This window comes from Melopsittacus undulatus, chromosome 5 (assembly GCF_012275295.1).
Source record: "Melopsittacus undulatus isolate bMelUnd1 chromosome 5, bMelUnd1.mat.Z, whole genome shotgun sequence".
Lineage (NCBI taxonomy): Eukaryota > Metazoa > Chordata > Aves > Psittaciformes > Psittaculidae > Melopsittacus > Melopsittacus undulatus.
This window is the reverse complement of record NC_047531.1, coordinates 51,991,111-52,052,058: the sequence shown is the minus strand read 5'-3', so window position 1 is coordinate 52,052,058 and position 60,948 is coordinate 51,991,111. Positions and strand designations below refer to the sequence as shown.

General features: G+C 44.4%; 2 protein-coding genes across 5 annotated transcripts; both read left to right on the top strand.

Moving 5' to 3' along the window:
* Window positions 1-6,209: 6,209 nt before the first annotated feature.
* On the top strand, window positions 6,210-20,918 carry LOC101873635 (cystine/glutamate transporter-like). The gene is made up of 12 exons (XM_005151747.3): window positions 6,210-6,405; window positions 9,224-9,350; window positions 10,040-10,155; window positions 10,834-10,959; window positions 12,730-12,829; window positions 12,919-12,963; window positions 13,151-13,274; window positions 14,299-14,402; window positions 16,188-16,284; window positions 17,057-17,206; window positions 19,625-19,799; window positions 20,782-20,918. The coding sequence occupies exons 1-12, from the start codon at window positions 6,210-6,212 to the stop codon at window positions 20,844-20,846; spliced, it is 1,425 nt and encodes a 474-aa protein (XP_005151804.2). The 3' UTR covers window positions 20,847-20,918.
* Window positions 20,919-24,197: 3,279 nt separating this feature from the next.
* Window positions 24,198-53,438, top strand: PARP12 (poly(ADP-ribose) polymerase family member 12). 4 transcript variants are annotated; one of them, XR_004080949.2, is made up of 12 exons: window positions 24,198-24,300; window positions 24,508-24,565; window positions 24,641-24,761; window positions 27,028-27,163; window positions 27,632-27,752; window positions 28,787-28,877; window positions 30,088-30,163; window positions 30,882-31,012; window positions 32,769-32,920; window positions 33,348-33,614; window positions 51,743-51,844; window positions 52,503-53,438. XR_004080949.2 is itself a non-coding variant. In XM_031051455.2 (11 exons), the coding sequence occupies exons 4-11, from the start codon at window positions 27,104-27,106 to the stop codon at window positions 51,754-51,756; spliced, it is 912 nt and encodes a 303-aa protein (XP_030907315.1). In that variant the 5' UTR covers window positions 24,198-24,300; window positions 24,508-24,565; window positions 24,641-24,761; window positions 27,028-27,103; the 3' UTR covers window positions 51,757-53,438. The 4 variants fall into 4 exon arrangements, 2 of the variants coding, with proteins under 2 accessions (XP_030907315.1, XP_030907316.1); XR_004080948.2 differs by having other exon boundaries at window positions 51,743-52,008; XM_031051455.2 differs by having other exon boundaries at window positions 51,743-53,438.
* Window positions 53,439-60,948: the final 7,510 nt, after the last annotated feature.

The window sequence follows — 60,948 nt, the reverse complement described above, 5'->3', positions numbered from 1 at the left end:
ATTGTCTTATGGGGGATGAGGTAGTGGTTTTGGTCACAGAAAACCCTCCTTGTCCCCCTTCCTTCCGCCAGAGCTGTGGGGGGAACAGTGAGCAATCAATCTGAAACACTGTGTACTAAAATATGAATCCCCATGGCCTAAGAAAGTCTGGGTAGGAGCCAGGAAGAGTTAACAAGGAAATGCGTTCCCTCCAGCATAATTGTATGTTTGGCTTGTGTTTTAATAAATGAGTAACAGCTGAGCCGAGAGGCCCAAAGGAGAGTCCCCCACCCTGAGGTATGTTAGAGGCAAAGTTCAGGCCCTGTGCAAGTCAGGTACTGGGGTGTGTGATTTAGCACAGAACACTGAGGATTAACTATGGGGTAGACAGGGAGCAGCAATTGGAGTGAGTGACTAATGCAGAAATGAATGCTTGTTGGGTTTGAATGTTTCAAGACAGGAAGGAGCAAAGCCAGGCACTGTGGTCGAGTGAGCTGAGGGGAGCTGTAGGCCTGGGGTGATAAATCAGCAGCACAGCAGTGACACTAAGGGGGAAATCAGTGTAATATATGAGGCAATATGGAAATAGGGGTTTTATGACTGCAGTCAGCTCCGAAAGGTTTCAGTTCCAGGTGGGTAAAGCAGGGGTATATCAGGAACCCCCACCGAAGGGGGCCCAACATCTGACAATAGCAGAAGCAGAGGAGGGCTTCCTCTGCACCAAGAACTGTCTCCAAACAGCTTGCATCTGTGGGGAATTTCCTCTTTGTGAGGAAAGCTGGTGATGAGCATGGCCATTTTGGCATTTCCCCCATTCAGGAAGTGTAAGTTGTTCTTGCAGACCATTTTAGGGAAAGCTTTGGCATTAGTCTGCCTCTCAAAGCTTTGGCATTAGTCTGCCACTCAAAAAGTGGCTCAAAAGGGCTGGGTGGTTCTGGATGATGGTGCAGTTGGCCTACTGCTGATGGGAATACTGGTGTTGGTAAAGCCCCCCACCATAGCAGCTCCTCACACCAGCAGCCCCAGGGATGGGTTCCCCAGGGAGCAGCCTGAAGCTGTTAAGCTTGTTCTTGGTAAATCACCAAGCAGTGCCTAGGAAGCAATATTGTTTGTAGCTCTCAGGCAGGGCAAGAGGTAAACCAAGGACATGGTTCATGGAGGACTTTCTGCTGCAAGGGTGAGGGCTGTCGGGTGTTGGCACAGCTCCACATCAAAAGCACACTAACACTCAGACCACAGGGCTGATTCAGTGTGACAAATTGCTGGAAGGAGGGGGGATGTTGCTGTATTACAGGATTATTGTTATTATTTTTTTTATTTGAAATGGTTAAGAAGAATTCTCATTTGGGGAAATTTTGGCTGTACTCTGTTACAGCATTAGGCTTCTCTGTTGGGTTTCTTCTGCTAGAGATGTTTAGATTTATTTTTGTTTGTGTTCTGTCTTATGCAGCTAAGAAAACAGTTTCAAATAGGACAAATTGTCTTGTTCCAGGGAGGAGGTCTGGTCTGGAGAGTGAAAACAGCTTTGCTACTTGGAGAGCCATCCACGAAAGAGCAAAGCTCTAAGGACAGTTCCCTACACTGTGCCCCACAAAAGGTATTATAGAGCCAAGATGTTGGCCTAAGAAACCCTTCTATGTGAGAGAGTCTCCTTGTTGAGTGGCTTTCTTTTTTCCCCCCCTAAGATTTATGTGCACCGGTGTCTGTCCTATGGGTGCTTCTTTGTGTCCAATGAGCAGAGAGGCAAGTGCCTGGGGTATTCCCTTCTCCTGCTTGTAAGAAAGGGAAATCGTGTTAGTTCCTTTCACAGGATGCTGGTGCACTTTTCTAATAGTCTTTGATAGCTGGTGCTATCGAAGAAGAGTTGAATTTGTCTTAATCAGGTGTGTGTGTCTCCCATATTTGGGTTTTGCAACATTAAAGTTAAAAGCTCATGAAAAAGCCAATATTCCTACACAAAGTTTGTGGAAAGTGAGTTCTGGATGCAAATAAGTGTGAGTTTCTTGTGAGTTTCTTGTGACAATCGGAGAGTGAGATGACATAATATGATCTATATATCTTGTGAATCAGTGCTATGATTGTTAAAAGAGCTCCACTTGTAGTGGCTGCTTTGGCAGAGTGGTGATAGAAAAGAATTTGTAAACTTGGTGTAGGATATAAAGCCTGGTAGGAAGGAACTGTAAAAGCAACAGGAATTTTGCTGCTTGTAAACCAGGCTCAGTTTAGTCTAATTCCTAGCCAAAGAACCAAAGCGTGGATTCGAAACCTGTTAGGTTTTCAATTAAAAGGTCACCATCACATCGTCAAGAGGTCCAGGCTCGTCACATCATCAGTCTGTTTTCCAGAAAAAGTGACTCTTGTCCAAAGGACAGCTGGAAATGCTGAAATTAAATGATAAGTAGTGTGACCTGAGCCAAGGACCATTTTATTGTCAGGGCTTAAAAATATTTTCATTAAGGAAGAAACATTAGGAAATGACAGTCTTTAGACAGACAACTCATGAGACTAAATTTGTGAAACTGTACAAAGAGGAGCTGATGGAAATGATTCTTACATTCACACCTAAGGCAATCACCCTGGATTTATTACTGCAGCTCCGGCTGCAAGCATGAGTCTGATTTATTAACCACTGTCCCTTTCAGTTCCTTAGCAGGAGTGGTAAACCAGCTGTGAAAAACTGGAAAAAAGCTGAGCTGCATGTCTTGTCTTTTCAGCCTGTTTCTTGTGTTCATTTCGGTGTATAAACAAACATCTCTCCACTCTCCTAACTAGATTTTCTAGTTGAGTTCCCAGAACAGACCACCACCAGTCTCATTAAAACTTATTTATGCTGCTTTCATGCATGAATAAAAAAAGCTTCTGTTCACTGCTGATTTTATTTAGTTAGATCCTGAGCCTTGTGGTGGACATTGAATCAGAGTGACATTTTTGGCACCAAAACAATAAATAAATAGTGGGACTGAGAAGAACAGTTTGACGCCTGCATCTTTTGCTGTAGGAAAAGGAAGGGGTTAACCTGTTCTTGGCTGTATGGCATTGATTGAGGCCCATACAAAGAAAATACAGCTGTAAACAGTTAGGAGTATTCCCTAGTAGCTGGGTGGGTTTTTTTGGGGTATAAGTCATTGAACTGAGATTCTGAAGGTATGATTTATTTCTCAGGGATGCCACACGCTTCCCATGAGATAGGAGGAGGAAGGTCACTAGTTGCTCTAGGTCTCAGTTGCCCAGCTGAGAATGATGCTTTCTTCCTCCTCTGCTTTTTCTAACTTGCTTGTTTATGTCTCTAGCTTTTCAGCAGTGTAACATCGACTCTGCCTGTGTACTGATCACAGTGGGTCCTGCTCTGTGTTGGAGCCTCTAGACACCATCACGAATAACAAATACGATTTTCCCTTTATGCTTGTCTCCTTCATCTGCATGCTGCAGTGCCTGTGAGGTAAGACTAACAGCTAAAACTAAAAATAAATAAATTGGTAAAGATAAAGACTAACAGAGTAAAGATCCAGCAGGTGTGAGAAGTTGTGAAATGGGTTTGTTTTTCTCCAGTCCTGCTGGATTGGATGATGAGCTCATGCAAAGGTGCTGCATTTTGGAATGGAGAAGGATTTGAGTCTATCCTTTAAGTCAAGAGGGTGAACAAAAAGCAGCTTTGTGTATTTCCTTTGTGCTAAGCATATTGTGAATATTCTTAAGCATTGCCACAGGATTAGCATCTCTGCATTTTAATGTGCCTGGTGCTGGAATGTAGCTGGAAAGTGGAGCAAGCAGGAATGGTCTCTCCAGGCAGTGGGCTCTGATAGGTGTTCCTTTGAAGTGCTATTCAATAGCTTTCTGTTACTCTTTTCCTCCTTCCTTCAAGAGCTTCTGGAACAAGTCCTGATAGATTACTGGACTGGACTGTTTAATCTCCAAATGCTTTCGCATGGCAGGAGTATTAAGAAAAAAAAAAGAGGCATGTGGACAGAAGTATGGAGTTTGGTATTTACTTTGGATCGTTAACCTGGTCTGTAAATTTGATCTGATCTCTCCAATTTTTTTCCTTCACCCTTCCCCCCCCCCCCCCCCCCTTTAATTTCAGAGCCCGCAAAGAAGAGCTGTCTTTTGCTGCTTTGGGATCCCAGCAAGAATTGGGGGCCTGATGGATTTTAAATGCACCTGCTTTATTTAAAGCCCAGCCAAACAGATAAGTGCCCTTTTAATTATCTCACAACAGCATTTTAGACATAGCTGTGCACAACACCTCTTTTCAGTTGGGTTCAATTCGATAAACCCTCTGTTTCACCATTGCAAATGAATACTCTACAGTTCTCCTTTCAGCTGAGAAATACCAGATGATATCGGCATTTCATGTGAGTTAATTAATTAGTGTCTTAGGGAACTGCAGCTGACGGCTCGGGGAGTTATCTCCCAGGGGTCTTTCCCTGCCTCTCTGGAGCTGCTGTCTTCAGCAGCCCTGTGAAGTTCTGGGACTCTGAGGAACAGCTCTGTGGGACCAGAGGAGGCTGATGTGACCCATCTGAGCCTTGAGGAGTCTTCTGGGACTCATTAGAGGTTTAATAACTAAACTTGGCTGCTTTGATTGAGAAGATGCTTGTGCAGGCTTGGCGCAATCTCAGAGAAACCAGTTAACACTGCTGGCAGGAGAGAGGGCTTTCTGCATGTGCTGGTCATATGTGTGTGGAGAAAGTGATAGCCCTGCTTCTTCCTGACAGTTTCCAGGTGGGGAATAGCTGGGGGTGGGGGAGAGAAGCCCTTAGTTTTATTGAGTTTATACAGGACATACAAAGGGGTATTGCGGATGAGTGATAACAAGAACTGTCCTCTCAGTGTTATGGGGCCATTTATATCTAAGGGTGGAAAACACTGACTATTGAGAAAGTAATTTCTGGCTGCTTAGATCTGCTTCTATAGGTGACTGCTGCTTGCTTTTGGGCACACCACTGCAATTATTAAATAACTGAAGAAATCATCAAAATATGATCTCTTGTACAGTGTAACTGCAGTAGCATACAGCTACAGGGCAGGGGCAAATATTCATGATACTGAAATTTAATGGCTTAGAGTAATGAAAAAAACCTACTAAAGCCAAGTGTATGAGCCTTGGAGTGGCTGTGTGGCAGGGATGGGAGCCAAATTATCTGCTCGAGACCTGTCCTCTCTGCTCTACCATGAGCTCTGCTGTTACTTGGCAGTGTAAAATGTCTACCTTGGTGTTAGGAATACAAACAGGTTTGCTACTGCAAATTAGACTACAGTAACTGATGTGAATTTATCCTACCTGCCTAAGCAGAAGATGAGTTTCTTGGTGAAGGTGCAAGGTTAGGACTGAGAAAAAGACTTGGAGAGATAAGACAGCAAAGTAGGAGGTTACTGTAGCATGAGAGAACTAGATCTGGATCAACTCATGTGATCTCTGGAATGTCTGAAATTCCCTCTTTCCTAGGGAAAGCTTCACTCCTGCTGTTATTATGAAGAAAGTTTATATTAATAGAAGAAATGACACATCTGATATTGATGATTGTCCTCTGTCTTACAATTGTAAACAGTACTTATTCCTGACTCTTCAATAATCTGATAGTGAAAAGGTTTGACAATATGTTGAGGAACACTAATAAAATGAAGCTCTAGTGAGAAAATCAGGGTTTGTTCATTTAAGCAAGGATGGATAGGAAGTTAAAAAAAACCCATCTGTATGTCCCAACTAACAGAGCAATTTGCAGCTAAAAAAAAAAAAAACCCTAAACAAGCAAATTTAAACTCAGAAATCCTCAAGGTTTTGACTGTTAGGTTTGCAACTTGAAATCTGCTTTCTGACAGTGTGCTGGTATCAATGTTTCCCCAGATCAGTTTCCATTAAATTAACCCTAACCTGGCCGGTTCCAGTCTGGGTATCAGAGCTGGATTTGGCAATCATACCCTGAAGTGTGGCAGGCAACCTGCAATGTTCTGTGCTCCTTGGCATAAGAGGCAGAAAACAGTCCTTCTCAGGAGCTGTACTGATGTGAGGTGATGCTGAGTATAAGTACCTGTGACTTGGTTGATGTATCCAGCAGCTGAGGAGAATAGATTCCACAGATCTTGACAGGTTTCTGTGAAAAATCTTGTGTGGAAAAGACGACCCCTGAATCCCTAACTCTCTTCTCATCTTACAGGTGATCTTTAAGCACACTTGGGAGTCTGTAGCTTCTGAATGCATGACCTTCTAATCCTGGGATTAGAAGAAAGCCATGGGGAAAGACAAGAAGGAACAAGAGCCTGTCTTTCTGAGGAAAAAGATAACTTTGCTGCGGGCTTTCTCACTCCTCATCGGCAGTATGATTGGCAGTGGCATCTTTATCTCCCCAAAAGGAGTGCTGAAAAACTCTGGCAGCGTGGGTTTGTCCCTGGTTGTCTGGTTTGCCTGTGGGGTTCTCTCAATGTTTGGTGAGTGGTAAACCTTGTCAGCCTTTGCTTAAGCAACTGGAAGGTGAGGGGATGTAGCACATTTTTATGTACAAAAACTTGGGAGAAAAATTATTCAGAAGTTCCCTGTTCCTGCTGCAGCAGAAAGAAAAATAACAAGCTGGTATGTCACCATGGGTCTTCATTCAAATCATCTCACTGGGGTGACAGAGAAAATCACAGCACTTATGGTTGTGAATATGAAATAATGTCCATGTCCAGGGCAGAGGGGTGGCAAAGACTGCAGATGGAGATAATATGGTCTCTGCCAGGAAAGCTGGGAGAAAATAAGGGGGCTCCTATCATGTGGAAGGGAGATGCAGGCACCCAAAAGACACTTGTAAGTCTGAAGGCTGTGCAGCGTTTTTCATAGATACTGTGAAAAGGGCAAGAAGTGACAGTCTTAATATGCCAGAAAGGATAGAGAAATATATTGCCTGGGGAGATGCAGAGTATCTACCACCCAGGGATGGGTGTCTGGGTGTCTGTTGAAACAAGGGGAACACAAAATAGAATATCTGCAAAACCAGAAATGGTTTGGAAGTGTCCGATGCTGCCTTGGAGCAGGAGATAGAGCAGATCAGTTCAGCCCTGCTTTCTGTGTGTTACCCGTGGCTTGGTTTCTGGCATCATTTAGTACCAGTCTTTTATCACAAAGGGTTAACTTTTGATGACAGTTTCATTTTAGTTCTTCTGAAATACTGTAGCTCTTAAAGTTGTGATGGATAAAATGAGTGGCTTTTAGTTTCCTTTATTAACTGTATAAAATCACCATCTCAGAAATTGTCTGAAGGTGCTGTTAGGAGAACTGCAAGATCTGTCAGCTCTGGGGAGAAATCTGATGTTTATTTCAGTCTGTGACTTTACAGTTCTTCTGTCATAACTTGGGAGGAGTAGGTGGAGAACCCCAAACAACCCAAAACAAAAAAACAAGGGAAAAATACTCCATGTGGAAGAAGGTACTGTGGCATGTATGCACAAGTTTAGAAACTGAGACATTCAATTGTCAGTACGGCAACAAGCGTGGTCCTTACTCTTAGCATATGTGTACCAATATTTCATGTTGCAGCCTATATGTACTTTTTGGCAAATTATACACTTTTGCTTAAAGAAAATCTTAAAATATAATGTGAGCATGGTGTTTCTTTTACCTTAGCAGAGCAATAAATGATAATGTGTGATGATCACATAACTTGAGCTCTGCTTTACAAGTGGAAAGGTTTCCTCTCTTCATTGCATTCTTTGATAGACTCTGCTAGAAGGGCTTTGGGAGGCTTTTTATCAAGTGATTGTATTTTGTAGCCAAATCTGTTGGAGTGTTATTCCCTTTTATCAACTTGATTACTTCTCCTGATTATTTCTCTGGCACGTCTTTTGCAGTAAATTGAAAAGGCCTGCTTTCTTTTAGGCTTCTTTTCTTTCAAACACAGCATTTATACAAGTCTGATAGCGTAAGTTCAGCAAAGTACTTAACTGCACACTTGAACCATGTAAAGAGACCCACTGGAATAAATAAGATGACATGCCTTTCTCTATTTGACACTTTGAACAGTGGTTCTGCACAGATTTACCAATAGAGAGGTGGGAAAAAATTGAGGTCCTCACCACTGGCATGACCTGCATATATAGCACAATCACCATTGGACTTGGAAGTATGGCCATATCACCACAGAGTTCCTCTGCACTCTCCCTCCACTCCTAGTATCTGAGCTGGGCAAAGAAGTATATAGCACAGCTACAGATGGACTCACCCCACAGGGTCAAATCCCATTTAGAGGGGGAGTTCTGCTCATAGAAGTGAGGTGTTTTGAGATTTGTGGTGGACAGAGGATGTTTAACCTCGCAAGTGAATCCAGTGTAGGCGGGGCTTAGAATTTGTACTTGGATATGTTCAAATGGTATGGTGAATTCCTCTATGGAGAAAACACAGATGGGTTTGTTTTGGTTTGTTTTTTGTTTTTTAGTTTGTGTTTTTTTTTTTTTTTTTTTTTTTTTTGGCACAGGCAGAGGCATGCAGGTTTCTATCTATTTTCCCAAAAGCTTTAAGCTGTCTTCTATGGCTCACCTCTCTCATGGTTTCTTGTTGGGCTCTGAAGCAGGGGCAAGGAGGCACAGAGCACTTGCTAAGACAGGAGCAAGCAGTCCCCGGGTCTGTCAGTACACTCATACATGGACATGTGAGAAAAGACCAACTGAGCCTCTCGTGTGGAAGCTTCTCTTGCTCTCCACCATTGGGGTTATGTTTTCCTCCAGTGCCAGGTCTTCCCTCTTCACCTGAAAGACAGATGTCCTTCCAGGTCCTCTCTCTTGTGTCTTTGAAGGAAGGGATTTATGTGAAGATATGAGATAAGGACATAGGAATATGGACTGTGGTCAAAAACATGATTGAAATGACCAGTTCAGCCACGGCCTGTCAGCTGAGCTGCTGGAACTGCCTGGGAAGTACCATTTCACCAGACTGTGAGAAATGAGAATCCAAACTTCGGGACATTTTTCAAAGAGAACATATTATAGCTTAGTGCACTGTCATGTTTCCACATAACTTCCATGGAAATGTTGCATCATTAACTAGAAAATGGAGAATTTCTTTTCATCTGACAGAAAAGTTGATTACTTCAAAACTTACTTCAAAACACTGTAGCACACAAAAATAGAGAAGAGTATTTCTGCTATTCCAAATTTGCTTCCTCTAATTCCCTACTTATTTTAAACAGGTTCATTCAATCCCTGAAAAGTCATACAGAACGGAGAAAATCCATGGGATTATTTACTCAGTGCATTCCTACCTGAACTTTTACAGGTGCCTTGTGTTATGCAGAGCTTGGAACAAGAATCACCAAGTCTGGAGGACATTATATCTACATTTTGGAGACACTAGGGCGTTTGCCAAGTTTCTTATTTCTGTGGGCAGAGTTTTTTGCTATTAGGTAAGAGGGTTTGTTTGTTTGTTTGCCTTTTGCTGGATGCTGTGATGATTTAAAAATACCCCAAAGTTACTGTGCCAGGTAACAGTCTAGGCAGTTTTTAAAGGAAAAAGTAGAAACAATTTGAACAACTTGTAAAGTTTTTCAGTGATAAAACAAGAAGGCATCATGAGTTAATAGTTACAATGTTCAGTGTGATCTGTAGTTGAAGAACATCTCTCTTCTTCTGTGGCAGCTGGTAGCCTTCAAGAGCCATGGTATTATTTCAGATCTGTTTTCCTGTGAAACTTTCTAGGATTGTCCTGTGGAGACAACTTTCTGGCTCAGCCCTGACTTAAATAATATTATAAAACTTGTAAATTACTTCTTTTTCAACTTTAAAAAAACTTTAAAAAGAAAGTCCTCATATCTCAATAACCTGTGTCCTTCACATAAGCTGAGATGCATTGCTCAGTATGATTAATCTCAATTTTTGCTTTCAAGTTGGGAATGAATCTTTTTGCAACATGCGATTTTTAACCCATTTACTGAGAAAAACCTATGAAAAAGACTCAATGGGAATTTACCATCTGCATGGGTCAGCAGGATTAGGCTGGCTGGGGAAACCTCCCCTCCAAAATTTTGTGCTGTTTTATATCATGCCATTTCTCCCCTGTCTGCAGACCACAGCTTGTGCTCGGTTCCCTCCACAGGCCTGCCAACAGTGCTGTGATTTCTTTGGCATTTGGAAGCTACATGCTGGAGCCATTTTTCGCCCCCTGTGAACCCCCCGTCCCTGCTGTGAAGCTTGTGTCTCTACTGGGGTACTGTAAGTACTAACTGTTATGGAGCTGCCAATCTTGGAGCCTCTTTGCCCCACACCAGCGGCACTTATGGGGCAATATGTTCTGGGATGACTGTGGGATGGGGCCCCATCTCTATCCTCTTGGCCACCGAAAACTTCTTTATCCAAGGATGCTGGTTTTGGGCCACTATATTCTCCAAAAAGTGGAATAGGCCTCCCTATTTACCATCTATTGCCTGAGGTTGGAGGATTGTGCCAAATACCATAGTAGCAGTTCTTCAGGAATAATTGTGTAAATATCACCGATTGAGGGTTTAAGGCCAAGGTTTTGAAATCCTCACCTCATGTACCCAGCCTGTGAAGCTGTCCTGCCTGCTCTGGCTGGTGTGTGCTGGCACAAGACTGGTGAAAGGGGGCTGCTGGGAGAGATGTTCCTGCAAACCTCCACTTTCCCCCTAGGTAGGCATGGATCACCCAACAGGAGCCAGGCTCCTGGTCCCACTTAGAAGCAGAACCCAGCTCCCCCTCCAAATGCTGTATACTGCACCACATGTCATGTTTTCTCACATCTCTCACCCCAAGCATTCTCTCTGCAAAGACACAGCCTTCTTCTCCCTTTCATCCCTAGAGGGGGGATGCTGTATTTTTTTTCTGCATGCATTGAGCAAGGGTTACAGCGTAGCAGTGTGGTCTCCTCTCCAGACATGATCCTCGCCCTCAATTCCTGGAGTGTCACCTGGAGTGGCCAGCTGCAGACAGCTCTCTCTGTTGTCAAACTCCTGGCTCTTGCACTCATCATTGTGCCAGGGATGATGCTGCTAGCCCAGGGTAAGTGTGCTGCTGTGTGGCTGAGGGAGGGTGCTCGACATGCCCGCCTGACATGGCTTTTATCAGTCCCTAGTGACAAGGTATTACTCATTTAGCTGGCAGGAGCTTTCTCTGCATGTGTGCTGGGTGTGAATCAGCTGGGAGCTGAGACGAGGGTAGTTGACACTAAGCTGTATCACTGCACTTATGTACTTGGCTCAGCTGTGCTTTCTCCAAATCTGAGTGAGCCTCAGTACCTGAGGCAGTGCGAGCCTGCCCAGGGTCACAGAGGCACCTTCCTCTGCAGGCAGTCTTTCTTTGGCATCAGACTGGCCTGTTTACAGTGTGTCTTGAAATCCTGCCAAAACAGTGCAAATTTGATGGACATCAGTGGTGTGTGACCACATCTCTTGGTGACCTAAGCCAGTCACAGCTGTGTAATGAGTTACCACCCCTCAGAGCTGAGCCCTGGTGACAGCATCTCTAACCCTTCTGTGGCTTAAGCTAATGGCTTTTACTTTCTAATTGAGAAGAGTGGTAATTTAGTAAACACACAATGGGTTTTTGCCAAGTTAGAGCTGCAGACTAGATTGCATATTCACATCCCGAATGGGGAAAAGAAACAAACCTGCCAGTGGTATCTTTTGGGAATGATTCAAGAATATTTTTAAGTGCTTTAACCCAAGCCTCAGTCTGTAGAAAAGCCCAAGGCATTCCCACTCAAGGGATAAAGCTTGCTCCTGCTTCATGCTGTTACCTTCCTCTGCAGAGAAAACAACACAGGCAGTAGGCTCCACGTTCTTGTTTCTTTCTGATGTCTGGCGTTGGCTCTTTTGAACATGCAAAGATCCCTTTGGGCTGGCAGCACTTCTGAACTGGAGGACTGCCCTGCAGCTAGAAATCCTGAGCCATTATTGTTAGGAATTCCTTTAAACAACAATCTGGAGCCCTGGCACCCGTCCTCCAGTGAGGAGGATAAATGCCTGTGACATCTGGAGAGAGAATTCACAAAGAGACCTCAATATGACAGGTTGTATTTAATGTGATTCATAAGGGACTCTAAATCAGTCATTAATGTAATGCAGACAATAACTCCTTCTTATGCACCATCACTTATCAGCAATTTACAACATAAAAAAAACTAACTCGATAGTCCCACTTCCATGTTTTTGTTTCATTTTATTCAAAACTATTTTCTTTTTTTTCCTTAAAAGTCGATTTTATGCTTTTAAATGGGTTTCCCTGATTCCCCTGCCACCTTCTTCTTTTTCTGGTTACACTTGGATCTTGTCAGAGCAGAGGGCAGGCTGCTGGCTCTCACTCCCTCCTCCACCCTGGTTCCCATGCTCTGGCCAGTGTGGGGCTGGGGTCAGCCCTTTGGCAGCAGAATCAGGAGGGAGCACAGTGAGAGCCAAATTAGCTGCCTTGCTGGCTGCACCACATCAAAGTGGAGTGTGCATCCAGCTGCTTAGGGAGCTGTGGGGGACAAAAAGGGGGTCAACCCAGCAAATTAACTTTGGACGTAAAGAAAGGACGAGGACAACTTGGGTCCGCTCATCTCCACAATTTCCTGTAGCTGGATGGGAATACCTGTTCTGTCACTGTGAAGTAAATGCATTGGCACAGCACTGCAAATTAAAGCAATTAAATGAATCTGAATACCTGGCTCCAAGGAACTCACAAACACTCTTCCTTGGTCTGGGCAAGAGGTACAAGAGGTGTTATCCTGTGGGAAGGAAGCTTATCTCTGACATTTCTTTGCTCTGTGTCCATTGTTTATTTCTTCTGTAGGGCACACTGAGAACTTCGAGGATGCTTTTGACAGGCAGTCCCTGGTTTTGGATAAGCTTCCCCTGGCTTTTTATGCAGGCATGTTCGCATATTCAGGCTGGTATGTGTGAAGGGTGGGTTCTTCATGGGCAGCAGACTGGTGTCCCAGACATGGCTCAAACTCTGTCCCTGTCTGTTCCCACCATGCAGGTTCCAGACCAGCTTTGTGCGTGAAGAGTTGGTCAGACCTGAACGGTAAGGCTGGGAAGAAGTCATTTTGGGTTACCAGTCTCTGGGGTACCATGGCTTTCACAAATGCAGCATGAGAGGGAATAAGTTTGTGGGTTCATCTAAACAATGCCAGCTGCAATCTGAAGTAATACTGTGCATAACAAGGGATAAGAGCTTGTTCTTTGTGTGTGTCTCTTCCCCTTTCTTGTAGAAACATCCCCCTGGCTGTCATCGTGTCCGTGATCACAGTAATTGTGGGGTATATGCTCACCAATGTCTCTTATTACACAGTCTTGGAATCACGAGATGTTCTGGCTTCTCCTGCTGTGGCTGTGGTGAGTCGTCATCCCTACCATTACCTTCCTTCAGTGTGGTCAGCTTATACTAAAGGGGTGGTCATGGCAAGTGTTTTGGAGATGGCTTGCCCATAAAATGCTTTATTGCTTTCTCATTTCTCTGGATTATTGGGTAACAGTAACTTCTTCTAGTCTTGCCTGAAAGATAATGGAAAATCATAGAATCATAGAATAGTTAGGATTGGAAAGGACCTCAAGATCATCTAGTTCCAACCCCCCTGCCATGGGCAGGGACACCTCACACTAAACCATATCACCCAAGGCTTCATCCAACCTGGTCTTGAACACACCCAGGGATGGAGCATTCACTATCTCCCTGGGCAACCCATTCCAGTACCTCACCACCCTCACAGTAAAGAATTTCTTCCTTATATCCAGTCTAAACTTCTGCTGTTTAAGTTTCAACCCGTTACCCCTTGTCCTGTCACTACAGTCCCTAATAAATAGTCCCTCACCAGCATCCCTGTAGGCCCCCTTCAGATACTGGAAGGCTGCTATGAGGTCTCCACGCAGCCTTCTCTTCTCCAGGCTGAACAGCCCCAATTTTCTCAGCCTGTCTTCATACGGGAGGTGCTCCAGTCCCCTGATCATCCTTGTGGCCCTCCTCTGGACATGTTCTAACAGTACCATGTCCTTTTTATGTTGAGGACACCAGAACTGCACACAATACTCCAAGTGAGGTCTCAAAAGAGCAGAGTAGATGGGCAGGATCACCTCCTTTGACCTGCTGGTCACACTCCTCTTGATGCAGCCCAGGATACGGTTGGCTTTCTGGGCTGTGAGTGCACACTGAAGCTGGCTCATGTTTATTTTCTCATTGACTAACACCCCCAAGTCCTTCTCTGCAGGACTACCATGAATTTCCTTTTACCTGCAGTGACAGTAGAAAAGGCAAGATTTATGTGGTATGTTTTAGTCCTTCAGTGGAGGAATTTTTTCTCTTTTGGATCTGATATTGCCTGGAGATCACATGTTCCCAAAGTCACATTTGCTCTTCCTCCAGAGCTTTGCGCAGCAAGCCTTCAAAAGCTTGACTTCCGTGATCCCTATCCTTGTCTCGCTGTCCTGCTTTGGAACCATGAATGGAGGAATCTTCACATTTTCAAGGTTGTGTCCCTAAGAATTTATTACTTTATTTGGCTTATTTTGTTGGAGGGAAACACCAGCAACTTGTGCAACTGCCCATCCATGCAGTAACATTTTAGCTGCCCATGAGGGAAAATAAGGCCTTTGACTGCTGGGATGTCAACTACATGATGATCTCTGTTGGCTAAGAGTCACCCTATCTACTTCTGGCCAGGTCCACATTTTGGTGTCTAGGGCTGGTCACAAACAAATATTCTAAATTCTTCCCCCCTGCTTCAGTTTAAATCCCTAGTTTAAAGTGAAATGTCAATGTTTCTGGTGAACTGGAGGCTTTGTTGTTGTTGGCAGCTGCTCAGAGAGACTGTCTTTTGCTACATTCACTCAGCTGCTCCACTACAGGGCACAAGGTCCTTCTGTTGTGAGGATCTCTGGCCAGAGGCAAACTCTCCCTTGAGGACTTTGCTTTGAGGTCAGCAAAATGTTATCAGGGACAAGCTATTCCTAAGCAATAGTTGAGGCTCAGCAAGTCTTGTAGCAATCAGAAGAACTTTGTTCCATGAAAAAAATATCTTGCCAGCTTCACTGGCTGCTACACTGCATGTGCTTATGGGAGCCTTGAAATTAGAGAGAAGGGCAGAGCCCAGAGAGAAGCACATCATGCTGGTCCCAAGGAGCTGAGCAAACTCTCTGGAACTAGTTCTGTTTCACAGCTTCGATTGCAAAAGGAAAAATCCCTTGATATGAAAGGGATGTATCATAGTACAGAAGGTAATGAGTTATTTGATCCACTACCCTGAAGTCCTGTATTATATACAAGTGGAGAGAATCCTCCCCATTAGCTCCTCTAGATCCTAGTTTTCTTTGAGGGTGAGAAGTCCCTGGGCAGCACAGAGATTCTGCATGTCCTTATCTCCTTTCTCTCCCCCATCTTGCACTATTAACATAATCACTGCAGAAGGGCCATATAAATAGTAATGGGGCCTCTCTGGCTGTTGGCCAGTCATACCCCTGCAAAACCACAGAGACAGCAATAAAACCAATTTTACACTCATGCCCCAGCTGCTTTGGGCCCTGCTCCAGCCCAGCTGATGCTCTGGCATGGTTTGTTTGGGGATATTAAATTTATAAAATTAGATGCAATGTCTTCTCCCTAATTGCCCTTTCGTGAGTCAAAGGAGAGATGCAGGCAAGGGGATCTCTTCTGTCATTTTGTAGCTGGCCTCTCGGCAGTATGCCAAGCTATATTCTCCAGCAGCTGGCCAGAGGATTGAAATCTCTCTATTATTTGTGGAAACTGCACTTTATTTTCTTTTACATATATATATATTTGAATATATAATATATATATTTTTATGCATATAGAAAAATATAGACAGCAAGACTGACAATCCCTCTTCACAAATTCATGATCTTCTCTCATGAAGAATTGCAGTTTGTGACCCCTTCACTCCCTACTGGAAAAACTAGCCCCTTCTCTGATGGCAAGAAACTTTCTTGCTTCTGTTTGCTGTCTGGGCTCATTCATGGTCACTTTGGACCTGCCCACAGGTCTCTCTCTGCTAACTGGCCACCTGAGGGGATGGTGGCAGTGGTCCTGCTGGTGGGTTCTGTGCTGAGTTGAGCTGTCCTGGGAGAGGTATGGAAATTCAATACTGGGCTTTTCCACCAAGTGCTCCAAAATGTGGCTAAAGCCAAACCTGTGCTGGGGAACAGTACCTTGTGGCCTCAGGTCAACCCAGTGACTGTGATCTTGTTTCTAGTCTGGAAGTGTGGTGCTAATGCACAGGGCTCCCTGTCTTTTCCTAGGACCCTGTTTGTTGCTTCCAGGGAAGGACAGTGGCCTCCTCTCTTCTCCATGATCCACATCCGAAGGCATACACCCCTTCCTGCTGTCATGTTAATGGTAAGGAGATCTGACTGTGTTGCAGTCTTGTCTTTCTTGCAAAGCTTGTGGAAGCTGAGGAGTTTTAAAATACGTTGACACTAAGTCAGCCTCTGAAAAACAATGAAAGAGGAATACTGAAAATGGCTGCAAAGTATTAAGTCCTCTTGTGCCAGCAGCAGTATCCAACCCGCTGTCTCAAAGTCCCTGCCTTGTAGCCTTGGGCAGTTTTTTAAAAGTGCTCCCCTACCATCTGCCACAGTTGCTTATTGATGTTGTCCTATGAAAACACCTCGTTGGCTTTGGTATTTGGAAAACTGAAATTCCCAGGTGTAGTGGAAATGCAGAGAAGGAGCATTTGCAGAGATGCTCTCAGGTGGGCTTTATGGTTTCCTTTTTTCCCCCAGAAATGGTCCAGCTCCATCCTAACTGTGCTGCAGTGCCTTCTGCATGTTGGCTGACCTGCTAAAAACTTAGAGATCTTTGTAGGTAGCCTTTGTGCTGGCAGTGGAATCTTTCGGATCATGCATGCTTGGGACATAAAGCATCAAAGATGCTATTGATCTTGAAAGGATTGCTCCTTTCTGTAACACATCATTATAGTGTGTTTAGGCCTTTTGCCTTCAGTCTGTGACACTGTTTTATAAAGCTTTCTGACCTCTGAAATGTTTGGGCTGTGAAGTAGCTGCCTGTGATTGCAGGGGGACTGGAGGAGGTTATCCATATTACCCTTTTCTAGTCCGAGGACCACAGTAAGGCTTTAATGACTGTATTTCATTTTCACAATGCTCAGTTCCCTTTAGTTACTACCATGGTGTGTATCGGAGATATCTACCATCTACTGAACTTCTTCAGCTTCTCCCGATGGCTTTTCATAGGATTAGCCACCCTTGGGCTCATTGTTCATCGCTGCCGTCACCCAGAGCTGCAAAGTCCATTCAAGGTAACACACAGCATGTGTCTAACGTTCAGGAATCCATAGACTTGACATTTCTCCCTTGTATTTGCTAATAATTAGAGCATTGCATGGTTGTGGTTGCCCTTATGCTCTAAGGAGTCTTAATCCCTATTGCTCAGGAAGGCATGTGGGGAGCTCTTATTAGTTGGTGTGTGTGAACAGCCAGATGTGATCAGTTCTATAAAGCTGGCTCTACATAGTGTCAGCAGTCACATCTGTAAAACGGCAGCCTGCTCCAGGGGGGCAAAGTTTCAGGCTGGGAACCAAGAGATGCACAGAAGGCAGTTGGACACTCATCTGTCATGGGCTGCAAGGAGGGGCCCTTGCCTGGCTATTATTTCAGTGGTAGGTAAGTCTCAGCTCTAGCTGAGAAGTAGGAGGGAGTCAAGCCACAAGGAAAAGAGGATGGCCAGAAGAATCCTGGGAGCAAACCTGAATTGAGGGGAATCATCTGCTGGCACAAAAATATTGCACAGTGTAGAGCAGCTTGTGTGCAACTGTTGCTGCCACAACACTGAAGGTGTGCACAGCAGATAAATGTGTACCATGAAGTGTTAAGGCACCTTGTCCTCTCATACCTTTCCCTAGCCTCAGCTGAGCCCCTCTGGTGGCTTTTCTCATGCTGCTGGGTGCTGGAATCCTCTGCATTGGTGGGAGATGCTGGAGTTGGTGCTGGAGCAGCTTTCTTTTGCTCAGGGCACCTTTTCTATTGACACATAATGTGCAGAAGGTGTTTGGCTGGTGCAGTTCGGCTTGCAGTTTGTTCCCATCTGGTGCCTCCAGCCAGCTCTTGCATGGGAGAGGAGACTTCTTTGCTCACAGACTCTGTGCTTCTGGTCAGTTGGAAGCTCGGGACAGAAATGCTTCCTGCATCTCCCAGGGCTCCTCCCCGAGCTGTTCAAAGCCTGATGAAAAAGTTTAGGGTGAGTTTTCTTCTTGGTCTTTGCTGGAGACAGTGTGTTTTGCAGAGACCTTGTAGCTTTCCAGTTTGATGGCTGGCTGCATTCGTGTACTCGCCCAGAAACAGAATTTAAATAACTTTTTCTTTTAAACCAGGCTCTTAGGGGAAGTTTATTAGTGGATAGCACTGGCGATGTTTTCAGTTGCTGACATTTTGCCCCATTTATTTTAGACAGATGTCATGGTTTAGCTGAGAATTAGGATTTTAACGGTTCACAAAGGCGGATTAAGTGAGGGAGGGAAATGCTGGAAATTTGGTCCATTTGATTGGGTTTTTTCTCTCCCTAATTTCTATAACCCCTTGAAATAAGCCATCTGGAAGAGCTGAACGCAGGTGGTGTGGGCATGTGCTGCGCTCTAGTGGACAGATACAGGTCGTCTTCTGCCACAGGCTTACGAGAGCGAAGCATAAAATACTTGCGGTTCTGCTGGTACTTTTCTCCCCTATAGCATTTTGAGTTTAAAAATTGTGAGAAAACACCGGAAAGAGGAGGAAGTAGTGCTCTTGCACACCTTTCAAGCAGATGTGCAGCATGAGTGTGTGTGCACAGGAGAGGCTGGAAGGGGATGATCCATCTGGAAAGACAGCAAGAGCAAGTAAGTTTGGTGGCTGGATGGCACCTCTAGAGCAACTGATGTCTTCGGGCTTGGCATGGTCCAAAATAGGATTTCTATTACCAGAAAAGAGATTGCCACCCTAGATGAGACCAGCAGCACCTTCATTTCATCAGCCTTGGCAAAGAGTAACTTGGCTGAGGTTGGATTTGAAGACTGAGGGAATGCTTCACAGTTCTATTATTTATTGCAGTCTTCCACTTTACTCTCCAAATAAGTCAGAGAAATTGGCTCAACCAACAGGGCAAGGCTGAAGTGCTGACTGCTTCTTTAGCCTTTTCATCAAGGTATTGTTGAAACTCATGGTCTTAATGCAGATGCTATGAAGATAGGGAGTCTGGTTTTGGTCACTCTATGTGATGGAGGCAGGTTAAAATGAATCTCGAGTGTCATAACTGAAAAATAGTTTGATTGAAAGTGCTGCTGCTGCTCTTGACTTCAGATTTTCCACCAGTAGTTGCCACACATGACAAATCAGTATGTGTGCATGTGCATGTACAGGAGCAGTGCGTTCAGAAAGCAATGGGGTATAGCTGCCTTCTCCACCTGCTTGGCTTCCAGTTGCTTGTGAGGTATATACTTTGATTCATGTGACTCATGCATCTCACAGGGCACACTGGGCTCCGAAGGTGGTACATGTCAATTTTTGTTCAATGCATTCTACTAATTTGCAACTGGTTGTACAGAAGCAGGGAGCAGGGCAGCTATGTGATTTCTCTCATCTTCTTTAAGATGGAGAAGAGAATATGGTGTGTACTGGTACATGTGGAGGCTGATTCCCTACAGCTATCAGTTTTTCCTGAGAGTCTTCTGTGCTCTTTTCCCCAGGTTCCCCTGTTCATTCCCATCTCTTTTACCATCATCTGCCTCTTCACAGTGGCAATGTCTTTCTACTCAGACCCTGTGAACATTAGCATTGGATGCGCCATAGTTTTAAGCGGTTTTCCAGTCTACTACCTCATAATCCACAAGCAAATGTCAGATTGTTTCCGTAGCCCATTATGTAAGTATGCATTTGAGGTTGAGTATTGTGGACCTAAAAACGCACACAGGGGTGGGGATGTTGGTTTGGTTTCAGGGCTCATCTCTAATGCAAGTTGCACCATGACCAAAAGAGTTCAAGAAACGTAAATTGTGACCCCTACCACTCCTTTGATGCCTTTCTCAAGACACAGCCTCTGCAGCCAAAAAGCTAAGGGGGTAGGCTGTGCTGCCTTCCTGTGCTGATCATCTGTGGTCGTTGGCAGCCAGGCATGGACTGGGTCTGCCTGGTTGGTGAATATACTGACAAGTGAGCTTGATTTTTTCTTGTAAGAAAGACAGGGCTGATGTTTATCAACAGGCAACAGGGAGGGTTTTCACACCGCAACCCTTGGGTTCTGTTAAACTTATGATATCTTCAGGATCACCACCTCTCAGTCAAATTTGCCTGACACTGAGGAATAAGATCAGAAGTTAGGATGGAGAGACTGACAGGCAGAGACTGTAAATCCGTGCCCAAATACACTTACTGAAAGGCTGGGGAGAGGACTAGTAGGAGAAGGCAGTGCTGCCTGAGGGCTATCTGTTTGGTGAAGAAGCCAGGATTTTTGTGGCACAGATGTGTTTGTGGCACAGATGTGTTTGTGGCACAGATGTGTTTGTGGCACAGATGTGGGTGTGTGATTGGGAGACATCTCCACTATTTGCAATGTCTAGCATGGATTTCCTTTGGGTGTAGCTCTGGTGGCATAGCCTTTTCAGAAACAGGAGTCCAGTTTTGAGTTTAATTTATGATTTCATTTATGAATCTTTTTTCTTTTGATCTGGTGTTGGGCTGTGGTGTATCTGTAACCACTGAACTGAAGAAAACATACAGCAAGCAAGAACACTGATACAGTGATCTGCTAACATAAGGAGCTCCGGCCAACAGCTGATGCTCTGATTTTCAGTCATATCTCAAGACTTCCTCGGGACTAAACATTTTTCTTTCCCCCCTCTTTCAGATTATCTTACACATAAACTACAGTTACTGCTGGAAGTAGTCCAACAAGAAATCAAGACTTACTGAGAAAACCATCAGAACTCACATGAGAATGTAAAATCAAGTCACTTCGTTTCTGATACCTTTGATCCTACAAAGCAGGCCATGCTACTGTTCTTTTAATTGCTGCAAATGAGGATGAGCCTGAGCCAAAACCTTGCTGCAAGTCTTCCTAAGTTTGCTGATTGGGACTGGGATGAGTGCATCACATCTGTTTCTGCCCCTCTCTTTTTTAGCAGAACAATCTACTTCTGTGAAATGAGCTTGCTTTGCCTTCAGGGTGTCTTCAAAACCAAGATCCTATTTTGCAGCCTAGCCCATTCCTCAGTAAAATAGTGTGTGTGTATACTCACACTATGTTTTAGTTTTCTAACTTGGCAAATTGAGGGAGGGAGTGTGTTGCAGACCTTAGAGTCCAATACATGGAAGCCAAATGCAGGTTTCAAACCAGTACTGTGTTGTAGTAGCCATGGTGTGAACAAGTATTAAGAATGGAAATGTGTGTGGGAGAATAAATTAGAATTAATGGAGATGAATTGGAAATTAGGAAGCAGGGGGATTAAACTTAGTTCACCAGAAAGCAAACCCTTTGAAATTTAATTATTAACAAAGCAAAATGAGCATGTTTTGCTTTGTTTTATTACATAAGCAGAATAAGCTTATTTTGTTTTGAAATTTAAATTTTCAATTTAAAATTTTATTTTTTGAAATGACCTTTCAAAATGCATGAACACATTAAAAAAAAAAAACAACCCAGCTAAATATTAACAAGAATATAATAAAGTAGATCCTGATCTTTCCTCTACCTCCCTAGCCCTGGTCTTCACCAGTGAAGTTGAAAACTCAGATTTTGGCCCAACTCTAACGACATTCATTTTCTCCTTTAGTTAGACAAGACTTTAGTTAGATGAGGCTTGGGCAGATTCCTGAATGTGTGCATCTTTTGGTGCTGTAAGAAGACATAAAGACTTCATGTCAGGGCTTTAACTTCAAATATGCAGTCAAATGACTTGCTGAATCAATACATAAATGCTTATTTGAACTATTGACATAAGAAAGGTTTCCATTGTTGGATTACTTTGGTTTTCATTATAAATGTGTCAATGTTATGTCCAGATAAAACAGCAACTGACTATTCCCAATCAGTTAATTGTTAGTCTTTTTCTAAAAGATGGGAACCAGTATGCTGAGACTCCTCTAATGGCTGCTGGAGAGAGGAATAGCAGAACATGGAGCTTTTTTAATCTTTTGTATCAAACATTTATGTACTTAGAGTAAGGCCAAAGTACAAACCCAATGTAATCTACTGAAGCTTGTAAAATTCACCATCAAGATTTGGAACTACATAAGTTAAGGCTGGGGTTTTTTTGGTTTGGTTTGGATTTTTGTTTTGGTTTTGTCTGGGGTTTTTTCAAAGTAATTGAGAATAATTTTTCTTGTTATGACTGCTTCCTGTTCCTTTGCTGAGTTAAGCTGGGATAGCAGCACTGTGGTTGCACGGCTGGTTGCCTATTTCTCCCCTCCCCTCCTGCAGTTGAATTTAGAAGCTGCTGGATGTTGTCCAACAGGAAATCCAGTCTTACTGGGAAAACCACCACAACCTACTCAAAGGTACCAGCTTTAAATGATAATGTGATTTCAAATGAGAGATGGAAATATTTCCAGGCTCCCAGACATGGGTTGCTCCCCCCTTGCACTGGACTTTGCTGAAGTTGAACCTCCTGGCACACCTTCCAGCAGTATCCTCATGACCAGGCTCTGGTGTGGGTGGCTGGGGAACCAGCCTGCAAAAGATCAACCTTTGAAAGACCAGGTGAGCCCCATCACCCAAACATAGTCTGAGTCCATCCATTTAACTACTGGCTGGGGGGATTTTCCACATCTTGAGATAGAAACATGAGGTACTACCAGCCTGGTCCTGTGCTGCAGGACTCCTGTGAGCACAGTGTGCCCACACTGTACCATCAGCACTCATATGCATCAAACCTTGGAGCAGTCCGAAATTGCAACAGGGCTTCTGTGTGTCTGAAGATAAACACATGGAAAGGGTGAAGCAGGGAAGCGCCCCTTCTCTTGTCTGTTTCTTCCAAAGAGGAAAAGGAAATAAGAATTGAAATTCCTGAGTGGAGAAATAAGTATTCCTGCCCATCGGACAATGGTTATTTTATGCATGATAAATCATCTGATGCATGCAAGGAAACAACACTAAGGTGCCTCTGCTGACTATGCAGGCATATAGTCTTGCAGGGCTATGTGTAGGATGTCTGTTCTAAGACCTATCAGGTACTGGAAAAGCAGACAGATACAGTACCACAGTTAGAAATCAGAGGTTCAGCAGCTCTGCAGGTGACATTGCAGTTGAAAGTGACAAAACTAAAACCCATGGTGCTCACGAAGTATCAGTTCACAGTGAGCTTGTTTCCAGTTTGTGGTGAGTTGTGTGTTTAGAGGATGGTGTGCTGCTGCCAGAAAAGCCATGTAAACATTTTCTACTAAGCCAGAATGTTTTTCCTAGAGCTGATATCTCATGCCTGCTGAAGCTCTTGGCTTCAGTTCAGGAGAGTATTTTACTACAGAATTCACATATGTGAAAGTGAACCTGTGGGACCTGATCCTATAAATCTCATCAGTCAAAGGGAAGCATAAGATGTGCAATTTTGGAGCTGAGAACCAGATACTATATGGGAGGTCAAAAGCCAGTCAAGAAAGGCCAGATGGGGAAGAAACAAAGTTCAACTTCTTAATCACATTTGTGACCTTTTTTTTTGTTTGTTTGGGGTTTGTTTTCGGGGGGGGTGGGTTTTAATGTTGTGTCTATAAAATGCAATCAGAGTGCAGCCTTTCCAGAAACTAAAACAGAGATTGATGTGTTTCAGCCATCACTGATGTGGTCTGACTAGATCATCAGGAAATAAAAATGTTCTGGGCAATTCAGCTGAATATGGTCTGTGTAACCAAGAGAATAAATAAAGGTTGCAGCTGAACAAGTTTACATAGTTAGTACTCCTTGACCTGTTGTTAAGCTTTATGTTTCACAGCTTTCTGGCGAAACAGTCAACTTTTTAGACTGAAAGGCTGGAGGTCAAACAGATAAGCTCCTAACATTTCTCTAATATCCATGCAGGAAGAACAGGGCAGAGGCTTCAGCCTTCAAGGTAAAGAAATACAAATACTAGGGATGGTACAGAGCTCTGTGGGGGCTGACAGCCTGCCCCACAGGGCTCTCTGCTCGCTCTGCACTGGTTTGGGTTGCTCCATGCAGCGCTGCATATTTCAGCACTCCCAGACAGTGAGATAACCAACTGGGAGAGTGTGTTAAGAGATGCACCCACTTTCTGCATTGAAATTTGGGGTTTGCTTTGCAAGGAAACTCCAGCTTTTGGCTGTCAAAGAACGATCTTCAGCAGAAGCTGCTCCCAGAAGTAATAGTGAAAAGAGACAGTCCTGAATATCTCCAGCCACTGGAAAGAATTGGCTCATGGTAGGTCCTGGTGAGTGACGTCAGGAACAGTTCGGGATAAACTATGCCATTTCACAGGGATAAACTACACTGGTTCATAGGGATATTAATTTTACTAATGCATCTGTCAAAAACATCAGCTGTGCCTGGCCAGTCTGCTCATGCCTGGCAGATGTGCATGCATGTGGTGCAATAACCGGAAGCATTACTCAACTCCCTTTCCTAAAGGTCAGCGGCTACTGAAGAGGTATCCATGATATCCTGCAGAGAGACTCTGAGAGAGACGGTGAGTTACAGACATGCAGTTTGGAGTTCGTGGGAAACTCTTGCAGACAGGTTGTATTTTATTTCTGAAGGTCAGATTGCACCAGGGGGACTTTTCACGTGTGGTGCAAAGGTTCAGAGGCTCTTCTGACTGGTGAGCTCACGGCTGGTGCCTTCGGCTCCCAGGGTGGTGACTGAGCAGCTTGGCAACTGGGACTGTGAGTATGGGAGCTGGGGAGGCAGTGTGTGTTGGGCTTTCCTGGGGTGCCACTGAACTGGGAGGGAAGGGGAAAGAAAAAGTTGTGGATTTCAATACCTGTAGGCTTGGCTTTAATGTCTGCTAGAAAGATATCTGTTTGCAGTTAGTCATACTGTAAGCTGTGTTTTGTATCTCCATTAATTTGTCCTTCTACATAAGGGAGAAACATACATGAGAAAATGTGGCATAGAGTTGCTTTTAATATGTTTGTCCCTTCTCCCAAGTAACAAGTGATAGGACAAGAGGCAACAGCCTCAAGCTGCACCAGGGGAGTTTAGATGGGATATTAGGAAAAAATAATTCACAGAGATGGTGGTCAGGCATTGGAACAGGCTGCCCAGGGAAGTGGTGGTATCACTGTCCCTGGAAGCGTTCAAAATCTGTGTAGACGAGGCCCTCAGTGATATGGTTTACTGGTGGAATTGGCAGTCCTGGGGTAATGATTGGATTTCATGATCTTGGAGGTCTTTTCCGACCTGGTTGATTCTATGATTCTCTGATTCAGGAGAAGGTGAAGAACACTCCCTGCCTTGCCAGAGAACTGTTCTTATCTATCTGCTTTATGAAGTGTTTCACTTCTGTTTCTTTCCAGCTGGGGTTAGTTGGTGAGTGGAAAATCCCTGCAAGGAGCAGAAACTGAGCAAGTGAAAGTGAAAGCAGTGCACAGAAAGACATTTTGAAAGCTAATGTCAGGGCAAACTGGGAGCCCTGCGTCTTGGCAGGGGAGCTGGCAGGAGTCTGCCGAGTAAGGAGAAAGGGAACAGGGGTGGGGGAGCGATGCAGAAAAGCTGCCTGGAAACATTATCCCCCCCCACTTCTGTGCTTTCCTTTCCATTTTTCCTCCACCCCTGTCATTTCCCCTCAAACCCTTCAAATCCACAAACTTCAAATTCTTGCACCATGGCAGCAGCAGCACACTGCTGTGCAGAGGGGAGTAAAAGGACAGCTACGTCCAAAGAAGTCTCTGAGGAGTGCTGGATCTCATGAGTCTCCTGCAATGGGATTTGAGAGAAAATGCGTTGGGAGCATTTTTTTAGGAACGGGTCTGGCGGGTGTTACTGCGTACAAAGAGCAACCATGGTCTGAAAACAGCACTGGAACAAGCAAAGGCTGTGAAGGAGACTCAGATCTTTCCTTGCAATTTGTTCTAGCAGTCAGGGCTGCCAAGCCTTTGTTTGTGGACCTTGGTACTGCAATCAGCTCTGTAAAGCTCCTGTAATGATTTCATCTGACTGGCTCGCACTGGATACCTGTTATCCCTGCCAAAGAATGAAGGGTGTACCAGAGCAGGATAAATGATCATTTAGTTTCAGTTTGAATACTGTGCTCAAATTCTTCAGGCAGCTTTAAGTGGCTCAGGCACAGATGTTTGCAAACTCCATGGCATGCAGGTGGGAGCTCTCATTTGTGTGTATATGCTCCTCAATAGAGTAATGTTGTAGGAGCAGAGAAATGATGAAATGCCTAGAAAAATGTTGTCTAGATCCAGAACTTGGGCATTCAAAGGAGACTGGAGCCTAGCAGCAAGCAAGGTAAAACCCTCAGAATTTGAATTATTGGTGGTTACCTGTTTCAGCTTCTTTTCTTTGTAGGTGCTGTGTCTCCAGGGTACAAAACAGTTGGTGGTGCCTCTGAGAATGCCCCCCTGCTGATGGGCTCAGCTGTGTCCTGCACTGGGTCCATTTAGCTGGCTGTCCAGCACCTCCTGGTCTCTTCTCACTGAGACCACTCTTTCAGGGCACAGTGACAGCACATGGGCACCTGTGCTCAGTACTGTGTCTATGAGTGGCTGCTTTGCTTCCCTGAATATTAAAGGATGTTACCAGTGCCTTCTGAAGGCACTCGGACTTCTGCAGCTGATCACATACTGCCTAGAAGCTGAATCTTACTCCTGTTAGCCAGGTGGCACTATTGGCCTTCATGTAATGAGCTGAGTTTATTGTGTCAAGTTGTATTTTCTTCCAATGTGTATTTTAGAAAGATATATTTTAGACAAAAACAGTGAATCAGGTCCAAGCCACAGAAGTCAGGGCCATTTCTGTGCTACTTACCATGCCCTATAAATGCACAAACTTCACTTCCTTGGTTCTGGGCCAAATCTGCACTGCCCAGCTAGAAGGGTCTCCTGAGAAGTGACTAGACTTCGATCAGATCAGGGATATCAAATAGTTTGACAGCTTTGGAAAAGACCCCTATTTTAATCTTGGTTTCTCTTCTGATGCTAGGGCCAAGCAAGCAGCCAGGCATCGCTCAGCTGTCCTGAGCCTGTGGGGTCTTCTGACTCACCCATCTGCTTCCAAAATGGAGTATGCTTGGTACTGGCTTGATGATTCTGGGAAGTGGATTGAATATGGGAAAAAGGTGAGATCCATCTCCTGTTGATGACAAAAAAAATCTCTTATTAAGCCATCCTTGAGAGTTATTTGGGGCATATTGCTCTGCAGCTGTTGTTTCACACATGCCACTGGCTGCCCTTGCATTGCTGCTCTGTGCACTGGTGGATTTGCCATATTAATTGTCCTACAAAGCAGTACTGCTACTTTCTGGAAGCTTTCAAAGGACTGGCTTTGAAAGTGGGTGTGTTTTGAGAGATGGCAGACATCTTTTAGCTGAAGCTGATCGCACAGGCTGAAGGCCTCTTTGTTGGTGGTGTTACAAGCAGTAGTTCTCTGTGTGGTACCCATCTGTCACTGAAGAACAAGATGCTTGAAGCGTTAGAGGCTTAGTTCAAAATGGTATTCTGTGACACACGCTGGGGAAACACTTATTTGTGTCACCTAAATGAAAGGCTGGTTTCTAAAAGGTATAATTTCCTTGTTTTTGTTATAGCATCCAGATCACTGCTGTGCCACGGTAACATCTGAAGTTATAGAGAAGGAATTCCAAGATGACCAGGAAGGCTTTGTGTTTTTCAATGCTGGTTCTCAAATGTATATACTGAACTTTAACGGTAAAGTATCCCCTTGTTTTAAGTTCATTATACAGTGTAGCTGGCTCTAAGGTAGCCTTCTTCATGCAGAGTATTCACCCTATGTCTGGGTTTCTTTGAACAGGTCTTTTTCCTCTCGCAAGTTTTCTCCAAGCAGAACTCGAGCAGTACGTGCATCTCTGCAGTTCTGAGATGCTCGAGCTTCTAAACTTGTGCATCTGTAGTCAAAAAAACATTTCTGACAATATTATGTATTCAGAAGAAGAGTTGAGGGTAAACACCTTGTGACATCTGACTTATGCATCTGGGTTTATACAATTAAAAAGGATAAATGAGAAAAGGCAAAAAAAATAATGCACTGAAAATTCAAATGGTAAAGAAGTCAGCCTATGGTAGATGACTTGCAAGCTAGTTAGAGAGAGAGAGCACACAGTGCAGCAAAGGAAAATTTAGGGCTGGTTGCACAGAGAGTAAAAAGGAAAATAAGAAGTGCTTTTCTGTTTCTCATTTATTCACCCATTTTAAAATTCCTGTTAGCTTTCCAAACTTTAAATTTGTTTCCTGGCATGAGTGGAGTGGTGTTTAAAGGAGGAAACAATGGATAATTAGCCATGTCACACAGCATGTGCTCTGTGATATTGTTACAGGACCAAGAAGAGAGGACAGACTTCCCTCTTAGCACCAGTAACAATCCTGCACTGCCAGGAAAGCTAGATTTATGGCTTCCATCCTACTGAAAGCTCTTTGTTGCTGTAGGCTTGACATCAGATGTGGTTTTCTCTGCCCAGCAGCCTGGATGTGAATGGGTGTGCAGGTGCAGCTGGTGGTTGGGTGCTTTTGAGCTTCATGACCTGTGCTAGCAGGTGCTGACCTTGCTGGTCTCCAAGCAGAAGCAGCACAAATGGGAATGGTTTCGAAGTATAAAGTGGGGTGTCCGTGGTACAGAGAGCACAGTGATGTGATATTCAGGGCTACCTGCTTTTCTCTAAACACTTAAGAGTGTGTGTCCCTGGACACAGGTATCTAATTATTGAGTCATCGTGGTTTTTTTTAAGGCATGGTCCAAACAAACTTGCACTATAAAACTAAAAGGAAAGTTGTCCGACGGCCAAAACGTCTGCCCTCTCAAGGTGGACAAGACAGAAGGTAATATACATTTGTTATTATCTAATAATGCTTCTAGGTGACAGCACCTTTTTGTTGAGAAGTTCCTCCTACCTGTGTAGAATTCAGTTTTAGACTTCTTAATCTGTAGATACCTTTTGCTGACTGTTTTAATGGCAAATTCTGCAGTAACAGTACTTGTAAATTATGAAACCCTTCTGTGAGGCTTGCTAGAGGGATGTTTAGTGACAGTCTCTGGCAGCTGTAAGAGACCCCTTGAGTAGGTTTATTCTCTCTGTGAGTGCAAAGCCAGGCCACATAGGGCTGACACAACTGTGCCAGGAATTTTTATTCCTTGATTTATGCTCCAACAATACTAAATAAACTGTGCACAGTGTAGGAACAAGAGACTGCTAGTCCTGAGAACTGTGGAGTAGACACAGATGCTATCCTCTGGAAAGCTGAGGATAAAATAAAAATGCAGAAGTAAATCCTTCTAATGAAGTGAACTGGATGCACTTATTTGGGTTACCTTATGTCTGTTTTTAAAGTAAGTTGACAGGGTTTGAGCATGTCTGGTGTAGAACTTAATTGTGCTACTGCTTTATTTTAAAAAGAGCTATCTTTGCTTTAGAAACTCACCAGCAGGCAATGAATTTGAAGACAGGGGTTCAATTTAAAGGTTACTTCAACCAAGGGTGGTTGATTCAAAAAGAAAACAAACTGCAGCTCCTGAATGAATTCTAATGCTCCTATTGCCCAGGTTAAAACATGCATATGCGCAGGAGGACGTTAGTGCTGGAAGTTGTTAAGCAATGACTGGTGCAGTAGTGCCTGCATGGCACAGCTATCCACTGCAGCCTTCTGACATTCTTAATCCTGGGTATAGGTCTGACCAGTGACTGAGAGCTGAGTGGCCACATGGAAGGAGAAGGCTTGTGCTTCCGTTTCCCAGCAGAGGTTCAAGCAGCACACATGAATGTCTAGCTGGAGCAGTTGTATAAGGCACCTGGCTAGGCTCATGCTGCTTCTCATTTGAAGCTCTCCTACCTGCCAAGAGATGCATTAGTGCCAGTAGGATGTATGTGGAAATCTGGACTTAAGAAAGGGATAATGGCTACGTGGAAAGTAAAGCAAAAATGAAAGTCTGAGGATACGCTAAGGCTGACATACAACTAGGAGCTGCATCCTTTGGAAGGGGGATTTGGTTTGGAGTATTGTGAACTGACTTGCTCCTTTTTCTTTTCTGCAGCCCAGACACGACTCTATCCCATTTTGTTTGTCCTCCAGAATGGGACCAATCTGCACTGCCCGATATTGGGTTCAAGGTAGGTCTTTCCAGCTCTTCAATTTGTAGGGCAAACTGGATCCTGTACTCCTTTTTCTGAGAACATGACCCAAGGCAATTGAGATGTTCCCAGCTATTAAACAGATCTTATGAAACAAGTAACTATGAGGTGAAACAAGGCTGACAGTTTCACATTCAGAATAGAGCTGTGTCTCCTGGGAGGCTCTCTGAGACCCCCAACACGTATCACACAGGATAAGAAAGGCCCTTTTGGCCATTACTAGTCTTGACCTTTGCACTCTCTGAAGGCACCTGATCCTCTGATAAACTGCATCTAAAGGGGGTGTTGTAGTATTTCCTCCATTGATTTGAAGCAAAATGTTATTTGATGTAGTAAAAACTTCCCCTGTAGGGTGTCATATTAAGGTGAAACTGATACCCTTTTCCAGCCTGAACACTACTGTGCATTTCATCTTTAGGTTGCTCTGAAGTAAAAATAATGTAGATGTGGAGGTGTGTCCACCACAGGAAGCTCATGTGGGATTGCATTCATTTCCCTCAGTTAGTGCCTGTGTCTTCCACATGGGGAGTGAGCGTTGAAGGTGGGGAGAGGAAGGTTAACTGGAAAAACAGAAGCAGCTTGGGATTTTAATGGTAGGGCTTTTCATCTGACTTGAGAAGGTTCGTGAGTCTTTTGGAAGGACTGGGGGTTGTTACTGTCAATAATTCCTTATTTTTGGTGTTCTTAAAATTTTTAGTTGGTAGAGGTCAGATGCACTTCCCTCGAATACAGTAAAATTAAGAACCTGTTTGAGAAGACGATGAAAGATTGCTTCATCCACCGATTGCAGAGGATCCAGAACCCAACCCTTTGGCAAGTTTTTCAGTGGTTTGTATCTATCCTATTCCATTATCCTTATGCTAGCAGAAGACTGGTATTTCCTGATCTGTTGTCGTCCATAATCTGCATTAGGAGTTTCCAAATCCAGCAGCCCAGCAGAGATGAGGCTGCCACATATATGTCTGTCAGGTCCAGCTGCAAGTGAGGCTTAGCACATGTTCCCAGTAGGCGCACACACACATACGCAAAAAACATGAACATGCACACAGCTGGCCACAAAACCTAACACAGACAGCATGGCACTTATTCAGTCATAAATAGCACCAGCGGTCTCATCCTGTCCCCTTCCACTGGCCAGCTGGGATGAAAACCTGTTACTGGAGCATACGTATATGCATGTGTTCCTGACATCCATGCTCCCTAGGAGCTGGTCTTAGACACTCACTCTATTCTGTCACTGGCCCCTGGGTCCTCTTGTCTTCAGTTATGTTCTGCACAGACACACACGCATATGTAAATGGATCTCTGTGGATTTATGGTGTCTACAGTAGTTAGTTTGGACACCCTGGTCCCTTTGGTAAGCAAGCTCAGACCTTCTGGTCTCTCCAGCATCTGGCCCAGACTTATGACTGCTCCGAAAGCTGCCTTCCAGGCCAGTGACCCTTCTCCTTGGCTGTCCAGCCTTATGTTGGCTAGTGATCACACACTGACACTCACACCCTTGCTTGCTGCAGTTGCTGGCACTGTAGGCGTATAGTCTTGTGACCCAAGGTCCTACTCCAGTTGCTGCACACAGACCCCCACACATGCACATGGACACACACCGGAGAGTCCATCACCCAGGTAAGAGTTAGAAATGGAGTTTAATGAGAAGATAGGGCAGACTGCATTTATTAGGCACAGGGCATGGCCAGACAAGCCTAGAGAGTTACCTGGTTTTATACAACCAGCTTTTTGTACCTCCTTATCCACCTATTTTCCCATGTTTGCTCCTCCTCAGACCATCTTGGTTCCATCCCCTGTTAAACATGCAATTATAAGTCTGGTGCAATCCTCAAATACTCTTTCCCTCTGTCACATAACAAGTCCCACACTCTCGTAGGCAGTACTCTCCTTATGTCTGTGAGTTGCTCTGCACCCTTTCCACTGCTCGCAGTGCTGAGTGTCCCCCTGGTCCTTGGGGCTGCCCTGGGAATTGCTGGTGCTCCTCTTTTTATTGACCAGGTTTTTGGGGTTGTTTCTGTTCTTTTGTGTGTGTAGAGAAGAGCCTCTTATCATGTAATAACCTAGCATATTTGGGGGGGGGATGTGTTATTTTCCTTCACCATATTTGAGCTGTGAAATCTCAGATTTATTCTTTTTCTTTTAGCCTCTTTCACATAGGAGTTTGGTTGGGTTTTGGGTTTGGTTTTTTTTAGAAGGACTTTTTATGTGACAAAAATAGGGGTAGATATTATACAATCTTCACTGTGACATCATACAGCACAGTTTTATAATCATATTTATGCATTCAGGATTTATATAACCTGGGAACTGACCAGTTCAGTCAAGAGATGTCTGTCTCTTTACACTCTCATTTGGTATGGAGCTGTGGGTGACACAGTCCATAACGATGCTGAGAACATTTTGTTTTGCTTGAAGGAGCCAGCTATGCAGCAGGATACCAACAGAGTGCAAAGCAGGCAGTAACCCCACTGAGAGTGCTTTGTGTCACTGTTCCTCTGTGACCCACAAGTGGGAGGAGTTTTGTTGGGAAATTGTCCTCACTTGAACTAGGGTAACACATTCTTTTTTTTGTTCCTAGGCAAAAGGAGCAGATGAAGAAGCTCAGTAAATTGGAGTTTGTGGATGAGCGGCTCCTGTTCCATGGGACGAGTCCATCCCACATACCTGCCATCTGTGAGCAGAACTTTGACTGGAGGATGTGCGGGACTCACGGGACAATGTATGGGAAAGGTATGAGTGTGGAAGTGTAGGTTCAGGGGCTGTAGCAGCACAGGCTTCAGACCCCAGCCAGGTTCATGGGTGTGAGGTGACTGAGTGTCCCTGACTCCTGCTCTTCCGCCATTAGGGCAGTCTCACCTGCATGCATCTGCATTGCTGCAGGCAGCATCCACATCAATCCCAGTTTGGGAGGTGCTAAAACCAGCCATGTTTGCCTCAGGTACCTGCTCTTCAGCAAAGCTCTCCGGCAGGTGGAACTGGGATGTTGGTGGCAAAATGTGGCTGGAGACTGTCAATGCTTTAAAATAAGATGATGTGGGAATACCTGGTATAGAGCTACCTGGGGCTGTTGAACTGCTGGCTGCCAAAGTGCCGAAAGCATAGATGTTTGTTCCTCGGTTCACATACTGTCTTTCCTGTGTCTTTTTCTGGTCCCTAGGAAGCTACTTTGCCAGAGATGCCAGCTATTCTCATGAGTTCTGTTCCTCTCAAAGTGGTCGCTACAGCATGTTTGTAGCTAACGTTCTTGTGGGAGACTTTGTTCAGGGAAACCCCAAACACCTTCGTCCTCCACCCAGAGACAGCAATTCAAACAGACTTTATGACAGCTGCGTGGATGACCCAACAGACCCTTCTATCTTTGTCATCTTTGAGAAGCACCAGATTTACCCTGCCTATATCTTGGAGTACAGCAGCAATACCCACTGTAGGATCCTGTAATGAATGCTGGATTTTCCTTTGCATTTACACTGAAGAAATTACACTTTAATACGTTGGTTTGGTATTTTTTTAATGCTATTCAATTTTAGTAGTAGCTTTAGAACATTTTGTACTGCAGCAAACCGGTATCAGTCCCCTGAAAGATTTAGGGGCATAGGTTTTTGGTAGCAGAAAGTGCAGACTTTAATCTCCACCTTATTTCTAGCCTGGGATGGGGATGTACCCACCTTGCATACTCTGATGCAGTGACACCTACCACTTTTGAAAGCCTCACTGCTGAATGTATGATTAACTTGACTGAGTGATAACAGTCACTTAGGCATGAATCTTACCTGTGATGGTGCTGATGTGCCAAAGGGAGACTGAGTGGGGAATGTGGAAGGAGGAAAACTGAAAGTAACTGCATCATGGTGCACAAGAGAGGAATCATGGCCTGTTTTTCCAGTAAATGGCAGGAAGCTCCTGCATCCTGGAGGATTTGTAATCAATACTGGCAAAGAACTTTGTTTCCTGATCACATTGCTGACAGCTCTTATGTTGTTCTGTGTCAAGTTTTCCCATCTCCATGGTACCCTGTCCTTGCTCTGTCCCCACTGTGTTGATGTTAAGAGAAGCAGGGACATTGCAGGTGATGAAGTTAGATCCCCACAACACCATCGTACTAACAATGATGAAGTTGCTGAATAACTGCACATGGCAGTGTTCCACATGGGCCATGGAGCCAGTGCTTGCAGCAGTGACCAGTGGGGCAAAGAGGGTTTGTGTGGGGTGGCCACTGGTGCAACCATCCCCTTTCCCACTCTGCGGACTGAAGCTGTTTGTGGCTATTTTGGTTTGCCCTGCTGGTCCCATTTTGAGGGACAGGGGACAGCTTGGTTGATGGACATAGTACTTGAAACTCAGCGGATGGTGGGATAACATTCGGGGTGATCAATAGCATGGAAACGAAAATTAATGCTTTATTTTGAAACAGTCTTGCTGTACAAGCTGTTGTAATTCAGCAAAGGAGTCACAAGTGGTTCATGCCATGAGTGGGAAGAACCAAGATTAGGGATGTGTGTAGGATCTCATCAGCTTTCATAAAGCCTGCTGTCTTCAGGCACAATCAGTGCCCTTAGAAGATGTCAGAAAGGCAGCTGACTACAATGAGTCCTTGAGCTCCTACAGTTAGTGTACTTCCGTGTCCCACCTCTTTTGCAGAAACCCAAAGGTTGTTCCTTTGCAAGTTAGTGATCTAACCTTGTCAACCACATGTGAGCTTTCACCCAAAATCGCCTTCACCCATGTCGTGGTTTAAGCCCATCCAGTAACTTAGAACCATGCAGCTGGTAACTCCCCTTTTTGCTCCCTTTGCTCCCAGAGGGATGGGGAGGAGAATCAAAAGAATGTAACTCCCACAGGTTGGGTGAGCAGCCCAGTAACTAAGGTATAACACATATCACTACTGCTACTGCCAATAATAATAATGATAAGGGAAATAACAAGGGAAGAGAATACACCCACCCACCAAACAACACCCAGCCCAACCCAAGCAGTGATCTCGCCCTTCCAGGTAACTTCCTCCAGTTTATATACTGGGCATGACATGCTGTGGGTGTGGAATACCTCTTTGGTTAGTTTGGGTCAGGTGTCCTGTCTCTGCTTCCTCCCGGCTTCCTCTCCTCCCTGGCAGAACATGAGACTCAGAAAGTCCTTGACTGGGGTAAGCATTATTTAGCAACAACTAAAAACATCAGTGTTATCACCGCTGCTCCCAAGCTAAAGTTGAAAACAACACTGCATGAGCTACTAAGAAGGAGAAAAATGACAGCTACTGCTGAACCCAAGACAACCGCGATCACCTTCCCCTTGCTGCCTCCCAGCTTGCAGGCTCATGAGGATGGGGAGGGACTGAATAATGATCATTTCCAGCTGTCACCCTGCCTTGGTTCTTGCAATGTTACATGGATTTGCTCCATCAGCTTGTTGGATAGGTTGTGTGCCCAGCTGTTGGGCAGGGCAAGGGTGGGAGATGTTTGGGAATGGTTCTGGTATTAGAGAAAACATTCTGTGGAATTATGACCTTGTATAAACCATCTTCCCCTATTCTTCTCTGCCATGACAGAAGAAACTGTCCATTGTGTGGGAGAGAGCTGTTTCCACCAAGGTGGGCTTTGGCATATGAGCAGCTGTAACAGTGCACTGTGGTGTGGGATTGCTGAGGTGTAGCTACCATGGGCTTTGTAGGTGTTGGAGTAGCAGATCTGAAGTGAAAGTGCTCCTTGAGGAGCCCACACTCTCTCAGGATTCCAGTCTTCCACTGTCATTCCCCAAAACAGCACTCCTATCTCCAGAAGAACTTTGAATGGTAAAAGATTTAGAATTATATGGGTCAGCGAGGCACCAAGAGCAGAAACCACTAGTAAGAATGAAAATCAACTTAATCTGTTAATACTTCATGGCAGTTTTGTTCAGTGTTATAAACTTGATAAAATTTCTTCCAGCCCTGAACCTCGTGCTACCTGTGGAGTTCCTGGGTGCCTCTGAAGTACTGAGCAGAAAGCATTCCTCAGTACCCTTTTAGATGAAAAATGCTTGCAAACCATCAGCTACATGTGCAGTTGTTGGTGGGCACTAAATGTGGATCTGGTCTGTGATCTTTTCATTATTTTTTTCTCTTTAAAAAGGGAAATTTTTAAAAAGGGAATTAAGGATGAGGGGGTTATTAAGAACAGCCAACATGGTTTTATGAAGGGGAAGTCATGTTTGACCAACCTTATAGCCTTCTATGAGGAAGTGACTAGGTGGAGGGATGATGGTAGAGCGGTAGATGTGGTTTTTCTTGATTTCAGTAAGGCATTTGATACTGTCTCCCACAGCATTCTCATAGATAAGCTAAGAAAGTGTGGGCTTGACAATCAGGTAGTGAGGTGGATCAAGAACTGGTTGAAAGGAAGAAGGCAGAGAGTTGTGGTCAATGGCACAGAATCTAGCTGGAGGTCTGTGGCTAGTGGAGTCCCTCAGGGGTCGGTGCTGGGACCAGTGCTGTTTAATATTTTCATCAACGACCTGGATGAGGGAACTGAGTGTACCCTCAGCAAGTTCACTGATGACACTAAACTGGGAGGAGTGGCTGACACACCAGAAGGCTGTGTTGCCATTCAGCGAGACCTGGACATGCTGGAGAGTTGGGCAGGGAGAAACTTGATGAAATTCAACAAGGGTAAGTGTAGAGTCTTGCACCTGGGGAAGAACAACCCCATGTACCAGTACAGGTTGGGGGTTGACCTGCTGGAAAGGAGTGAAGGGGGAAGGGACCTGGGGGTCCGGGTGGATAGGAGGGTGACCATGAGCCAGCAATGTGCCCTTGTGGCCAAGAAGGCAAATGGCATCCTAGGGTGCATTAGAAAGGGTGTGGTTAGTAGGGCAAGAGAGGTTCTCCTCCCCTTCTACTCTGCCTTGGTGAGGCCGCATCTGGAATATTGCATCCAGTTCTGGGCCCCTCAGTTCAAGAAGGACAGGGAATTGCTTGAAAGAGTCCAGCGCAGAGCCACAAAGATGATGAAGGGAGTGGAACACCTCCCTTATGAGGAGAGGCTGAGGGAGCTGGGTCTCTTTAGCTTGGAGAAGAGGAGACTGAGGGGTGACCTCATCAGTGTTTACAGATATGTAAAGGGTGGGTGTCAGGATGATGGAGCTAGGCTTTTTTCAGTGATATCCAGTGACAGGACAAGGGGCAATGGGTGTAAACTGGAGCATAGGAGGTTCCACGTTAACATCAGGAAGAACTTCTTTACTGTAAGAGTGGCAGAGCACTGGAAGAGGTTGCCCAGGGGGGTTGTGAAGTCTCCCACATTGGAGATATTCAAGGCCCACCTGGACAAGTTCCTGTGTGATGTACTCTAGGTTACCCTGCTCTTGCAGGGAGGTTGGACTAGATGATCTTTTGAGGTCCCTTCCAACCCTTGGGATTCTGTGATTCTGTGAAAGTGTTTTAAGATCTCCCTGCCGTGTTGAGAAAAGGCTAAACATCTTCTGACTCAAATGCATGGGACTGGCGGTTTCAGAGTCACTGAGACAGTGGTGGGAAAATCTGACCTGAGGAACACTGGGAATAACCAAACAGATTTCTGTGGAGTTTGCTGCTTTCCCTGCCAGCCAGGCTAGTGCTGGATGGGCAGGTGTTGGGATAGGCTTATCCTGGACCAGCAGCTTCTCTTCATGATCTCCTGGAGAGGCTGCTGCAGGCATCAGCAGCTTCTTCAGCGATTTCTTTACCAGTCACTTTGCAGGAAACAGCAACAATTCAGAAAGATCAATTGCATTTTGTACCCACATAAATAATGCATTTCTTCTACATACTTAGATGTACCGTATTTGTCTCTGCCTGCCAAGATGTTAGCTTGAGTGATCTTTTCATCATAGTGTATTTCTAATTGATTTTTCTGTGGTGCTGTCAGGGCTTCACAGTGTCCCTAGTTTTACACTGTTGGGCTACATACTCAAGCACCTGTTCTAGGCTTTCTATTAAATAACATTTCTGTAAGTTTTCAGGCTTTCATTTAATGTACTGGTGCAAAACTTGACTTTTCAGCATTTTTAAGAATCCTTTTAAGTAGTTTTGACAGAATTTATGGCAGGGTGATTAAACTTCAGAAACCTAATGCTTGACAGAATGTGCTTGTTATTTTCCAAAGCATTTAAACTCCTAAAAATCAACCTGAGCCCATAACCTGACATGATCACTGTATAGGTGACAGGTGAAGAAAACACAGATATTGTTTTTGGCATGACACGCTCAATGATTGCATTACTTAACAAGGCTGTTTCTGGATTGAGGGAATAATGATCTCGAATCACTCTGTAGCTCTGGTAATGATGGGAGACTGAGGGTTTGGGGGAGGGCAGTAGTCCTCAGTTTGTGGTTGCAGGAGACAGATTTGTAAGAATCAGACTTTTGTGGTTCAGGGAAAACCTTTTCCTGGTTTTACCCATTCTTTTTTGGTCTTTCTTTTGATGAGCGCTATTGTCTGGTGTGTTGAGTTCTAGGCATTATTTCTCTGAGCAGCTCAAACTGTCTTTCCAAGTTTCCTTTTACATCTAGCTTACAGGTAGGAGCACTAGAAAAGCTGACTTGATTCTTACCAATCTGTTCTTAATAAGCTTAGATCTTCCATCCAGATCCTTTACTGCATATCAGAGGAACAATTTACCAGTGCACCAGTGCTCAATCTGTAAATACTTGAGAAGTGTCTACACAAGATATCCCCCACCACTGGAGGAAACTGTGTCTTTACCCCTTCCAAAAGAAAAGCTTTATTTCACTGTATGTTCTTGGAATTATTTTTCTTGGGCTGTATCTTCAGCTTTGGTCTCCTTTATTATATTTTTTTCTTTTTAAATGGCTTTCCCTTTGTTAAGTCCAAAGGAGATGTTAGAAGTTGTGTTGGTCTCTGCTTTTTGTAACACTTTGTTTATGCTTTCACACTTGTTTACTGCAGAGTCTTTCTGACTGCGTTTTGTGGATAGCTTCTTGCATATTCCAGCTTGTTTTCCTTTTGTAAGTTCCTTTAGGATTATAATTTTTAAACCTATACTCTGTAGCATCCATCTCAAGCTGTAATCTAATCTTCTGTGCTAAAGGCCAGCTGACCTTCATTTTGCCTCTCAGCTCAAGCAGGTTCTAAGAGTGCTTTCCAAATCCTTTTTCCCCTTGAATCCTCACACAATTTAATGTCCTATTAGCAATTATACAACCTCTCCCTTCATATAACTTTTTTGACTGAAAGTTCTCACATCTATCATAATGTTGTCAAAAAATGCCTCCTGTTTCTTCTTTCACTGCACAGCTGAAATTCCTTACTAAGATAATGTCCTCTCTACATTTCTTTAGAGTGGTCTGAGATGTGATTATTTTCACTGCAGGAAACTGTAGGCTACAAACCAAACTTAAGCTTTGTGACAGCACTATCAAAACTATATTTTTCCCACTAGGTCTTCCTCCAGTTGCTGCTATTTCTGTGTAATATGAGTTAGTCTGATTAGCTCCATGATGTGTCCCACTCACCAGCTTCTCTTTTCCTTCCCAGATCAAGTTTTGAATTTGTTTTCTTTTTTTTCCCCCACTCAACTTCTAGTTCTACTTGCTCCTGTTAACATGCCATATGTAGGCAGTTTCCTGATCCAAAACATAAGACTCATAAATAGTGCAAAAACTTCACTGCATACCATCTGGGAAGGTCGTCATTGCTGTGGGCAGCATGAGCAACATGGACTTGGTCTCCAGGTGATCTACTCCCACATCTGCTGAGATACTGTTGGGGAACCCAGAGAAACTTAGAAGTATTGATTTCTCCAGCTGAAACACTGATAACAGCCAGCTAATGCTATCGCTAACCAATGCATATATGAGGGATTGGCACAATCAGAGGGCAGAAAATGGCATGCCTGGGTTTAAGCACAGGCAAAAAGGGAAACTAGAAACCTTTTAGGACTTGTTCTCTTCCCAGCGGATTTGGAAACCAGACAGTATTCTGGCTGTGAAATGATGACAACAGTCCAGGAATTCCTGCTGAGTTTGGGCTTTCCTCTCAAGACTTCTGTTAAGCAACCTGTCAGAAGCTGATAGTTTTTTTTCTTTTTTTCCTTTCTTCTTTTTTTTTCTTCTTCTTTCTTCTTCTTTTTCTCCTCATCCCTTTCCTCTTTGCTCTTTGCTCTTTTTTTCTTTCTCTTTTTTTTTATCCCTTTCATCTTTTTTTTTGAGACAATTCTGCACTTCTGATGGTTCCCACTGCTCACTCATTTGGTGTCATGGAAACGCTGGTACTTGGTGATGATTCCCTGTAGTGGGTTGAGTATGGGAAGCAGGTAAAACTCACTGCACCCTTGAAACCCAGCTCCAAGTCCCAACCACTAGTGAAGAAGTCCTGCTTGAAATGTTTGGGGGTCCTGGAGTGCTAGCCAGTCCTTTAAGTGTCAGTGATACGCTGAGGGGAGCTTCTGATGTCATCTCTACTGTCACAACCCTAATTTCTGTAGTGTTCAACCTACTCTGCAGCCTCAGTGATGTCTGCCCAGGTGGAGGAGCTGTTCCAGGCAGATCAGCAAGGTTATCTACAGAAATGAGAGATAAATCTTAGAGGCATACCACTTACTTGTTTATAATATAATTAACACATGTGATGTGCTGCTGGATCTCTAGTGTAGCTTCTGTCCTGAATTTGCCTCACACAGCCCCATGACCAGTAGAAGTGGCTGTCTTCACCAGAGGGAATGTACATCTTTAAAACCACTTGCTAGAAAACTACTTGTATAAATTGGGGAAGTAAGATGCTGTTTGTGTCTGACAGAACATGAAATGTGGGAAATATATAAAATTTTCTATTCTTTTGCTTAACCTTGTGATTTAATTTCTGAAGATATTGGAGACTCCTACAACCAAAAGAGTAGACAACGTCACAGTATTCAACACCTGCAAAGAAATGGAAAAGTATTAGGAGGATAGTTGTGGCACTATGAGCAAGAGAGATGCTGTGAAAGAGGAAGCACTAAGTAGAAGGCTTGGATTTGCTGAGGCTGTGAAAGAGGAGATCTGTGTGAGAGACATTCTGTGTTTCTCTGTATTGCCAGGATGGCTGCTTAACTGTGAGGCTGTTTGACGAGAAGGGTGTTGCTTGGGTGATTATTGTGAGCAAAAAAAGATGAAATGTTATTCAAAGGAAAAAAAAAACTAAATTGTGTATAGATACTATTTTAAGTGCCCACATCCATTTCTGAGGAATGGAACTTGATAGCTTGAAACTGGTTGTGTGAAGGGATCAAAAGAGGAGCCTTCCATGTGCACAAGAGGACACATGTCTGCACTGCTCATGCTGCCAGTTCAAGTGGGAGCAGCACTAGACAAAATGACCTCATTCTGTGGGAATAACATAGAGAAGGCAGCATTGCATGCCCATGTTGCCAATTTTTCATATGCCCTTCTATGTGAGAGTGGCTGATCAGAGACATGTCAAAGCCTGTCTCCTATCTCCAGCAGCAGCAAGCACTGGACCTCTGGAGAAGAGGAGGAGGGCAGCAGACAGTGATACATCCCTCACAGACACAGATGTGCAGCTCAGGGGCTTCCTAATCCAAGACAACATACTTGTATGTAATGGTCCTTGATGGATTTCTCTTCTGTGGGTTTGTTTGGTCTCTTTTGAACTGCTGCAAAATTCTAGTGCCTGCATCAAGTGGCATCAGTGGGATCTGCAGTAGCGATATGCAGTTCTCGAATAGCTGTTCCACTTCTGCCTGCCTTCACATTTCCTTTCAAGATGTGGTCCAGAGAAACCTGAGCATGCAGATGACAAGATAACTCAGATGTCCAGCCACACACATTGTGCTATTTGCCGTCTCTCCCTTCCTTCATCATCAATACCATAAAGAATGACTCCACTCTGTGGGTCTCTTGAAGTAAAGGGTGGCAGGACTGGAGGTGTCACCTCATACATGACCTACACAGACTGGCAATGGGAAGGCACTGCAAGAGTTACACTGGGAGGTGGAGAAGGACATAGAGGATGGAAAAGGTGTAAATAGAGATTACTGATTCCCATTGCTACCAGGCACTGATTTGTTTTTCCTTCCACCTCCACATCTTTCCTCTCATGTGTCGCATGCTGGTGCTCACCCATGGTCAGGATGGAAAGCTGCTGTTACTGATTGGCTGACACTAACCAGTGGCAGGGATACAGAGAAGCAGTAAGCACCTCCCCCCTTCCTGTCTGTGTGCTGGCTGCCTCTTGGGGGCTGCCATCTCTTTTGCCCTTTGCAAGCAGTGCCTTTCGTGCATGTCTTGTGTTTTGCCTCACTGCCTTCCCATAGTGCACATGCATTTTGATGGATTTGGCACCCTTTACATAATTTTACTTTTGTCACTCAGGACCCCATGAGGTCGAGGTCTGAACCCTGTTTATTTTCTTAGGCAAAGCAGAGCCTTTCAAAATTGCTTTAATCAAAACAATTTTTATACTGTGCATTTGTCTGTGAAGAGAGTGCTCTTTCCTTTTGGAAATCCTAAAATCTCACTGCAGAAGAGAGTGCCAGAAAGCTATCCCACATGCTGACAGGGAACAATAGCAAAACAAGGCCCATGGTGATGTTTTCCAACCCTGCACTGGAGGGCTGAAGAGAAGGTGGCAAGCACCACGGAGGTGGATGGGACACCAGGGATACATCACCCCACCAGACATGGTCTGTGCATGCTGTGGTGAGGAGGGAGCAGAGTCCATCACACAGCTTCTGGTGGGAGGTGAGTAAGGCTGGGGTGCACTGGGAAACTCCAAGTTGTAGGTGATTATCCCTGGTTAGCAAATAAAATGCTGCTCTGCACGCCCTTTAAGCCAAAACTATTTTTCTGATGGACAATTCCCCTCCTTTTCCTAGTCTTCAAACCGCTGTGCTGCCACTGTAACCCCTACATGGCTGGACAAGGCATTTCAGGCTGGTTCTCAGCAGTATGAGACTGAGATATTTCAACTTCAAAGGTGAAATATCTGTTGGCTTGATGTCTGTGGGAGAAAGCTTGTAGAGAGGGGCACTAGAGGGGTGAGAAGTGCTTTGTGGATTGTAAGCAGTCAGTGCTACAGCAGCATGAAGGGGAGGATGGGAAGAAGGGGGTCCTCCACTGAGGTACAAGGACACATTGGTGCAAGGAAGCATACAGCCACAGCCTAGGCAGAGGGACGGGAAGGGGTGGGACTTGATGGTGGGTTTGGGAGCCCCTAAGCATGGCTGCACCATGAAACGAGGTGCAGTACCCATACTACATTGGGTGTCTGAATCTTTCAGTCAGAATAACTCCAAGAAAAGAAATTAACTTTGAACTGTGCAAACCAGGTGCCAATCTGTTTTTCAGCTGTCAGATAGGTCTTCAGCCATGTGCTCAGCTTCACTGTGATTGACACTGACAATGGAAATGGCACAGAATAAAGGGGGAAAACAAATTGAGATTACCCCAAGAAGAAGGGTACCCAAAACTGTTGCGCTTGGCTGCCTGTGTCAGATGGAGAAAGTGTTCGAGCACTCCCCCTTCTCTCACCTCCGACGTCCCCCCATGCCACAGCCAGTGCTTCTCCTGCCCTGTCTTCGCTTTTCCTTTCCAGCCGTGCCCCGGGGACCCTGCGGCCGCATCTGCAGGCGAACGTGCTGGGGGGCAGCGCGGGGTGCCGCAGCCTTCTGCTGCCGGGTCCCTAGGTGGCGGTGCCCGCTCAGCTCCGGGGACCTGCCGGCAGGCCGGGAAGAGCCGGCGCTGCAGGCTGCTGCCGGGGAGAGCGATGTGGGAGCATGGGGAGAGGGTGGTGGGAGAGCTGAGCGTGATCGTGGTGTGGTATCGCAGGAGTCTGGCGTTAACTGTCAGCAGCCCGTGGGATCTGCTGGGTGCTGTTCTCTATGGGCACAACGACCTCGTCAGTCCCTCCTCTCTTCAGAAAGTCGCAGGTTAATCGCAGCTGCTGTGCACTAAGTGCATAATAGCACAGATTTTGACCCACAGCCGAAAGAGTTGAAGGAGAGTGTAAGACCGGGAGTGCTGCAGAGCACACTGGAGGGCTGCAGACTGACTGCAAATGCTGTCTGGACTGCCAGAAAATGATCTGTAGTTTTTATTGCCCCGGTCATCTTTCTGCACTATCTGTCCATCACTGATGCCTGCTCCACGGGCAAGATGGAAAGCTGCTCACATTGGCTGAATGGGCATAACAATTGGGCTGAATATGGGAAGCAGGTAAGCATCTCTCTCTCATGCCTGGTACCCTATGCCAGTCACTCACTTCCTGCTGTGTCCTTCCTCCAAAGTGTAGGAAAGGCTGAAGAATGACAGTTACAAAGAGGTATTTCCAGTTTCAGAACCCATCCCCATCACTGGATGACAGGTGCTCAAAGGAAATTACAGCCTCAAGGCAGGCATGTAGTCATACTTTGCCAAATGCTCTCCCAGCCTCCAGCTTTTTTTTGGCTTGGTGATCACCTACACAGGAATTGATATCTATAACCCTGGATGCATTCTCTTTTCAGTAATTATTTCATCACCTTTTAAAACTGTATAAACTTTTAGCAACATCTTGTAGCAACTATTCCCACAGCTGAAGTGAGTGTTGCTTGAAGGAGGCTCTCCTTTTCCTTGCTTTGAACTTACCATCTGCTAGCTTTATTGAATGAAAGTGATGAAGATATTTTTGCAGTGCTTGCTTTATCAGCTTGCACATTTCTGTCATTTTTTTGTTAGTTTCCTCAATGCTCCCAGGGAATCCAGCTCTGAAAACAAGCTGCCTTTACAGGTGGCTGGGGCATTTGTTGAAAACTCCTTTTAATTTGAAGGTTCTGTGTATGTGAAAAGGGTTCACTTTCTACATATTCCTGCTAGAAAACAAATCCCTGAAAATCACCTTCATTTCCCATCAAAGGCCCTGAGAGCCATCCCCATCTATAAACTCACTTGGAAAAAATTCTGGAGCCTGGAATCACAGTTTCTCCCTCCAGGGAGTCCCTATTTCCCCCTGCCCATGGCAGCCACAGTAAGGTGAAGTGCTGTGGGGAGTGAGGTGCATGGCACAAGGGGAGGGTGGTGATGTGCCCAGGCCTTGGTGGCCAATGCAACAAGAAGAGATGCACAAGAAAGAGCCCTTCCACTCTGTTGTGGTGCAGGGACTGGCACGGACAGCAGAGAGAAGCAGCCATAGCTCAGAGATAAGTCTGTGATCTGACTGATTTAAATCCCTGGCTTTTCCCCATGACTTGTATAAGTGCTAAATCTAAGTCTGCTGAGTGTACGACACCACTGTGGCCCAAAGCCCATTGCTAACAAAGATCCCACTCCTTTGTAGCATCCAGAGCAAGCTGCTGCCCCTGTAACTTCTGCAGATGTAGAGCTGTGGTTTCAGACTCACCAGTGCACTTTGGAATTTCATAGAACCACAGAATAGTTTGGGTTGGAAGCTCTTCTGGTTCTAATGCCCCTGCCACAGGCAGAGACACCTTCCATAGATCAGGTTGCTCCAAGTCCTATCCAACCTGGCCTTGAACACTTCTAAGGATAGGGCAGCTGTAACTTCTCCAGGCAGCCTGTTCCCGTGTCTTGCTACCCTCACAGTAGATTTTGAGTTGTTTAACAGAAATGAGAGACAGATTTGAAAGGCAAAAGCTCTGTATGCCTGTGTCTTGACAGACCTACAGGGGAACTAATGGTCATGCAGCTTCTTTCCTAAAATGTCATAGAAAATCCTTTTCTGCTTAGATGTGAGAGCAATGAAGGAGCACTTCATGGAGTACAAGCAGCCCTTCTTAGCACAGTGAGAAGAAGAAAGGAGTGAAACATAAAACAGAGAAAGTTGAAACAGTTTTTGCAGGCTAATCAAACTGGGGTGGCTCTGACCTGTACAGAGAGACATTTTAAAGTAGTGTCTTTGTGTCCTTGATTTTACCCCATGCTGGGCTAAGGTTTTCATATGGGAACTTTTCTTATGTATTTACAATTGGGAAATCAAAGGCTGAGATAAGGATGCAAGTATGTTGAAGGGAATGATGGTAGTGACTAATTCATCATGGGTATGTCCCTCTTGTGCACACACAGCATGGGTGGTTGTTGCATGCATTGTAGTTTGACTTTCCATATGAGTCCAGTTTATCAAGGTGCACAGTGAGCATACCATGCTGGTGATTCTGCTGTGCTTGGGTGTGAATGTCCCACCTATCCTGGGCTTTTCCAAACAGAAAAAACAGCCCACAAACTGCTGTGGTCATTGCCTTGGGGGAGAGGGACAAGGAAGAAGAGAAGTCAGGGGGACCTGACCTTAAACTAATTATGAACTGTATTTGAGTTTCTATGGTGTACATACATTCTGTGCAGAGCTTAAAAAGAAACAGTACAGTGATGGTTGCTCATGATATGTCATATCTGAAGGAGGCTGAAAGCTGTGGAAGGCAGACTTGGTTAAAATATCAAGAAGTGTATATGTCTTATGCCTGGAGGAGGTGGTGCACACTGCCATATGGTATCTACCAAACTAGACTGGGGGAGCAAGAGGTTGGTAGGATGTCCCCATTCTCCTGTTTGGGGCTGAAAAAAGAGCATGGCCTTCTTCAACAGCTGGAAAAAGAGAGTTTATTCAAGCTTTCTGCAGGGCAAGAGAGCTGTAAGCAGGCCAGTGCATTACCGCTGGAACAGTGACCAAGCACCATCTCAATAGCTCCTTCTGTGTTGTATCCTCTTGTAGCTCTGCTTGATTGCTGTGCTTTTGTGAGTGTGTGGGGTTTTCATCCTTACATCTTCCCCAGCGATAAAGCAGAGTCTGAGTCACCCAACACAATCTGGGCATGCCACTGTGTGCAGGCTGGTGAACCTGGCATTCACCATGAAGGCTGCCAGGCTCTCGGGGCATCTGCACACAGCCAGTTCCAGGCTTCCGCAGCCTCTGGGGTATTGTTGTTTGCTGAACTACTGTATGGTGTGGGCAGCACGAGCTGCCAGGTTCTGGGGAGCGGCAGGAATTACCCTGAGCATCTCCAGCAAGCAGCAAAATAGTGAGAGCACCTGGGATGGGGAGCTTGATACAAAGCAACTTATCACACCTGTGCAAACCAGGTAAGATACAGCATGAGTAAGGCAGAATCTGCATCCTCAGAGAGGCCTTTTTGATAGAGCTCATGCTGCTTGAAATGGAACAAAAAGTTTTCTGGGTATCAAAGCACTTTCACCACTTGGAGTGAGGCACAGTCAAAAAGATGTCCCCAAAGCTTTCACAGGTAGCACTTCACTATGAATGTTCTCCCTGTGCTATCATCCTGATGTCAGAGGGTCTCTTCTTTCGACACCACAAGAGGAATTTGTGCTGGTTGGAAACCCCCTAGGTCTCAGTGACTTTGGTGACAGAATCTATGTGAGCGGAAGAAAATGTAGAATTGGGTGATGGTGGTAATCAGCTCCTCAGTCAGCCAATGCAGCACGGAGCATCTCACCCGTTCATTCTTACTGACAGCAAATGCCTGCAGAAGAAATGGCAGGGAGCAGAGGAGGGTGCAGGAGCAGCACAGGGAGGCTAATCCCGCTGTGTTGTGCAATGACATCTTCTCTCCTGGGCAGCATTCCCAGGTGGCAAAAACCTCCTTTCTAATTCGTGGTGCATTTGTCTTCTCTTTCAAAAAATGGCCCTGAGAAATCTGAGTCCTCAGACTGTGATAAAAATCTGCAGAAGTCATGGTGTGGCAACAAGCAGCAGTAGGGAACAGGACAAGAAAAGGTATGGAATAGGACACTTACTATTTTCCTGCCTGTGGAAAGTCATGTCTGTTTGTTGAGACCTCTCCTGCTTCAGGGTGACTCATTTATCTGCTGATGTAGACTGTGCAGGTATGCCAGGCAATGGGTTTGACAGCGTTGGCAAGCTCTCACTGGGCATGCTAGGCATGCTTCAAGGGGAGTGCATCGAGCTGAAACCCCAGCAGCCTGGACACTGCCAGGGCAGTTTCCCACTTTCTGCTGATGAGAGGTTGCATGGCTGGGAGTTGGTCAAACAAATCTGATGGAGACAGAAAAGCTTTTCTGTAATGGCATCTCTAGGGTGGTGGTTTATAATCTTCTATCAAGGTTGTTGCTGGTGACATGTTAAACAGCAGGTCTGACTCAGGCATGCGTAGCCATGTAGACTGGGGAAAACATACTTTTGGTTTGCCACACAGCCTGCTAGTGAGCCGGGGCGCTCAGGGAATAAGGCTGAGATCCTGGTTTGTTGATGCTCTAGTCTGGAGCAGAAGGAAGGGTGAGACTGGAAGAGTGGAGACATTACTCAGGGGAAATTTGTGCAGTGTTGTTGGAACACGGGTGGGTAGAGTCCTGTAGCAGTCAGGGGAAGTAAGAGAAAAGGGAAGAAAGTGAGTGCTGTTCTTGGAGCAAAAGGCACATATTGATAATGTGGTGTGGTTTTGATGAGTTTTTCTTTCTCTGACTCCTCTCCCAGTGGGTTGAATTGCATAGTGCTGCCATTCAAATCAGGAAAAGGATGGCTTCAATAATTTCTTAGGGTCTCAAGAAGATTGTGTGAACTATTTGTTCCACTGCATTTTTGGTTGGTAGCTTACTGCCGGAAGAGGCCAATACAGCCTGCTGGTGGTAAGGAGAAGTGATGCAGAGATCCTGCTCAAAGTGCTGTTTGTAATTTCTTTGGGTAGGACTGGGTCACTATATTAGCAGGTGTGTTTATAAGCATATAGCCAGGCAAGGAAGGAAAATGTAACATTGCTAAAAGCAATGTGTGATGCATCTTGCTGCAGAGCATCACTAAAACATACATGGACATTCTCTATTTGTAGCATGTGTTAGTAAGAGAGAAGAGTTTATACAGAATATAAAGACAGAAGGTTTTCTGAGGCAGTCTCTGAAACATGACCAGGAGACTATCTTGTGGAAATCCCTCGATCCTAGTGAAACCTGTTTTAAACAGGTAATCTATGCTGTTCACATATATCATGTTTCCTTCAGCCTGGGACCATTCAGCATTGCCTGGAATAGGATAAGAGGTATGTATCTATTCACATCTGCTCACTACTTTGGGAAAATTTATAGTCTGCACCAAGCAAATCTAAAATACATGCCTGAGTCCAGGCACTGGTTTCATTAGTTTTCAGCTTGCAAACAAAGATGTCACTCCAAAATGTACAGCTACAAGAGGGACAAGAATGTCTGTGCAGGAGAGCTTTGCAGGGGACACAGGACTGTCCTTTCACACCATGGCATTGTGCACAGGAATGCTGGTTTATCCATCGTGCTTTTGGTTTGACCTAGATGACAGCTGATGATCTGGAGGTTGAGTCTCAGTGCTTCCTATTCACAGGACTGTTTCTCCTTTAAAACTCAGTCACACTCTAGAATTTCAAACCAAACCATGCGCATTTGAGGGACCATCAGAACATTCAGCATTGTTATAATGAGATTTATTTCTTGTGTGTTTTTGAAACATGAGGCAATGTGATTATAAATAAAGTTGCTTTGATAAATTACTATAGTAATATCAGTGCTTGCCTGTAGAGATGAATTAGTGCACAAGAAAGATTAAGTGTGCACTTTATACTGAACATTGATTTCACCTTCTGTTTTTAAGCTGGACAACTATTCTGAACCCCAAGTATCTTTACACAGCTTTGCTTTAGCTTGCTTAGGTGAAATCTGGGCAGAAGAAATGTGCTCTATGGAGAGCAAGAACTCCTTTGCATTATGTACAAGCTTTCAGAGTAGGAGTTTAGAGCACACTGGTACAGGAGTGACAGTGAGGAAAGGACCGTGTATGAGTGAGAGAGGGCTTTGAAAAATCCCAGGCTACGAATGCACCCGCAGTGGATGATGGCAAGGTCCTGTGGGAGGGACCGGGAAGGTGCAACCAAGAGGGCTATAACAACACACTGCTCTGGGTTAACTTTTTTCTAGTGAGTAGAAGTGAGCTGTGACGACAGCAAATAGGGGGAAATAAAGAACTGATTTCAGCAGACAATGAAGGATTACAGCATCCGCAGGCTCTGGAGGACTCAGAGCGTGACGCTTTGGCAGCATTTCCCGTTGTTTGTATCTGCTTTATTTCATTCCCCTGGTGGCAGTGGAGCTGGTCAGATAATGGCTGGGCCCCTGTCCCACCCTCCCAGCCTGTGGGTGGTTCCCCTTCGGCACAAGGCAAACCGCCTCCCTCCCCAAGCAGCCCTGTATCCCAGCCCTCGTGGGCTCAGGCACATTCCCCACGAGCGGACCTCTCCGATTCTCTGATTTATGGTGGAAAAATAACAAGATCCAAAAATGGGAGTGGGGAATGACAAAAAGGTTGGGGCCCTGTGGAATTAGGCCTAGGGTTTATAGGAAATTTATGTTTTGATTAGGAAAACCCAGCAACTTAAAAGATTTTATTATAAAGAAGGCTTTTTATAAACCTGGGGTTTAGATTTGGTGTGCGCACAAATCTTGTTTTGTAAGCCTGGCTTTACATAAGCCATTTTTAAAGCTATCAGATTCTGTGAACTTTTTTAAGGTGGGGAAAAAAGCCAACAAACCCAAGCATTATAAGTTCAAGTTGTACATACCCTCCCTGATGGTAGAACAACGTGATTTGGGGAAATGTTTTCTTTACTGTTTGGTGTCTCACAGCTGCAATGTTCTCATTCAAAATGGTGAAGGCCAGAGTTTCATTTTTCATGAAATCTGAGAGGTTGATTAACCACAGCCAGAGGAGTGGGTGGACTGTTTCCCCAGGATATGGGAGACCTACATTTAATCCTATACTTGAACTGAATCTAAGGCTCCCTGTTTTGGGTGCCTGACCCTATCATTTCAAAAACAGAGCATGGGATAGGGTCACTTGGGCCCAAATGTAGCAACCAGAGATGCCAGTCTGGGTCTGGAGTTTTCCAAGGGAAAAAAAGCACCAAAAATTAATGTTCCTAAAGGAAGAGGGGGAAAAAAAAAGTTCCAGTTGGCATAAGTATTTTCCACAATTTTAGTAGAAAGATTTAGTCAAAACTCTGGTGGAGTGGGCTCTTTGTTTTGTAGGTGTAATGTGTAGTTTAACACATTTCCTTGTGTCAAACTTGAACAGCGCATGAGAACTTAGTAGATAGGTTTCATTTAAAGGCTGGTGAGGGGATAGTTGTAGCTGGTTAAAACTGATTTTTACCCCTCTGATGGAGAGAGGAAGTGAAAGTATTTCAATACATGTAAACAGGTGACTACTTCAGCTCTTCTCTGAGAGCGGATAGACTGACTTTGTAGAACATGTGCTCTGCTTACTGACCAGTGCTTTATTACAAAAATTGAGACCAAAAATAAAGTGTTGATTCTGTTGTGAACTAGAGTTCAGGGCTGTAGGAGTGTGAAAGTGCCCTGTTTGGCATGTGATTTATTGTCTTTATCCCTGTGTGAGATGTGAGTAGCAGCTATTTGCTATATATCAGAAACTCAGTTGTCCTGTCTCGGTTCCCTTCTCCCTGCAGGAACTCAAATACCTCCTGTTACACTAGCAAAGTTTCTTTTAAAAGTATCTGAAGTGCAGTGGGATTTTTTGTACACAGTAATTCCTCTTGGCTCTAGCTCAGAGTTCTTTGCTTCTTCTTCTGTTTTTGCAGGGAAGAAGGTCTAAGGCATTTTCGTTGGGATGGAGGCCAGGGAAGGAAGAAGCATGACTGAGGAAGACCACCTGACACACATTGGTTGTCTTGACCTTCTTGGTACTGACATGAACAGAAAATAAGAAGACACTTTTTTGAAGACCAGATAAGGAAGTGTAGCCACCCCTTCAGCCATGCCATCAACTCCAACCATCTAGCTCTAACCTAATTCAGTGTCAGGCCATAGTCTGCTGAGAACAGATCTAACACCACAAAAGGAAGAGGTTGTTTTCTTTTTCCCCAGCCACATACCCACTTTCTCCATTAGGTTTTTTTTGCAAAGGCACTGGTGAACAGAGAGTAGCTGTGAGCACTGACATACTTGCCTTCTCATGGCATGCAGGAAACCACCACCAGCCAGCTCTTCAGGTGGAAGAATTTGTCCTGTCAAATGAGAGAGGGGAAGGCTTGAATCAAGGGAAAAGAGTCTCAGCTCAGCTCTTTTGCCTCTTCTGACTTCAAACACCACTGCCTCAGGTTCATTCAGGCACACAGGTTTAATGGGGAGACCAAGGCATGCTCCACTGTGTGCAGTGTGTTATGTTTCATCACATACTCAGATACAGGTCATATGGCTACACCATACTTTTTGTTCCATTTTCCATATTATTTTGGATCTGGCTGGGACTTGGATGAAGGCAACCAATCTATAAAGATAAGAAGTGTTTGTGCATGGGTGTATATGCATATGCTAAACCTCTGATATGTTTTTCTGTAGGCAGAAGAGCACATGGGAAAGAGAAGCCTCGGGCAGGAGGTGGATGAATGACTTCCATTCCACAGAATGAATCCATCTCATGTGCCTGCTATCTGTGAGCACAGTTTTGACTGGAGAATTTATGGAACTCATGGGACAGTGTTTGGAAAGGTACAAGTGAATGAGCTGGACCTGCATCAAAATGCTTGAGGTGTTTCCAGAGTGCAGGAAGAGCATGGCACAAGCTGTGCTTCCTACTGCGTGGGCCTGATCCTACCTCCTCAGACCTTTTGTAACTGGTAAAGCAACAAAATGCAGTGGTGAAAGCTGCCAGATCAGTCCCATCTGTTGATGCATTAAATTAAACTTGTGTGGAAATACCTGGCAAGAATGTGTTTGTAGCTATCTGGGGTAGGAAAGAGAAGAAGGTGCTTGTTGAGGGGTTGGCTGCCAAAGCACAGATAGCAGATACTTGTTACTTCAGTTTATGCATTTTCTTCCACATGTTTTTTTCTGGTCCTTAGGAAGCTACTTTGCCAGAGATGTCAGTTATTCTCATCAACACTGTCCATCCAGCACAGATCACCACAGTGTGGCTGTGGCTCAAGTTCATGTTGGAGACTTTGCTCAGGCAGACCAAGTCTACCTTCATCTCCATCCAGACCTGGGATTTCAAACAGGCTTTTGTACAGCTGTGTAAATAACTGGGAAAAAATCCTTACACCTTTGTTATTTTTGAGAAGCACCACGTTTACCCTGCCTATATCTTAGAGGATACACGTTTGCTCCAATAAAGGTCGAGTCAGAGGCAGCAATATTTTGTCTATTGCAATGTAAGAACCTCATATCTGACATTCAGTTATGTTGTGCAGCTCTGTTTCAGTTACAGAAGTGGAACTGAGAGTATGGTAACTTATGGAATGGCTGGGTCCTCTGTGAGGGTTGTTTTCCTCCTAAACAGACTGGTGGTGGTTAAATCGTAATAAATCATATAACCATGACAATGTGATGATGGTTTGGATGCAAGTTCAACGTAGATTTAGATGTGCATTATGATTAATTTATAAAACTAATTGCTTCCATATAAAATATGGTACATAAGTAGATGTTGTTTAGGACATACTTGGGGAAATTAATACAGAAATGGGGAAAATGGAGGACAAAAGCATGTTTGAGGGGTGACTATTTGGAGTTGTTTTTCCACAGAGTAAAGATCATCAGCATCTTGTAAGTGTAAGAAAAGTAGACAATGGGCTCTGAGCTGTTTTTGTCCTGTGGTTTGGCTGCTTTGAATTTTGTGGCAAGAAGAGGCTTTTAGATCATATCCTAAAGGACTGTTACATCATGTTCCCTAATTTTTCTGCTGGTCCCATTTGGTTATCTTGCAATAAGAGTCAGAAGGACTCCAATTCAGAGACGAAAAAAATTTCCTGGATAACAAAGAAGCAAATGACTCATTGGGCTTCCTCAGTCTGCCTTGACCATTGATCGGCTGAAGCTGAAATAGACAACACAGAGGACAGTTAGTGAAGGGACCCATCCATCTTCACATAACCCCTCTGAGAGAATGGGTATATGCCACAGGCTATACTGCAGTCCATTCATACAACAAATCAAAACAACAGTAATTTTCTGCTCTTCTAGAAAGAGCTAAGTTGTTATTTTGAGCTGTCTGTGCCCTCCTGGACTGCAGGCTGGGCTGGGCTCTCGCATCAAGGGGGTTACACAATCTCCTTTCCAAAACTTGAAGGACAAGTGTGAAACGTTCCTTGGTTTCCCACCCGGATACTGCAGTGGATTTCTGCTGGGTGTTGCAACATAGGTGTGCAGCAGCCTGCTGTGTGCCTAGCTCTCCCTGCTGAGGGCAGATCCAGCTCATTTGGATGTTAAACTGGAGATGGGGGAGAGCAGAGTGGTTGTGCTGTTGCAGGCAGCTGCTGCTCAGTTTTTGCTCTGGGTGAAGGAAGAGCAAGCTCCCCTGTACTTGCCTGAGGATGAGTCTTGTCCATGGGCCAGCTGGAAGCAGCATCATTGAGCTCCACGCTGATGCCAGCCCTTACACTCAGCTATGCCCTGTGAGCAGCCTTGGTCCCTGCAAATCTAGGAGCATTTCAGCAGGCCCATAGGGGGGCTAAGGATGCAGGGTACAATGGCTGCTTTGAGTCACATCCTCTTCACTGGGGATGTTTTTTCCTGCACTTGCCCAGAGATGAGTTTGGTGTCATAACATTGGAATACCTGAGTGCTGGTGGCCCTATCCTGGCTGGCCACTGTGGAAGACCTTGAGGAGGAGTCCTGCAGTTTCTGTCAGTGGGAAACCCTGGGCATGTAAGAAACTGATGCTATAAAACATCCTGGGAGCCCCATAACTATTGCGGGGGATGTGGGTTGTTTTGTTTCCCTGATCACATCATTGTCAGCATTTCTCAGCCTTCTAGGTCAAGTCTGCCCATCCCATTAGTGACACCCTGTCCTCTCCCTGTCCCCACTGTAAGTGACTCCCTCTCCCAGACCAGAGCTTCCCTGAGTTTAGGTCAAGAGAAACAGGGGTATTGCAGCTGCTTAAGTTAGATCCCTACCAGCACAGCATGATACTAGCAGTGAGGAAGTCCACAGTGACCTCAATAACGGTGCACGGCAGCACCCCGCTGGGGCTGCAGAGCCAGTGCTCTCAGCAGTGCATAGTGAGGCAAAGGAGCTTTGTGAGGGGTGGCTGTGCTGGCAGCCTTTCCCACCCTGAACACTGAAGTTGTTGATGGCTGTTTTGAATTACCCTGCTACCTGGCACTCCTCTGGGGGATTGAGAAGTGCCGCAGCAGTGTGTGCTCCCACTGGGATGGATGAGGGATTGTTCTGCCTTCACCACTTTCAGCTCATGTCTGTAGGAAATCCCCTAAGTAAATTAGCCTCTGGACTAAACTGTTGAATTTGGTTTATTTCCACCTTCTTATCCTTCTGTGGGGATTTGGGGGATTTAAGCAGAAACCAAAGGTTTTCCTTAAACAAACTAGTGAGCTCATGAGGAGCTTTGTGCATCTAGCGGATGTGAATCCCATTAACCATGGCTAAGCATTCAATTAAAGCAGAAGATAAGGGGTGCATTGGAAAGAGTGATATTTACTAAACAACAGTTGGTGATAAGAATGCTCTTGTACTCTCTCTCTGCAATAATCAGCATGCCAAGTCCAAGTATCTTCTTGCTCCCCTAAACCACCTGTTCTGCTGTGTGCTGTTAGGGTTTGATGGAATGGAGGAACTTTTCATTGCAGGTTTATCAAATCTCATATTCTATCGTTAAAGCTCTCCTGTCTGTTTGGATAGTGCACATTTCACCTATGCATAACAATCTGAGGACTCCATTTTACTGAATTTTTCTAGTTTCTGGTTCAGAGCTGGAGGTGAACGTGTGTGGCTGTCTGAGATGGACTCTTGCCATTACTGGGTACAAATATTTCCTCTACAATAATATCCCTAAAGGATTCAAATGAGCCACTTCCTGTGATTGCCCGCACACACACACGGGAGTCTGCTGCTATGCTTTCTGTGGGAGCCACGTTTCGGATTCCCAGTTCGACAAAGACACCCTTCATTGACTGGCCTGTAACAGAGCAAACACTGTTACTTAAATCACATTCAGGCAAACAGCTCATTTCCTTCCTGCTCCGTTGCTAAACCTTGTACCTCAAAATCCAGCCATCTCGTCTCATGGTTTTTTTGAAGGTGGAGAAGGAGATGACTGTAGTCTCACAAAATGCTGTTGCTTGGAGCATTTTGCATTTTTGAATGCTTGAAGTCATCTGAATGCTGGAGAACTGAATGTAGCATCTTGCTAATCACTGCACATCTTCCTCACTCTCTGGCAAGCTTTCACACACCACACCATTAGACCACTCTCTTCCTTCACATGGCCAAATCCCAAAGGAAAAGCACCTCAGAGCACTATTACACATTTACTTTTGTATTTTGTTTCAATTATTGTGTGATAAAGTGAAACAGTGACGTCTGTCCACTGAAGTGCAGGAGGAAATGGAGGTGGACTTTGACTGGTATTGGGGAATGCCTACTAGTCATGCATGGCACAGCTGGCTGCAGTGTATTTACTGGAAGAGGATTTGGTGTCTGCCAAGTAGATAAGCTATTCTTCAGGCACCCAGAAAGCCTCATTTGGCTTAAACTGATTACTCATTTACCCACCCCACAAATGAACTCAGTGTCCCTATACACAGGGAGATAAGAGTGTGATAAATGTAGCTATTTTCATTGCATGGAATTTATAACTCTCATGGGAAATAATGGCTTTCAGTTCCTGCAGGTCTAGATAAGGTTCATAGAAAACACTTCAGTTTAGTATTGGTAATGGTAGGGTGTTCTGGCAGCAGGGAGCAATTATTAGTGCTGAATCAGAAGATGGTTGCAGAAGGGCTGCTGGCATTCATGTCAGTCTCTCTTATATCAGTGTGTGCTCTCTCTCTGCTTTGACCAAGCTTTCCTGTTTCTGTATTAACTCTCGGGATGAGGCTGTTTCTCAGGATGGGGTTTCTTTCTGGCACAAAACTTTGCTCAGTGAGGCTTCTAACACAGTCACAGAACAAATAGTAGCTGTAATATATTTTTCCTTAGAAATCAGCTTATTCTGGTGGGATAGGAGGATTTTCTCTGTAAGTGAAAAGTATTTGAAGGAAATGCTGTCGAGTGTTGTGTTAAGAGCTGGCTGCTACATCAGTGTGGAGGACAGGATGAAAGCTTTTCACTGGAAAAGGATCAGATCTCAGTGAGGGTAACTCACAAATGTCCTGTGGAAAGGCAGGACAGGAATATTTAAGGAAGGATGAAACCAAGAGTCTGCGTTAGGGATTTGAGTCAGAAACTGGAGGAGGATCTGAGCCTGAGGGCAAGGCTAGGACTGCAGCTCTGGTCAGATATTCAGAAAGCCAAACTATACTAAGGCAGGCAGTGTTCCTTGGGATTGTAGAATGCCCATGGCAGGAAATGTGGCCAAGGCTTTTTTCCCTAATCAATGAGTGACTCACAGGACGATCTTGACCTTACTCCTTCCCTGGCCTTACAGGGTAGCATGACTTCCTGCAGAGCAGTGCAGCTCCCACAGGTGGGATGCCAGTCTGTCTGTCTGCAGGCATTTGATGGCTTGAAAAATGAAGGAAGGACTGCTTTGCAGCTGAGTTTTGAGCACTGATTTTGGTTTTAAAACTGCTTCTTGGACAGTAGGAAGCTTGATTACAGTTGCATCCCTTTGTTTGTTGCCATTTATGTCTTGTTTTTGGCCTCAGAACAGCAGAATTCAGTGCTCACCCCGAGCTGTGGGTACCCACTGCCTTCCAGTCAGTTCAGATTACCCCTGTCGCCTCAAATACTGCTGGCGATGGCTTAAGCTACAAACCCCAATGTTTTCAGTCTCCTTCTGGCCATGGGAAGAAACTTTCCAGTTCCACAGACCATCACATTATCAAATATTCAGTTGCTTAAAACCGAATTACAGCTGCAGTCCATATTTTTCTCTTGCAGGGAGTTAACTCTTCAAGGTGAAATTAAGCCCCACCAACTGAGTTTTGTACTTTGTGTTACAACATAATTCAAGGTCATGAATGTTACGCAGGAAAGAACAGCACTAAAGCCCCTCAGCCCTCTGCCCTACCAAAGTAGCCAGGAGGTTAGAAAGCTGACTCAGATGCTGAGTTTGCTACAGAAAACTGACTCAGGCAAAATTGCTAAAGGTCAAAGCCTTTGTCAGGATGCCACCTGACCAATTAGATGTGCTATCTTGTGTACATTACTCAGCTTCTCACTTGCCAGTATTAAAGTGTAGGTGTCGAGATGGCCATCACTGATACTGCCAGTGTGGAAGGTTTTTTGAAGGTAAAGGCTGGATCTGAAAAGTTGAAATTTACAGCAACATATTTTAGATTTTCAAGAGCCCTCCCTAGTTTTCAGAAACTAAAAATCAAGTTTTCTAAAGCCTGGGGGGAGGGAGGGGAGAAAGCTTCCTTCAATCAACCAGAAGCATTTATCTTCATTGTGTCTTGATACTCGGTATTTACATCTGGTCCCCTTCAAGGTTTCTCAGAGACTGCAACTACTTGAACGTGAGCTGGACCCTGACAACTGAGGTAAGTCACATTCATTAATATGTCATTTTGGCTGGTTTATACAAATTTGCTGTGTCTTCAAGTGACTGTTTCTCAAGTAGACACACTGCAATATGAGGACAAAACACCGCCTTTTTCTCAGGAAGTGCAGTGACTATAAACACAAGAGCTTAAGATGAGTAAAGCAAGGCAATCTAAATGTTAATACTCAGACTCTGGTAAACAAATCTCTGTCAAATACACCAGATTCCTCTGGAACATCACATACACCAAAGCCATATAGTTCTTTGAAGTGCACCCCTCACGTACTGTTATTCAGAGCAGTTCATTGTCCAGAAATCCCTGAATGTTCCCTGGAGCAGAGGCTGGGGTTTGATTGATCATCAATAAGGAACGAGTGCAGGGTCTGTATAAATGTTAAATCCCTTTAATATACCTGGAATCCAATCATGCTTACTTTTTATTTTGTACATACATTTAACTTTCCTTCTTCTCCCATTAGTCCCAGTAAGCCTCTCTGTCCTTAGTGTGAATTTCCTCTGTACTTTGATTCTTTCTTATATAGGTCACAGATGTGTCTTCTTTACACAACTTTTACAACATCATGGCTATTGTCAAAAGGAAAGGGAAGGATATTTAAACACACTTTTTTTTTTTTTTCAAGTGGCATTTGAACATATTGCAAAAATATTGTAATTTATTAAATTAACTGTGAATTAATTCCAAACAATTTTCTTTTAATAAATTCTGAGATTACTTCAGTTTCACAGTAGCATACATAAGCACATGGAATTCTTTAACCCTGACGGAACAAAATACCTTTTACCTGAAGAAATGAATCATAAGAATTTTTTTAATAAGATTTTTTTTAATGTCTTTTTCTCCCATTCTCTAATCAAGTGATTAACAACATGCAGACCTTAATAAAATGACATACACAAACATTTGTCCTTAAATAGCAGTAATTCCATCTGTCAATATAGCTGTTTATATTCCCCCACATTGGGCCTTGAGTTCACAACGCATAGGCTGAGCGAGCAGATGACAGCACACAGAAAGACTCCCATTTTTTGAGAGTGGGGATTACCATCTGGTTTTCTGCTCCTGCGACAAACTGAGACCTAATAATAGCAGAAGGGGGTGTGTGTGCTCAAAATTTGGGAAGAACACAATGTCTTTTCTCCAGCTGAGCAGGTCTTTTAAATATATATATCTATTTTAATAGTATTTTAAAATATTCAATCACTTTAAGGAGGATGTATATTCTTTGCCTAGTTAATTGCTCTAATTTTGCAAACCTGGGTGAGAACAAGTCCTGTGGCTTAGGTCACACTCAGCTGGATCTTATTTACTAATGCTCCTGGCAAGCAAATGAGTGAGTGGCCCCTTACTGAATGAATTAAGGATTCCCAGTTCACTCTACATTTATTGAGCTAATGGCTATGTTTGCTTTGTGTTTCTTAATGTGGCAAAGCTCCCAAAAGTGGGTAGCACTGAATTCTTCTCTGTGCTATTGAAATGGTACTCTGGCCACTTTGCTTACTGCTTAAGCTGCTTAGCAACAGTGACAGTGGTCCATCAGAGAGCTGGTATCTCAAAATGGCATTGAAAACTCAGTTCTTTGTGCTTGTGGCCATACCAGACACACTTCAGTACCTGCTGGTGTTATCAGTTGTGATGTCTCTTACAAATAAACAAGAGATTGCGTTTCAAAAAGTCTAACCTTCAGTGAACCCGGTCTGTCTTCAAGGGGCATAGTTTGGATTTGAACACCTTAGTCCAGTGCTATTTATTTTCTTTTAGCTCCTCTCTGATCTCTAAAAGCAGACACTTTCTTAGCTCCTTCCCTCCCTCCATCCCACTCACTATGGCTTTAATTTCTCAATTTCCTGACCATTAATGGTGTCAGTTTTACTAGATTAATCCAAAATTTTGTACCCAGTGGTAGGCAGTCGCCTTCTCTAACAGGTTTAGATGAACTTGTATATAGATGTTCACACTATATGTATGCATGTGAGCACATCGTAATGCAAACCTTTCTTTCATCCATGTGAAACCTCAGCATTTTCAATTTGCGGTTTTGTTAACAAAAAGTGCATTTACTAATACAATGTTAGGATTTTACATTTCTGTGTGAATGAACCTTAGTGTACACGAGAACTTAGGATAAATATTGAGATAAGGGGATAAAACAAAACACAGAGGGCAACTTAGTTCCATTAAAACCTAGAAGGTGTGAATGAATAGCATGAGTAAGGGGACTGTGACATTTTCTTAGCCTGCTTCTGGAAACAGAAAGTTTCCCCTTACAGCTTGAGATTGTCAAAGGTGTATTTTCTATCCAAGGACCTGCCTCTGCTCCT

Excerpts from the sequence above, each read along its gene's own strand:
- LOC101873635 (XM_005151747.3), top strand. The coding sequence starts at position 6,210 with ATGGGGAAAGACAAGAAGGAACAAGAGCCTGTCTTTCTGAGGAAAAAG. Across the intron at positions 6,406-9,223 it reads TGGGGTTCTCTCAATGTTTG|GTGCCTTGTGTTATGCAGAG; the intron begins GTGAGTGGTAAA and ends GAACTTTTACAG. Across the intron at positions 10,156-10,833 it reads TGTGTCTCTACTGGGGTACT|ACATGATCCTCGCCCTCAAT; the intron begins GTAAGTACTAAC and ends TCTCCTCTCCAG.
- PARP12 (XM_031051456.2), top strand. The coding sequence starts at position 27,104 with ATGGAGTATGCTTGGTACTGGCTTGATGATTCTGGGAAGTGGATTGAA. Across the intron at positions 28,878-30,087 it reads CAAGGTGGACAAGACAGAAG|CCCAGACACGACTCTATCCC; the intron begins GTAATATACATT and ends TCTTTTCTGCAG. Across the intron at positions 32,921-33,347 it reads CGGGACAATGTATGGGAAAG|GAAGCTACTTTGCCAGAGAT; the intron begins GTATGAGTGTGG and ends TCTGGTCCCTAG.